Below are 63,285 nucleotides of genomic sequence, written 5' to 3'. Positions count from 1 at the left end.
AAAAGTAAAGTCTGTGTTACAAAAATGAATTTTGTCATTACAAAAGTAACTTTTGTCCACTGAAAGACAATTTTGTATGACAAAACTTTAAATTTGTAGTATGCTACAAATTTTGTTAAACTGAACTCATTTTTGTTGAACAAAACTCCCATTTGTCTGTACAAATTTGAATTTCGAGTACGAAATCGTACAAACTACAATAACCCTTCCCTTTTCACGAAGGTGACCTACCAAAATAAGACTATTTACCGGATTTGTAATAACATAAGCAACACGACGGGTACCACATGTGGAGCAGGATCTGCTTACACTTCTCAAGCACCTGAGATCACCCCAGGGTTTTGGTTGGATTTGTGTTGCTTAGTCTTTAGTTTGCTATGTTATGTCTTCTGTACTATTATTTGTCTGTTTGTCTTTTTTCTTTTCGAAAATTTATCTTGTTTGCAAATTCCTTTATGTTACAATAAATAATTATGCAAAAGACTAAGTTACATACATATAGATATATATTTCTAATCGTGGGAATAATAATGGTTATCAGATTTATTGAGAAAAAAAAATTTAATTTACAAATTTCCGTTTGAAAAAAAATATTGAGCTGACAAAAGATCTTATTTTGGCCAAAACGAATAGGACAAGAACTCTGTTAACATTTGTAGTACAGGCCAGATAAAAAAAAAATATGGTTGTGTCTCCCGTCATTTGATGACCATCACATGGAATATGCACATGATGTAGTAAGGAAAAGAGTGAAATTTGTGGAAAAATAAACTATGAAATCTTGAAGTTTTAATGGTAAATTTTATATATTTTGTTCTAGTTTTAATCACACCATAAACAAACAATGTGCTTGATTTTTTTAAGAACATTAATTCAGATGGAAAAAATAAAAAGATCTTGTCCTCATGTGAAGTATAATTATTGGAAATTAAGACAGACATTTTCTGGATGAACAGTACATGTTTTGTTGAACAAAAATTAACACAATATTATAGTTTATAGAATTCTTTTCTATATCATATAGATTTGATGAAATGGCATGAAGGATATGATACTGTATATATGCTTTTAAACTTTATACATTATTTATATTCTAATTTTCACATTAATATTTGTCACTTATACATTAATATTTGTAACTTTTAGTATCTTTTAAATTATTCTATTGGGAAAAGGAGTATGTTCAGTAAGACCCCTTTTTGGCCCAAAAATATATCAGTTTTACAAAATTGTGAAAATTTAATCTTTTAGTTATTTACTGAGAAGAAGAAGGCTTCTGCTACATAAATATAGCCTGTTTTTGACAATACAATGCACATATACCGGGTACTAGCATCATTAAGGCATGCTAAATTACTGAAATCTTCACAATTATAGCATTTTAGACGGTTTCCGTCTTAAATGAAAGTGGCCGCATTCGTGTTCATTCATAATATTGAAATGTAAGTTGTATTTGATGATAATACATAACATGTATAAAGGTTGAGAATGAACACGGATCCGGCCACTTTCATTTTTGACGAAAACCATCTGAAAAGTGACGTTTTTTTGCATATTTGATAGATTTTACATATTTAAGATTCAATCGGAGCATTTTTAATGACTGAATCAGTTAAAACCTTTTACATAAACTAATCGAATCAATTGAAATAGACACTTAAGTGTTTAAAAAGTGTCTTAAATATCTCGTTAGATGAAACTGAAATTTGGGGCCAAAATCGGCCCTTACCGGACCTACTCCTTTGTAGTATGCTACAAATTTTGTTAAACTGAACTCATTTTTGTTGAACAAAACTCACATTTGTCCGTACAAAATTGAATTTCGAATACAAAATCGTACAAACTACAATAACCCTTCCCTTTTCACGAATGTGACTTACCAAATAAGACTATTTACCGGATTTGTAATAACATAAGCAACACGACGGGTACCACATGTGGAGCAGGGTCTGCTTACACTTCTCGAGCACCTGAGATCACCCAAGGGTTTTGGTTAGATTTGTGTTGCTTAGTCTTTAGTTTGCTATGTTATGTCTTCTGTACTATTATTTGTCTGTTTGTCTTTTTTTCTTTTCGAAAATTTATCTTGTTTGCAAATTCCTTTATGTTACAATAAATAATTATGCAAAAGACTAAGTTACATACATATAGATATATATTTCTAATCGTGGGAATAATAATGGTAATTGAGAAAAAAAAATTTAATTTACAAATTTCCGTTTGAAAAAAAAATATTGAGCTGACAAAAGATCTTATTTTGGCCAAAATGAATGTGACAAGAACTCTGTTAACCTTTGTAGTACAGGCCAGTAGTTGTTGAAAACAATAAAAAAAATATGCTTGTGTCTCCCGTCATTTGATGACCATCACATGGAATATGTAAATGACCTAGTAAGGAAAAGAGTGAAATTTGTGGAAAAATAAACTATGAAATCTTGAAGTTTTAATGTGCTTGATTTTTTTTAAGAACATTAATTCAGATAGAAAAAATAAAAAGATCTTGTCCTCATGTGAAGTATAGTTATTGGATTTTGTATGTATTTGATGATATTACATAACATATATAAAGGTTGAGGATGTTGGGTTTTTTGTGCTCTTCAACTTCATATTTATTTGGCATTTTTATTCGATTCGAGCGTCATATGAGAGTCTTTAAAACGAAATAATAATAACGTAACTGAATTTGAATAAACTTACTGTGACTTGATTGATAGTGTTACTCTACACGTAATGCAGTTTATTCAAAATTCTAACAAAATTGCAACACAGTTCTTTATTTTGTAAGAAAAAAGGATAACGATAACTGAAGGATAGAACACAATAGCACGGGCACTTGTGTCGGGGTTTTTTCTACCTTAAACCTTGATATATTAATGCTGAGGCCTGTAAATGTCTCTGATTAAGATATAACATATTCAAAGACGAGTATATCAGTCACATGATTTGTTTCAGAGACAACTGCCTGTGTATAAAGACTGAAAATCGTATTTCACGACAAGATTGGGATGTTATAAACGAGGAAAATACGTTGAAATGATAAATAAAATTTAAATTTAAATTTACCATATCAATCTGTAAACTGAGGCTAATACAACAAATATTGCAATATCTGAATTATGTATTGGTCCTCTGCAGTATCACAGAAAATAATGAAAGGTTATTCTCGTCCGCCATCTGGTCAATAGTGATATTGAGAAGAAATCTGTATTTTCTTCTTATATAATATGCGTTGTAAGTATGAATTATAATATGTAACCACTTTCAGAAAATATGTGACCTCCTTGTTAACTGACGTGTCACAAGTTTCCTTTCCGGACATCATTCAAACCGTATGATTCTTTACATAACGAATATAACGACTCTTATAGCTTGATTTTTTCAAATATGTTTCGTTTGATATTTACCTGTTTGTTATTAATCTTTTATTGTGAATGTAAGATCCTGAATCCTGTGATATTAGGTAATGTCATCTTTGTTTTAGAGATTACATAATTTAACAAATTTGTGACTTTTGAACAGGATATACTACTGTTGCCTTTATTTACAGGTAATCGGACAAATGCACATACACATGCCAGATGTGAAGCATCATTAGCATTAGTAAGAAAAACATGACGTTACTAGCTTGTTTATTAGAAAACATGGAAACTTTTCAAAATTGTCTCAAATTTACATCTTCTTTTTTCAATACAGTTCGATGTTATAAGGTATAAATCCCATAACATAAATGTTTTAGAAAAAAAAATTGTTTTGTTTTTTCTGATCATATAACAGACAGATAAAATATCCAATTGGCACGTTATTACAGGAGACCTCAACATTGTCAAAAACACTTCCCTGCGAAATTTGTAATTCAAAGGTCCGACATATCGTGAGCCTGAATCCATCAATTGAAAATACAACTTCAAAATACTGATCGATTCAGTCGAAAATTATGCCAGGCAATGGGCTAAACGCGAGAAATAATACGTAGATACTATTTCTGAATTGATTAAGGCTGTGAGGTCGTTGATACAAATCCGAATTAAGAAACTAAATGGGTCTATCAATACCCACGCTACGTCAATTTTTAAAGACCAAAATGTTGCAAGATACTTGTCCTACCTCCACGACAATTATGTTGTTGTTCCCGCATATAAAGCCTCAAACAACATCGTTTTTGTATGTAAATATCATTACTAAAACTACTTAATAAATGAATTAGATATTGACAATTTATTTGGAAACTCAACATATACCCTCACGACACTTACAAAAGAGGAAATCTTGAATAATCATAGGTCTGTTCCATGTTCCTTTGGAATTTCAATCAAAGATAAAGAACTGGATCTTCCATCACTGTATTGGATATCTAAACTACATAAGTGTCCATACAAACAACGGCAAATTGCTCCAAAAAACCTCTTTCTAAATTATTAACATCTTTTTTTTATCAGCAATCAAAGCCGGTTTCAAAAGTTATTGTGAAACTGCATATTCTAGAGGTGGCGGGAATCAGATTTGGATACTAAAATAATCCAAAGATCTATGTTGTGTCATGTGTACTATTGTTTTTCTGTTTGTCTTTTTCATTTTTAGCCATGGCGTTGTCAGTTTGTTTTAGATTTATGATATTGACTCCCTTTGGTATCTTTCGTCCCTCTTTTAGAGTACATACAATCCAATTCTCTCTCATCTTGCAATAGTATTAGAACATTCGACTTTTCTACACTTCACACAAGTATTCCCCATTCCAAACTATAAGACAAATTGAAACAGTTGGTTCGAACAAGAGATAAAGGATACTACAGATACAGTTAAGTCTGCCTCATATCTTGACTTATATCTAGAAATTGAAAATTAGGGTCGATTGAAAACAAAACTTAACGACACAAGAGATGATTTCAGCTTTTCAATTGTGAACTTGCCATTTCTATGTAGCAACATTCCAGCAGCGCTTGCATACGACGTATATATCTCCCAATTGATACGATATATCCGGGCTTATTTTTCCCATCATGATTTCCTTAATAGAGGATCGCTGCTCACAAGGAAGCTATTAAACAAAGAGTTCAAAAGTTGAAATCGTCCCTTCGTTAATTTTACTGACGACATCACGAGTTGGTTGACCGTTATAGAATAACCGTTTCACAGATGATATCGGATATGTTCCTTATGTCGAAACTACAACAACCCTTCCCTTTTCACGAATGTGACTTACCAAATAAGACTATTTACCGGATTTGTAATAACATAAGCAACACGACGGGTGCAACATGGGGAGCAGGATCTGCTTACACTTCTCGAGCACCTGAGATCACCCCAGGTTTTTGGTTGGATTTGTGTTGCTTAGTATTTAGTTTGCTATGTTGTGTCTTCTGTACTTTTATTTGTCTGTTTGTCTTTTTTTTTCTTTAGCCATGGCGTTGTCAGTTTATTTTCAATCTATGAGTTTGACTTTCCCTCTGGTATTTTCGACCCTCTTTTGCAGTCACATGCCTAATTTTTGGAAAATTTAGATACCAAAATGGCAAGAAACATTTAGTACCTATTGTTAAAGCTAAATGAAAATATATGTACATATATTTATAATAAGATTAGGAAACTTTAATCAATTCCGTAATTTTGATACTACGGCTAAGGCATCCTAAAAGATATATATGTTTGCTTTTAAAATACAACATCTATAAGTGCACATACTCTTCTGGAAAGCCTTAAAACAATGCATAGAAAAAACGAAACCAAAGGCTGAGCTTCATACAAATAGTGTTCATACATTCAAACTTGCACTATAAACTCTATACATGTATATTTTAAAGCATTTAATTCTTAAGTATTGGTTTAACTCACAATAAACCCATTTTCACTGAAGAACAATGATTTTTTTGTGTCTTGTTTGCAAATTCCTCCATGTTACAATAAAGAATTATGCAAAAGACTAAGTGACATACATATAGATATATATTTCTAATCGTGTGAATAATAATGGTTATCAAATTTATTGAGAGAAAAAATTTTGATTTACAAATTTCTGTTTTTAAACAAATATTGAGCTGACAAAAGATCTTATTTTGGCCAAAATGAATGAGACAAGAACTCTGTTAACCTTTGTAGTACAGGCCAGTAGCTGTTGAATACAATTAAAAAATATGCTTGTGTCTCCCGTCATTTGATGACCATCACATGGAATATGCACATGATCTAGTAAGGAAAGTTTTAATTGTAAATTTTATACATTTTGTTCTAGTTTGAATCACACCATAAACAAACAATGTGCTTGATTTTTTTTAAGAACATTAATTCAGATGGAGAAGATAAAAAGATCTTGTCCTTATGTGAAGTATAATTATTGGAAATTAAGACAGACATTTTCAGGATGTACAGTACATGTTTTGTTGAACAAAACTTAACACAATATTATTGTTTATAGAATTCTTTTCTGTATCATATAGATTTGATGAAATGGCATGAAGGATATGATACTGTATATATGCTTTTAAACTTTATACATTATTTTTATTCTAATGTTCACATTAATATTTGTCACTTATACATTAATATTTGTAACTTTTAGTATCTTTTAAATTATTCTATTGGGAAAAGGAGTAGATTCAGTAAGACCCTTTTTTGGCCCCAAAATATAGCAGTTTTACAAAATTGTGAAAATTTAATCTTTTAGTTATTAACTGGAAAGTAAAAGGCTTCTGCTACATAAATATGGCCTGTTTTTGACAATACAATGCACATATATCGGGTACTAGCATCATTAAGTCATGCTAAATTACTGAAATCTTCACAATTTTAGCATTTTAGTTAAATTTTAGAAGGTTTCCGTCTTAAATGAAAGTGGCCGCATTCGTGTTCATTCATAATATTGAAATGTAAGTTGTATTTGATATTATTACATAACATATATAAAGGTTGGGGATGAACAAGGATGTGACCACTTTCAATTTTGACAAAAACCATCTGAAAAGTGAAGTTTTTTGGCATATTTGATAGATTTTTCAAATTTTAGCTTGAATGACTAAATTTTTTAAATCAGTTAAAATCTTTCATATAAACTAATTGAATCAATTGAAATAGACACTTAAGTGTTTTGAAAATGTCCAAAATCTTTCGTTTGATGAACCTGAAATGTGAGGGCCAAAATCGGCCCTCTACTCCTTTATCGCGTCATTTGATTGCTTATTTTGAAGTATGGTTCTCATTTTTATTTTTCGAAATCTAAGGTAAGTATGTACATTGTAACTAATTATCATTGATTTGATTTGAAAATTTTTGACAATTCATTTATTTCTCATTAATATGAGGTATTTTCCTATGACATGTATATGTTAAATACTGAAATACACAAACCGATTTCTAAAAAAAGAACCGAAATGGAAGATTTTGTTTGATTGTCTTTGACTATCAGAATGAGTAAATGTTGTCCTGCTAAAGTTGGCCTATCCGGTCATGTAGTGACCTACTTCATGTTCTTGTTTGTCTAATCATACTGGTCTTCATACTTTTCTTAATGATACAGAACATTCATTATACATGACATTATGATTACTGATGCATGAATGATATCATCAATATTAATCAAATTGTGACCTTTGCATTTGGAATGGAGTCTTGTCTTTGAGGAGAAAATTATATCTTCACCATTTTACATATGAAAATGGATTCACAAGGAGCTATTGTTTTATAATGATTTTCTGTGTCCAAATGCATTGCGGTAATTCTGAATTTTCTTTTAAAGTGCTCATGATAAAGGGCAAACCTTCATGTAAAGGTAAATTATGTACATGTTATGCACCCCATAAGTTAATATTGGGCCTTAAATTGAGATTTTTATCAAATTTGACAAAATCGTTTTGGATTTCAAACAAATTTAGGCTTAGAAAACAGTACGCGCAGGCTAAACAAACATTATTTTAAAATATTTTTTGTTGATGTTTGCTACATGTTTTTTGGTCCAAATTATCAATGAAAATGTAACTGTTTTTATCGAAATTTTGTGAAAAATAAAAATGTCTGCTATTTATAAAGTCATGAAAAGATTGCCAATACATAAATTTTCAGCAAATAGACGTGTTTCCTATCTAGTCATAGTTTTAGGTATGATTCATTTAAATATTGGTCAATAAATCCTTACTATTATTTTTTTTGCTAGAAATAGGGACCTTATCCTTTTCATCACACGTTGACAATGATGTGATTATTTGAAGGTGATGGACGGTAGTCTTAAATTGTCTAGGCTTTCTAGTTTTCATGTCGAGGATAATTTAATTTTTGCATGCATAGTGAATGGATGCGGCATCAAAATATTTATGTGGTTTAATTTTTCCTTTAAAGTTTCGGACTTGGTGATATACATTTTACATGATATAAGAAAAGTAAGAATGAATGCTGGAAACATCATATAATATAGAAAAAATCTTTACTTTATTTCTCATTTCTTTGAATATTTTGTAGTACCGGGTGATGGTGGAAGTGAATTTGTAGTGAAACTGAACAAGACAACTGCTCCTCATTCTTGGTGTGTTCTTTATACAGATCATTACTTTAGTTTATGGCTAAATTTCGTAGAGTTACTCCCTAAAGTAATAGATTGCTTCACTAATAACACGAAGTAAGTCAAAGGAAAATGTTTTCAAAATTTTGCTATTTAAATTGATACCAGATACATTTTTTACAGGAACATGTACAATTTATATGGTAACTGTATAATATATATATAATACAGCATTGACTATGTTTGAAAAGATAAAGAATTACTTTGTTAAATAATGTAAACAAAAAACATCAGGAAAAACATGTTTTCCTGTCACTCATCTTGAAAATGACTTTTTATAATAAGCCCAAATAAAGTAATAACTTGGTGATTTTAGTTGCAAATAACAGCTTTGTTCATTGATAAATAGAATTAAATACATTGTACATATGCAATATTCAATTTAAAATGTACATATATTGAATGATACAACTTTCACTGTTTGTAAGACATTTTGTCTATTACAATTTTTGTTGTTGTAAGATACTAGTATGCAATGTATGATTGTCTCTTTTAAAATTGATCACGCTTTTCTGGACTCAGTGCAGTTTAGAAAATGTTAGGCCACGAGGTCCTCATGGCAGAGAGGGGCCTTGGTGGCAAGATGGTATAAGCAGTTGAACTACTGTATCATTAGCCTGACAACACTGATGTTGTGAGTTCGAATCCCCCGTATGGTAGGTGTGCTCCAGTCCAGTCTTAATTGACTAGAATTGTCAGTTTTCCTACCACAGATATGTGGTTCTCTCAAGGCAGTTCCGCATCTTACACCAAAAAAAATTACCGCCATCAAATAGTACAATAGTGTTGAAAAACGCATTAAATATTAATCAATCAATCAATCCTCACGACAGATTGGTTGAATAGGGAAGTGGCACACTATGTAACGAATTTATCTTACCGACTATCTTAACGTGTAAAATTTAGACTTGTGATCTATCAAAATGAGCAAGCCAGTCTTCAATACTGTTAGCATTAAGAAACTACTTCCATTGAGCATACAAGAACAATAGCCAACGATAACAACTTGTTAGGTTAAAATTTTTTAATGAATTTATTTCAATCTTAATCATCAATTTCTTCGTCTGTTGAAACCTTTAAGATTTTTTCTCAGTTCCGATTGTTTTATAAAGGGACGTAAGACCACTACTAACCGTGAATGAAATAAGCTCCGCCTCCCTACTACCTAATATGGAATATAAAGGGCTGCAACTCCACTACTAACCGTGTATGAAATAAGCCCCGCCTCCCTACTAACCTAATATCAAATATACACGGATTCACGCGGACGCTTTTAACCAATCGCATTCCTAGAAATGTATAGGATAAATTGATATATTTGGTATAGAAAATATGATATATGTATGAATGTTACCAGGTTCTTTCATTACCCAATGTTTGTTTCATTTATAACCTCATGCAATACAAATTTTGCATATGTTGTTTCTAAATTTCAGACTATTATATGACAGAGAGAAACATGTAACCCGCAATCCATCGGGTGTTGAAACAAAGATTCCAGGGTGGGGAGATACGCAGACGGTGGAGTGGCTTGACCCTTCGCAAATTAGTTGGAGTAAGTACATGACGTAGGTATGTCAGAGTTAGGGGAATACAGGCAGGATAATCCTTTGCATATCAGCTTTTGCTTTGGTTTTATATGTAACTTACGTCATGATTTGTTAGCTATGTAAAAGGAATAGGTACATCAAATAACAAAAGACACCTCATCCTAAGTGTTAAATCCATCTTCAACTTCGTACTTTTTTTGGCTTTTTTATTTTCTTGATTCGATAGCCACTGATGAGTGTTTTGTAGACGAAACGCACGTCTGGCGCAAATACAAAATTTCAATCCTGGTATCTATGATGAGTTTATTTGCAACATTGAGTTTACTGGAGCAAAAAAGAATCATTTATTCACAACATATATGATTTGCACAAAACCTTAAAAAAAATCTATATATATATATTTAGATAAAATATGGTATTTTAGAAAAATACACTATGATGACATGAAATACAGAGTCTTTCATAGACAGATTTCTCAAAACAATTGTTTTGGGTTTTTTTTTCAGCATATTACTTTTCATCCATTGTTAATGCCATGGTAAAATGGGGATATGAGAGAAACGTATCAGTAAGAGGGGCTCCATATGACTTCAGGAAAGCTCCAAGTATGCGAAATAACTTAATTATTAAAAAAAAATTCTGTAAATTCATAAATTATTGTTGACATTTATTGTTGCCATTTTTTAAAAATGAACAAAAACGCTATATCAATTTATGTGACATACCGAATTAGACTATTTACCGGATTTGTAATAACATAAGCAACAAGACGGGTGCCACATGTGGAGCAGGATCTGCTGCCCTTCTGGAGCACCTGAGATCACCCGAAGTTTTTTGTGGGGTTCGTGTTGCTTAGTCTTAAGTTTTCTATGTTGTGTCTTCTGTACTATTATTTGTCCGTTTGCCTTTTTATTGTTAGCCATGGCGTTGTCAGTTTATTTTCTATCTTCGAGTTTGACTCTCCCTCTGTTACCTTTCGTCCCTCTTTTATTGCATTTTCAGGAAAATCTGCATACAGATATACGATAAGATATCAGAAAGTCATGTCCTATTAATGTTATACTCACCAGTTGCATCATTCGCATTTATAAAACCTTGGCACTAATTTATGAATTTACAATATTTCACACAGGAATCAGACTAACTATTATGCCAGTAGTACAGGATGAAATACTTATCAGTTTTTATAAGTCCTTATGTGTGTCAGTAGTCTTATTGGTGAGTTCCCACCTTGAATTGGAATGTCGTGCGTTTGATATCTGGTCATTGAACTTAAAATTCATAGTTTACAAGAGCAAGTACAGGTCAACTTGACCTCAATTCAGAATAATTATGTTATGGTAGAGTGACACCTTTACCTGCAGACTCTAATTTGGTGACTTATCATAATTAAAAAATCATGTTGAATGTGATAGCTAATGGCTGTTTCAAAGGAAAATGCAGTTTTGTTCAAGACTTACAATGTACCATCCAAAGACGTTTTAAAGAAATCAAAGTATATTCGTATTGTGAAAATTATTCTTAACTATAATTATGATGACCGGTGATAAAATATTTCTGCGCTATATTTTACCTATATCTTATATATTTTAACACTAAGGCCTTATTTTTTATTTACAAAGTTTTTGTTTTTGAATAATTACTATTCAAAATCGTATTTTTTCAAAACAGTTTGTTTTTATTTGAATAAAAAATGTTATATGATAAACAAACCTAAATGCATGAATTAAACTAAATCAGTCATAAAACAGTCATAAATTATAAAAAAAATGGAACAAAACCAATGTTACAACACAAATCATATATAAGCAGGGGTAGAACTTCGCGATTTATAATGTGAAGTGCCCAAAAGAAGGGTTTTATTTGTATGAATAGTCATAAAACAACTAATATGTGACAATTGTTGTATTTTGACCTGTCAATTTGAAAAACATAATCATCTAACAGCCAATTGTAGCCCTTCTGGAATCTTCTGCTTTGTAATTAAACCTTATTACTGATAGGAGTTAAACTAAATTTTGTATATGTTAGTGCAAGTAAACATCGAGTGCAACAAACTTGATATTCTAGTCCGATATGAAAATGTCATAACAAAGATTATGTTAAAAGATGTCGACGCACGTGCTCTTTGTTTCCTGTCTACAAATCAATGTAAATTTACCCGTTTTCATCGAATTTTCACTGACAATCAAAATGGGTGCTATTTGAGATGTCATGAATAGAACGCAAGAACGTAAATTTCAACGAAAAGATGTATTTCCTATCAAGTCATTGTATTTGCTATGATCCATTGTGAAATTGGTAAATTAATCATAATTTAAAGTTTCAGCTAGAAAATTATGGCCTTATCGAAACCTGAAAACAAGTAAAATTTAAAACTTTTCGTGGAAAGACCTTATGTTTTTCTTCTGATTATTATTTTTTTGTTGTTGTTGTTTTTTTTTTTCTTCTGCCGTCTGAGATGCTTTTTTGTCTTACAACATATCGAATGGATTTTTGGCCAATGATGTTGTACAGTTATGGGGGTTTCAAAACTAACCCTGTGTAAACGAACACTTATTCTTATAGGAGTTATCTCCCCGCGTCCCCTTTTCTTGTTATCGCTATATCTCTAAAACCGAAAAAGATTTTAGCAAACTGTTTTCAACAAATTGTTCGTCTACTCTTAAGAATGATTTTGGTTAATTTTGACTTGAGTGATCGGAAGACATCTTATGGGAGTTATTTCCCTTTGAAAATTTAAGATAGGCGATTTGTTGGATAAATTCATAAATTAGACTATTTACCGGATTTGTTATCACATAAGCAACACGACGGGTGCCACATGTAGGTAGAGCAGGATCTGCTTACCCTTCCAGAGCACCTGAGATCACCCCTAGTTTTTTGGTGGGGTTCGTGTTGTTTATCCTTTAGTTTTCTATGATGTGTCATGTGTGCTGTTGTTTGTTTGTCTTTTTCATTTTTAGCCATGGCGTTGTCAGTTTGTTTTAGATTTATGAGTTTGACTGTCCCTTTGGTATCTTTCGTCCCTCTTTCATACAGTATAATCGTAGAGGCCTACAGTCTTTTAATATGAATTACTGTTTACAAAAAGCCTGAATTTAATATGAATAACTGTTTACAAAAATAACTGTTTACAAAAAGGCGCAACTTCAACCTATTTAAGTTGAACAGTTTTGGTTAACCCTTATAGGAGTTTTCTCCCCTTTTGTATTTGAAATCAGTATTTTTCCACAACCATACAAGTGATTGACCTGGGGTCTTTTGATTTTAGATCACTGACCTATGACCTTGAAATTGAGGTCAAGGTCAAAGATCAATTTGACGTTCTAGATTTTCACATTGCTAAAAATTCTTTCTTGTTCATTATAAAACAATTAAGTCTTCTGCATATACCTATTAATCTTATTTTCTCATATCAGTTAGAGGTACCAAATTACATAAACAATAAGTTACATTTTCTAACATCGTTTTTTAAATTTCATTCTTATTATCGAGTTGGAAAGACCTTCAATTGTTCCCTGAAGAATTGGTTTTTAATTTGTTAAATATTTCTTCCATAAAGAAAGGAAGAACAGAACAAATCTATTGGAGTATTGTAAACGGCCAACCCTCATATACATTGTTTTGTATGAATTTTATCAGTGCTAGTGGTTTAATGGTTTTGTTTTTTAATGCATATAGCTGTACTTTAAAACCTTCTTACACACCAGAAACAGAGAGATAACATTCTATCAATCTAAAAAAAAACACCGTGAGTTGTCTCCCATTGAACATGAAAAATTCATGAAGAAAAGAAGTAAAATAGGACGTAATGTAATGATCTTTGTAAAAACAGAATTTATTGTATAACATTAATTTAGTATTAAAATGGGAATGCTATTCATGCATAAAGAAAACTGTCCCTTTTCCAGATGAATATGCGGATTTTTACCAGAATTTGAGAAATTTGGTTGAGGAAACATATGCTCTAAACAACAATACTAAAGTTGTCTTGCTATGCCACAGCATGGGGAGTCCTACCACACTGTACTTCCTTAATCACCAGCCACAGTCATGGAAAGATAAATTTATTCAGTCATTTATATCATTAGCTGGTGTATGGGGAGGATCTGTTAAATCACTAAGACTCTTAGCTTCAGGTAAGACAAATTTTTTTTGTAAAAAGGCATTAAATACGTGAGGGTAGATTGAATGATCACCAACATTTATGTTTTGAAATAGTACAATGTAAAAGATGAAAGCCTAATAATATGTCCAGATTTTTCACTAAAATACTTTTAATTTAAGATTTCCCTAATCTTGTGGCCATATCAAAAAATGAAATAATTTAAACTGAAGCTACAAACTTGTAATGAACATTGCCGGTATTGATGTGACAATAAATGGATGTATGATGGCATTAAAAAGCCTTTTTATTTACTTTCTGTAAAAGGATTTTGGTTGATTTCCAAATATTTCTTGAACTGGCAAAATATACTACACACTAGATATCTTAACCACTGTGCTGTTTAAATATTTGTTGACTTGCAGCAGTATCAATATTCAGAAAATATTAAATCCATTGTACATACTATGTGAAAAGTAAATTATACAATCGAACTTATATCACATAAATGCACTATTTCTTCATTTATAAGTTGTAAAAATTCGACATAGGATTGATTTTCTGGTACCAAAATATGATGCTATAGGTAAAAAATAATTTTCTGTAAAATATTTTTTTTGTATACGTGAGGGTACATCTTACTTTTTGTATATAAGATAATCTGGGTGTAGTCTTTGTTAAAGCCAACCATCACCAATGAAAAATAATATTTGTATCAATTGGTTCATTTCAGGTGATAATTTGGATGTACCTTTTGTAAAAGCATTAAAATTGAGAGCCCAACAACGATCCATGCCTAGCACTGCTTGGCTGATGCCGTCAGATGTGTTTTGGGGTAAGGATGAAGTCCTAATTGAACGACCTGGAAGGAATTACACAGTCAATGATTACAAACAATTCTTCATGAATATTAATTTCATGGATGGGTGGTATATGAGACAGGACACAGCAAATCTTATCAGATTACTGAAGCCCCCTGGTGTTGAGGTTCATTGTGTCCATGGTTACGATATTCCTACGCCTAAAACTCTTGTGTATACAGGCAATATGTGGCCTGATTCACAACCTAATGTCAGAACAGAACTAGCAGATGGTACAGTAAATATTCGTAGTCTGAAAGGATGTTTACACTGGCAAGGGAAACAACCCCAGAAGATTTATCATGTTCCTGTCAAATATGCAGAGCATAGGGAGATACTTAAGAACAAAGATGTTATAGCATATCTAAAGAAAACCTTAACAAGTTGATGTTTGAATGTTAAGTTTAGATAATTTGTGTCTGTTGCTGAATTAACTTTTTATTTGTTGGTGAAATATATTTTTGGGGGAAGGGAAGGGGGGTTTTAGTCTCTTTCCATTATTTTCCAGAAAATATAGCAGGTCTACTAAAAACCTTACAGAAATCCAAGTTCATATTTATCATACACATTTGACAAACTCTTCAGGAATACTGCAAGGGTAGAGGTTAGATTGTCCGGAATTTTGAAAACCGAACACATGAATTAGAGTTAATGTTTCGGTGGTATTCTACTGTGTTAGCTTAAAATGTATCATTCCATAGAATATAGGAAAATGATATGAATCATTTAGATGTGATTGATTTATCAATACTACTCTTAAATTTATTTGCTTTTACACTGCTGATGTTTTGTATTATTCTGTGGAAATAATAGGAACGTCCATGTAATATATTGTTCAATTTTTCAAAGAAATATGCATATACCTGTAGTTAAACAATAAAAACTGCACAAATTCCACTGGTTTCCTGAATCTTCAGTAATTTAAGATTACATGACGTTTCATTATTCCATATAGTCTAGGAAGCTTCTTGCTACATTTAAGACCCATTGGTGGCCTTCGGCAGTTGTCTGCTCTATGGTCAGGTTGTTTTCGCTTTGACACATTCCCCATTTCCTTTCTCAATTTTATTATAGGTAATAACCAGTGGGTTTTTACTATTTCATTGTACAAGAATGTTAAGTAAGAAATATAAATATTTAAAAAGAAGATGTGGTACGATTACTAATGAGACAACGCTCCACAAGAGAAATGACACAGAAATTAACAACTATAGGTCACCAATGAGCATAGCCAATACCGCATAGTCAGCTGTAAAAGTCCCCGAAATGACATTGTAAAACAATTGTCAATGGTAACATACTATTTTTTTTGGTGGACCATTCTCTTATTGACAGCCATATCACATATTATTTATATTTGTAGGTGATTTTACATAATCTTTACTTGATGTTCATTTGGTAAAACACACATGAGTCAAACACCTGTTCTTCATGTGTAATTCAAATGTCAAAACAAAAGGTCAGAGATCTAACAGCAGTATCAGATTGATTTTATGATTTCAAGACAAACTGACCATTCAAAATATTTGCTTGCTTGAATATTTCAAAATGAAACAAGATATCATTTTTATGTTTTTATACGACCGCAAAAAAGTCTTTGGGATCACATAAGGTAGCAATAAACAGTTAGGAAAAAATTTCAAATTTGCCCTCATAAATTTTACCATCCCCTTTTCATTGCTTTCTTTCAATATTGAGCTTACTGTTTGTGTCATATATGTGCATATGTATGTAATCGGAATCTTCTATAAATTTTATATGCAGTGTATAAAATGGTAAAATATCATTTCTTTGGGTGTATCCATGGCAACAATCTGCATTTATTTGCTATAAAATATTGCAAAAAGGGGGAAAAGATGTCACATATTTCCCCAAAATTTGGCTAAAAGTAGAATTTCAATCGCTTGAATTAATACCTTATCTGAAACAGTTTACACATATCTTTCAGAAAACCCAATGAAAATTATATGTCTTTCATCTCATTTTTTTGTAAAATTGCGTTGTTTTTGAATTTTTTAACGATGGTTCAATACCACAAAAGAAAGATTGTGATTGATTTTTGGGATCATGGTCCCAACCGTTTAAGAATTAGGAGCCCAAATGGGGCCCAAAACAACCATTTTTTCTAGTTTTATGATAATAACATCTGTGTAGGTATTTTGATTGCTCTGAAACTATACCACAATGTTTAATAACACAAGTAGAAGGTGGGGACTCAATATAGGGGTTATGGGGTCAACAGTTCAGGAATTAAGGGTTAAATAAGGGCAAAAAACAAGCATTTTTCTAAGTTTCCAGACAATAACTTGTGTGTATGTGTATGGATCTCTCTGACATTGTACCACTAGGTTTCATATCACAAAGGAAAGGCTGGGATTGAGTTTAAGGGTAATTGCCCGAAACATGAAGGAATTAGGGGCCAAAGACAAGCATATTACTAGTTTCCAGACAAAACTTGTGTATAAGTGTATGGATCTCTCTGAAATTGTACTACAAGGTTCCATACTACAAAGGAAAGGCTGGGATTGAGTTTTGTGGTTATTGTTACAAAATTTTTCAAATTTCTAGTTTTGGAAAAGTTTCAAGAAGAAATCTTCAACTGCACAGTATTGCGCAACAGATTTTTCAGATCTTTTACCGTATTTATTTTGTGTCAGAAACCTTTATTATGTCAAAACTTTGATCACAATCCAAATTCAGACAGTTTCAAGCTTGAATATTGTGTCCAAATTTGCCCCTACTGTTCAGGGTTCGACCTCTGCTGTCGTATCAGGCTGCGCTCAGTGAAGCATTTTATTGAATAATACCGTATTAAGAAAAAAATAAAGAAGTCCTTTAACCAAAGACTGAAGTGAAGATGATTTGAAGTTAGATATTTTTCAAGTCCTTTAACCAAAGTAAAAACTTTTTAATTCTGTATCTTGTTCTTAATTGACAATAAAGAGTAGGTAAAAAATGTTGATAAGTTAACTTTAACAACTCCTTTTTCTTTGTTAATTTGGAATATGTATGGATCTTAAAAAAAGAATTATATTAAATGATGTCAAATGAGGAGTATTAACACATTTCACTATGTCAGCGTTCAATGACCTGAATGGATGGTAAACTTCTAGTTGCCTAGTTGATATGAAATTGTTTAAACTAAAGATTCATGTTTATTAAATAACTTTTTGGGATGAATTGGTTTCTTCAAACTTTTGCTTTGCAGTTGTCTGTCATGTTTTTACAATTATTAATTAATTCCATTCAAAATACTTCTCCAGTTTAATGAAGTTTTTTCTGAATTGTGTTATTCCATTTGAACCCATGATATTCTTTACTATAGTATTAACATTTATGGGAAGTGCATTTCATTTTATGAATATATGATTGATTCAGATTTCAATAGTGACTAATATATAAAAATTTGGATTTTCTCTTTGTGTGTGAGTTTTTCGAAAGATTTTTTTTCTTATCTTATCTTAATTTTTAACTGTCACAAAATGTACCATGTTGTGTATCAACAAGTTTTATCTTCATTTGATAAATTTTGTATATCCAAAGATTTAAATGCATAGTATATAAATCCTTAGTATACCACAGTCTGACTTGTATCAAATAGTGACATTTGTAAACCTTTTTCTTGCAAGAAAGCAACTCTATTGTATCTTTCTTACACTAAAATAAAAAACAATATTGTGATTTTCAAATAAAAAGTTTTCAGATGAATGAAACAGCTTGACTTGGATGATTTAACATCAGATTGATGTAAGTTTGATTTTTTTTTTTTTTAAATATTGCCCTCTTGAAATTAAATGGTTAACAAATTTATGAATGCATTGTCAATCTATGTCAGAAGTGTAAAATGGTTAACTATTATTTAAAAAAATAATGTGAGTTCTACCATTTCACTCAGCTGAATTTGCATTGTTTGATAATTGATTGTAAATGTATTTACAGTTTGAATGTATTGTTTACTTGTCAAAATTTGTCTTATCATCTTTTATTTAAATAAATGTAAAAAAAATAGTTATGTTTTTACAGTACGTATTATGGTATACCGTTGTCCGTCTGTCCGTCCTACTGTCCGTCATCACCATGTCGAACAATCATATTCACATGGCGCAGCTGTTTATTAATGATGAATTTGATTTGGAATCATCTTATATCTTGGTTCTATACTTTTTGACTTAGTTCAATACCTACTAAAAAATATGAAACGGTATATATATATATATGTTTGTGTTTATGGGTATGTGTCTTACTGAAATACCCAAATTTACCTTTTTTATAGTCATATTTATTTTTGGAGAAAGTTTGTATTTGGATATCTAAATGACATGAAGGGGTTTAGAAGGAACATTGTTATTCAAAAAAAAAATAGTAATTTGCTAGTGTATAACGAGAATATTAATTACATCAGAATTTCTGATCAGAACCCATTTTGTCAATTATAATAAATCAGTCATAGCATATGGATTGATGACAATTTTGTTTCATTTTTAATGTATTCTTACCAATTTATTCTTTCTAAAAGAAATAGTTGCAGTTTTATACTTTCAAGTACATTTCAAATGCATTCACCTTGAACAACCTTGAACAATCTGGTTTTCTTTTCGTTTAATTATTTTTTGTGTTGGGTGAAATATTGTCTGATTTTCCTCTAGTGACTAAGATTCAGAATTTTGAAAGCAAAAGTAAAGTGAGATTCTGGAGGTGTTGAATTCCAACTTTCAGTTCAGTTATTGTTGAATTTTGTTTTGATCTTTGACGTTATCTTCAGTAGAAATTGAAATTTCACTAATTTGTGATCTCAGTTTTGAGTATAACAGTTTTGTACGGAGATCACACTACTGATTCCTTTATCAGTAAACAAGAAATACTTTCTTAGAGAATCTTGTTTTGATGTAGATATTTCATCTTCTGAAGGGACTTTCTGACAACTATACCTAACGTTACGACAGAAGAAACACCTATTTAATCCTTTTGTTCCTTTTGTTAAAATTTATTCTGATGGTGGAGTTCCTTTAGTCACTTCTTATGGTGGGTATTATTTCAAACTTTGTTTTTTTTATTCACCTGTATAGAGAGAAATCTGTGATTTCAATGAACGAAATCAATGTATATTTGGAAATTTTCCCCATAAGGTAATGGTTACAAAGTTTGGCCCGGTAAGGGCCGATTTTGGCCTCAAATTTTAGGTTCATCTGACGAAAGATTTTGGACACTTTTTAAACACTTTAAAAGTGTCTATTTCAGTTGATTCAATTAGTTGATGTGAAAGATTTTAACTGATTTTCTCATTAAAAACGCACCGATTCAAGGTTGAATATGAAAATCTATCAAATATGCCAAAAAATATCACTTTTTAGATGTTTTTTGTCAAAAATGAAAGTGGCCGCATCCGTGTTCATCCTCAACCTTTATATATATTATGTATTATCATCAAATACAACTTACATTTCAATATTAAGAATGAACACAAATGCGGCCAATTTCATTTAAGCCGGAAACCGTCTAAAATTTAACTAAAATGCTAAAATTGTGAAGATTTCAGTAATTTCACATGACTTAATGATGCTAGTACCCGATATATATGTATTGTATTTTCAAAAAACCGCCCATATTTATGTAGCAGAAGCATTCTACTTTCCAATAAATAACTAAAAGTTTACATTTTAACAAATTTGTAAAACTGCTACTGTTTGGGGCTAAAAAGGGGTCTTTCTGGACCTACCCCTTTGTTTAGAAATATGGTTGTATCTATTTTATTAATAGTGAGGTATCATGTATGATTTTAAAACTGATTTAGATTATAGATTGCAATTTGAGATATCATTAATATAAACTGATGGGTCTTAGAATATTTCTTTATTATATAAGACACACTTTTGTTTTGATCGACTCAGAGGACACATTATTGAAGTTCATAAAGATATTTTTGACAGGATTTTCTAATTTGGTACACACAGTATTACTGTTACCACTCATAAAATGTTCAATTCTGTACTAAATTTTTCTGAAATATCTGATTTATGTTTGTTTAGTAAGAGCCATATCGGTTATTGTTAGCAAAAAATATTATATTGGTCTGGATTTTAACCTTGCTTGTCATCAAATAGAGAATATGTCAATAGTTTTCATGATCGTAACCTATACTTAAAGAAGTGAAACAAGTTATATATATGGGGAAATGCAAGAAAAATATCTCATCTTGTCCATTTAAAGTTTAACTGTTAGTACATATTGTATTTTTTCGAAAACATTCGAAATTTTGTAAACAGCTTATTTGTAGTTATGACAATATCAAAAATGATTCATGTCAGCACCGAAGTACTTAATACCCTTGGGGCTGAAACCTCAACCAGCAGTGGCATCGACCAAGTGGATACAAATAACTCATCATAGATACCAGGGTTAAGTTTTGTACATCAGACACACTTTAACTATATAGATGGACAAATAAATATAAAATTTAAAGACATATGCAAAAATATAAGAATGGGGATTGGATATAAATACTCAACTGTGTGTATAACTTATATCTTCAAGGTATGCGAAAAAGTAGTGATTCATTGATAACTAGTCTGCTTCTAATAACAACGCACCCTTTTTAGATTCGGCGTTGAATATTTGTTTTTGTGTGCCTTTTTACTTCGATATAATATTTTTTTTAAATTTTATTCAACAATATATTACATGCTGTTAACAATTTACTTCGCTAGTCCAGCATTCTAGTGAAGGGTCTCTTTACAAGAAATCTTGGGCTTCTCTCTGTCTATCAATAATACATTACAACTCATCCAAACTATATTATAATCGACATAATATTTATTAGTATTGTTAACCTGATTAAGAGGCAACGAAGGTTTACCAATGTTCAAAACTTGAAAATGTATTTTATGTTTGGCTTTGAGCGTTCCTGATGAAGGTAAATCCAGAAAAGCGCTTCGGACGCATGGAATTTTAAAGCGTGATGTTTTCCATTTTTTACATACATACCAAGATATAATAAAAGAAAAGAAGTTGACGAGTAACGGAACAAGACTACAAGGTCAGACAGGGCAATCGTCTCCTGTTATTTATGCGCCATCCACCATTCAAATCCAGTGTTAGTCGAATAAGGAATAGGACAGTCTTGGCAAAATTCCTATTCGGCCTGTTGGTTTTCTTTGATACATATGACAGAGTTTTGCTCTGTGACATATTAAGCCGGTGTTTGTAATATGATTGTTGAATAGTTATACAGAATAAGGCACACAATACAAGGGGTTGTCATATATCGTGTGTAGAATAAAAACCCATAATATAATTGACATAATAAGAGAACAAAAAACACAAATAGACCAACGACAGTTCAATGAAGGCTAAAACAATACAACAGATTGAATAAAGTGAATAGAATAATTTTCAAGTTAAATGCAATTCCGCCAAAAACTTGATTTTTGATTAACATCATTTGTGCGTTTCATTTATATGTTTTGTAGTTTAGTATGACTTCCATTTGTACTAAATTATGTTCCATTTAAAGCACACCTCCGGGTGAAGGATTTTCTCGCTGCATCGAAAACCATTTATGGCCTTCGGCTGTGTTCTGCTCTTTGATCGGGTTGTTGTCTCTTTGACATTCCCCATTTTCATTCTCAATTTATCTCATTTTTATACTTTAGGCTAGAACTCGGTCATTATTTGTATATTCCGCCGTCTTACTGAATATTTTAAGCGGGGAACTATTCCTACAAATACTGGTACACATTCTAAACACGGTCTTATATGTAGGTGCTCAAACTTCATCATACTCCTCTTAACAGTCTTATGAATTGGTTCTCATATTTCCTGTGCTTCTCTATAACGCTGTCACATATACTGTACTCATACTCTGTCTTACATGTGGATACTTATCCAAAAATCATTACGTAAACACTGTCGTATTCTTTGCTTTAATTTTAACAAAATTATTGTCAGCAACGAAGATGAATTTAGTACTCATCGTATTTTGTCTAATGCTTAAACCGTTTCTGTGTGTGTTACATTTTAATGTTGTGTCGTTGTTCTCCTCTTATATTTAATGCGTTTCCCTCAGTTTTAGTTTGTTATACCGATTTTGTTTTTTATCCATGGATTTACGAGTTTTGAACAGCGGTATACTACTGTTGCCTTTATTTAGATGATATAATAAAGTTTTGGATTTTAGTTAACATTTATTTCATATTTTTTTAAAGGTTTAAATGCATTTTTCTTTTTAGTTCACATTTTAAAGTGGTTTTTAGATGAAAGATACACTGCAAAAATATTAATGAAATGAAATACCTCAATTTTCATTTACTCTTTTATTTATTTTGTCAATACTTTTAATTTTGCATAATTGCAAATAAATGAATTGTAAAACATTCGTCTAATGTCAGTATAATCTTTAGACAATAACTCTAGTCATGTAATTGCATAGCAGAAAAAGTTCGCCTGTTACATATTTCACAAACATTCGTATTCTGTGAGATTCAATTGGTCGTTTATTTATTCCCATGTCGGATCGTCGTCTCAAAGTTATATCTGTTTGAATTCTAAAAATTTTATTCAATGCTTATTCATTTAGCGAGAATTACTCCTACGAATTCGGAGAAAATCTCGTCAAGCCTACAATTAAATATACATTTTCTGACAAAGAATATGTATTGTATATATACATACATCATAAATTATATCAATTTCATTATTTAATAGAATTTAAGCACTTCGCCATTTAAAGTTATTTGATAACAAGGATGTATCATGATGAACCATAAGATATAAGGTCAAATTGCTGAATGATATAATTTTTCCAATTTATAGAAATCTATCGTTTTGAATAAATTTGTCATTGTGAAATGAATTAGATTCACACAATCAGTCCAACGCCCACATGGTTTTATCTTATACACAACAAAAAGGAAATATTGGACGATATAACAGACAATATCATTCACAATTCTTCTGGATATTAAAATCGTTTTGTCATTCCTCAAAGCCCCAGTCACACTCACGTTCACAGAGCTATGTTATACTACGTTTTGAAAGCGTAGCAAAACGGGAATATACGTAACGAAGCATATCAACACGTAGTGATCCTTTGTTCAAAACGGGACCTACCCCGTATAATTTGAAATTTAAACTACAAACGTAGCGAAAATTGAAACGAAGAAGACATTTAGTAAATACGTATTAAAGCCTAGCGGAACGTTACAAAACGTGATTACTACGTATCGAAACGTATCAATGTGTGGTGGACACGTGAGTCTACAGTACTATACGTAGCAAAACGTGATAAGAACGTAGCACAAACTTAGTAAAACCTAGCTGTCAAAATAACGGCACATTTGTATTCAAAACGTATTTTAAAAGTAATATTTTGAAACGGAATAAAACATGACAGTGTGACTGGGGCTTAATATTTTTTGCACTGCATGTAGTGAACTGAACATTTTAACCCCTCCAAATTCTGTATTAATACATATGCTTATCTCAAGTCCGGAGCCTGACTTCAGTGATTGCCGTTAACTGCTGTGTTACATATATGTTTTTCGTTCATTTTATATTTTAGATAATTTTAACAATAGTTTTCTCGTTTGGATTGTTTTATATTATCAATATTGCGGCCTTTTTTTTAACTGACTATGCGGTATAGGCTTTGTGCATTGTCGAAGACAGTACGGTGACCTATAGTTGTTAATGTGTGTGTCATTTGGATCTTGTGAAGAGTTATCTCATTGCAATCATACCACATTTTTGTTTAAAATAAAACACATGCTAAACTAGTTATATAACATGAAAAGCTGAATTTCAAACAAATGTATACTAAAGTATATTTTTTATCTGCGATAAGAGCAATACACTGAGTACCGAATACTTATATACACAGTATATGTATTTACAAATCACATAACAACACTGTATATATATTTCACGTGGAGTGTTGTTGTCTTGAAAGGGTTCTAGAACTTATTATGTCTGTTTGCTTTGTTGGCAATATAATAGAATTTAATGTGTCTGTCATACAAGTGAGAGGTTTAGCTTGCTTTAAAACTAGGTTTCGACAATTTTCTACATCAAAAATACTAAGTTATGAATATGACCGTTACTATCCATTCGTTTGATGTGCGTCACCTTATGATTTTGCCATTTGATTACAGAATTTCCTTTTTGAATTTTCCTCGGAGTTTGGTATTTTTGTTCTTTTGCTTTTTATACATACATAAAATCATGCTCTTTAAGTTGTATTGGTTTACGTTATGTTAAAACTAACACAATACATATTTTGTACTTGCTTGTTATAATTCTTACATTGAATTTTCTTGGAAGTCGTATTATCTTAAAAAGTTTCTCCTATAATCTCTTAAAATCATGCATTTTCCTAATACACTTAATTAAAAGTGTTATGTCTCAAGTATGATAGTCATCAACTATGTCAGAATATCTCTGAGTTTATTCATTTTTGTGGACTTTCATTATAGAGATGAACTAGATTGTTAATTTTGTATCCGTTAAGTCGTTTTATTGTTCATTTTTTTGTTGGCTTCTAATTAATATCATAATATATATAAGTAGGAGGTGTTTAAAAATGGCGCAGCTTTATTTCTGATCCCTTTAAAATATTGTTTGACTGCATTATTATGACTTAATTGATCATCGGAAATGTCACAGATTTCCTTTCCAGGAAATGTATCCACCCGAATCTTTAAAAAACATATATATGTACACACATTTACTTCTGCATACTAGTACTAAAAAAATATCAATCATGTTTCGTTTAATGATTGTTTCCTTCATGGTTATTAATTGTGAATGTACGATCCTGAATCCGGTAATCTTAGGTAAGACCATATTTGTATTTAGATTATTAAGTAATTAGACAATTGTTGAAAATGATAAAATCGTAGAGGGTACGACTGAAAGAGGGGAAATTAGATCTGCTAAGTAATCTGACAATGTTGAAAACGATGAAATAGCAGAGGTTAAGGCGAACTGAATAAAAACTCCTTTATGATAAATAAGCCAGGTTTTACCGTCTGCTTTTCAATGATATGCTATATACACATGCTTGTGTTGCTGTTTTGATTGGTATTCTTATGTTAATAAGTTATTACAATACCTATTTTGTCATAGATCATTGCATTTTGTACTTTTAACATTGAACTTGTTCGGCAGACGTTAAAAATCTGTTATTGTTCTTCTTTAATTAAAGGGAAACTTCGCAAAAAAATGAAAATTTTATGTTATGTTTATTTGATATAAATAATCATATATTCACTAAAATTATTGTTCAATTCTTCTACTTAAGTGATTAAAATAAAAATTAAAATCCCACTATCACTTCTCGACTTATCGCCATTTTGACGGCATCTCCGATACAAATTGTCACGTGATGAGTATATTTGAATAAAATATCTGAATACCACAAAGCAAAAAAACAAGCATGGCATATCGTATATTCAGTATCAAAATGACTTGTCAAGCGTACGGATGTTCAACTCGAAGTTCACATGGCATAAGCTTACACACTTTCCAAGATCCTGCAAAAAGAAAGAGTTGTACCAGACGTGGATGATCAAATTTAACATAACACCAACCAACTCACAACAAGTTCAAGAAAGTGTGTGCAGACCATTTTGAAGCATCTTGTTTCGATGGAAATTTGATAGTAATTATGATTTTTTTTTCTCATGAATGTTTTTATTGCTATTTCGTTCAAAGCCTGGTTGAAAGGAAATTGTCAGATTAATATAGTTCAGTATTTTTGCATTCATGCATTAGTAACAGATTTTGTTGTTTACAAGTAGAAGTTTAGTACACGGATAAAAAGTCACAGACAAAAAAATTGTTGAATATATACAGGAAAAACATCTTCAAATATTATATTATTTATTACATTTATTACATTTTAAGTTTATGAACTTGTTAACAAGCCTTAAAAATAAAAAGATATTTGATTTCAATCATGCAAAGGATATATATTTCTAGGGACAATGAAGCCATTTAAGGTACCTATAGCCACTTTGGCATTTTGATTTTATAACAATTATTTGATGTCATTGATATTTATTTAATAAATTTTGTTTAAAACTTGCTTTGAAAATAATATTTCAAGAACAAACCAAAAAAGAATTAATTAATTTACGTTTTCTCGTTTAAAGAAAAATGAACTCGAAACTGAATTATGACGTTTTGTTCTGTGTCTTTCTATCGTAAATTCACAAGTTCAATGAAGTATATATTTTTTAGGTGCAAAAAAACTTATGCATACAAAAAAAATTACGTAAAACATTTAAAGGTACATTTGTTTAATATAATAATGGTTTAAAAATAAGACTTTATTTATTTACAGTGTAGTATAATGACAAGTGTAACAGATGCTGTTTACCCCCCCCCCCCCTTTCTCCCCATCCTTTTCCATATTGTGCCATATAAAAGGTTGAAGAGGTGATAGGTAGATGGGAGCATATGTCTTCCCCGATTCGTGTGGAAACTTAATAGATCTTACCGCCCCCTTGTTATGCTTTATAGCTGTCTACTAGGTCAACGCAGTTGCGTAGTCCTACAAGTTAAGGCTAAGCAGTTTCGGGATATAAAATGTCGACAGCTAGGCTATCGAAGTTTGTAATGATTTATGGTCAATCGTAGTAGGAGTATTTTTTCTTTCTAAATTTATGATAACAAGATAATAGATAGGAATACATTTAGTGGGGCGGACACTAATTTGGAAGTTGTAAAAGCATAAATATTTTCTTAATGAGATTAAAAGGTATCTGTAGCGGCTTTAGACTTTTCGAAATGCTTGCCAAAAAAAATTAATCTTTTATATGTAATAGATTTTATTCATTATTGCCAGAGGTCATGTAATAGTGTCACATTCAGGTATTCTAGTGACTTCCTGCGGGCTAATAAACTGGTGACATTACGCAATTCAGGTACATACATCGCTTCCCAGCTGTTTGACCCAGGTGTGCACAGGTAGAGTGCCAAATGTATGTCCCTAACCTGATTGAAATACACAAAGCCGTCCAAACATGAAATTAAGAGTTTAAAATTTATATCTACAGGCTGATTAATTCTGACATCTGCAAAGACAGAAATAATAAGACCGTAAATTATTAATTTTGACTTCTGTTTCAAAATTCATGTGAAGAAGATTATCTGGTACTGTACCATGTAAAATGATTTTTTTGTAAATTTCAATTTTACTTTTCGGGGGCGGATCCAGCCATATTAAAAAAGGGGGGTTCCAACTATATGTCCCACTTCAAATGCATTGATCGGCAAAAAAAAAACCGGGGGTTCCAACACCCTGAACCACTCCCCCTGGATCCACCAATGCTTTTGTACACAATAGCTTACATAATGTTTTGTCAGCTTGTTTTATTTGCTTAGCAAATGTTTAATTTACGTTATGCGGTCTTGAGTTGTGATGAATAATTTAAGAAAGAAAAAACATACTGCATCATTTTACAACATTGTTTGGAGTAAATCCTAGAGAATTTAACTGAGAGATTACGGATGACTATCTTTCATACTTTCTTGTCCTATTTCCGATATGAGCGGGCGCATTTACGAAATATTTTGCCTATTAGAAAATTTGCGTTTACTTGTATGTGAAGAGACAAGCATGCGCAATTATGACACGAAGATGATACTTAGTTCGTGGCATGTCTCTAGAACGTGCGGTAATCGTTCGTCTTCCTGTACATGTACATTCAATTATTTAAAGGAGTGTCATTTTTATCAATATAAGATTTTGAGAACACTAAAACACTACCGCGAAATCGCTGGCATTTCAAGCTTTTAAGCTGTTGTAGGATGATTTATTGTAAAAGATTTTATGTCTGGAGAAAAGGTATCAAAAGCCCTCTACATTTTTGCCAAAGTCCGCTATTTGTTTCCTTTTCTGTTGAATTTCATTATTTTCGAGTATCTGACACTAGACCACAATTACTCTTCCCCTTTGCTACAATGCATTTCTTGGTAAAAGTCAAATTAAATTTTAAAAAATGCACCGCTTCAAACATAAAATAAATGTAACTGCCAATAGACCATTATTATTCTCATAAAATATGCTTCTAGGACAATCCATCAGTGCTTTTTCTTTTGTAATAGCATGATACATTTTCAATATTCAGTTTCATGGTCTTGTTTGTAAAAAGGCAGAAGGTACCAAAACGGATAGTCATATTCAGTATTAAAAAACACACTGACAACGTCATAGCAAAAAATAACCAATAAACGATCGAAAGACAAACAAAGAGATAAAAAACACATCATAGAAAACTGGTTTAGGTTGCACAACAAGAACCCCAACAACATCTCGGGAGGATCTCGGATCAAATCATATTAACGCTCCGTGGTACTGTGGTAGACCAAACCTTCATGTTAATACAACATGCAATCTATAAAATTAAACCTCAAAGTGAAATAATTCATAAATAGGTTTATTAATACACAAATAATGAAATGAATCTGAAACATTCGGTGAAAAATTGTATTGGTAAATCGTTTAAAGGATTTTAAAACTGTTCAGTCTGAAGTGTCACTTTCACATTCTTTGAATCATTCGTATACCCCATCCAACGATGGAAACTCTTTTCTAATTATGTTTACTTCACAAGCCGGTAGGATTATTCTGTGTTTCTTGCCAAGTGGTTGACCTTTCCTGACCCAGCACACAAACTGACGATAAGCCATAAGCCTGCTTTGTCTGTTAATAAGTACGTCTGGAGCTCTCCCTCCCTTCCAGTAAGACCAAGTTGACCTTTAAATTTTCTGTCAACATTTTTGATATGTTCGTTCAAATAGCTGAAGAATTAGTACGTGGTGAGAATTAAATTATTTTGATAAGGACATTACTTCCTGAATATTTAAAAAATTTTTTTAAAAAAATCGCTTTGAACGACCCACTTATATAACTGCAATTGGTAATTACTTTCTATTTCAAAAATTCAAGGTCGCCGATTCTTATTTACAATTTTTAATTCATTTACTCGTGTTTATAAGGACATCATTATTCATAAATTTATTCAATTAAATTAATTCAGTATTTCTTTTTTTTAACAAAAAATATTCAGCGTCAATAATATATTTAATTAACTGAGCTCATGGAAAATATTAAGATTCCCTCGTTTATCATTCATACGAAATGTTGTTCACACCTAGAAAAGTGAACCGTGACGGCTTAAATTCACTGAGTAAAGATGCTAATCTTTTAATTAACTTGAATTTAACCACACATTCAACAGGTAGTCACTATGTGTCAAAGTACAATACACATTGTATTTGCGGGGCCGTATTTGCACACTACAAATGTACTAGCAGCACATATATTTACTAGCCTGACGTAAAAGGTAAAAAATACAAACATGCATTTTTAAAACACTACCAGTTATACATGTTAGTTCAAAAATATCCGTCGGAAAAAAATCATAAAAAAATATTTTATATGATTTAAAATTGAGAATGGAAATGGGGAATGTGTCAAAGAGACAACAACCCGCCCAAATAAAAAACAACAGCAGAGGGTCACCAACAGGTCTTGTTTCAGAAAATATTAAAATATAAATCGTACATTCTACTTTCAAGCTGAGCGCTGTTCCATCTTTATTATTAGTTGGTTAATAGCTACACCAAACGTCGTCTACGCGCTTTAAATAGCGTTATAAGATGATTAACGATTAAGATTTAAAATGAGATTATTTCCACTCCCGGCATGCTTAAAGACTTAAACTACGTCACATAAGTCAGGAAGTTCGAAGAAATGAAATTATTAATTCTTAATTTTCTCCTTTATTGCTGTTCATATCCAATTAAAACTTGGTGAATATGTTTTTTATGGTATTATGGACATAATTAGCTGATAAGTAAAAATTCACGAATTATCCCTTTAAACCATGTTGTCGCACGTAAAGGCTGTACTACCAAACTAACCTGATTTCACATTTGAACTCTGTCTTTGTCGTTGTTGTATGTTTTAACATACATTTTGTAATTTTGCATTGTTTAAAAATGAATGTGATTCTTTTATTTCAGGTCCCTACAGTTAATAACAGTTTAATTTCGTCTTATGCGTTAGATGTCCCGTTGGTATCTTTCGCCTGTATCTTTTCATGTAATTACTATGACTTTATTGATCATCTGATATATGTCAAGTTTCACTTCTAAGAAATACCTCCAACTGGATATAGAATTCTTTTTACAAACTTGTACTTACCTTTAAACATTATCAAATATTGTATGTTTAATGTTAATTATGTCTTCCTCGTTTTATTGCAATGTAATCTTAGAATAGTGTGATATAATGTTTGGACTTATCTGTATTGAGGATACGAAATAATCGTACGAATAATGGAAATACCTCTGTCGTACATAATTCGATTACGACTGTCATTATCAACAATGATTTTAAGTGTTATACCAACATCATTGATCTATTTTCCCTGTCTTTTCTAATAGCATAACCAGTTTAACTTTTGTACAATCAATTCACACTCTAAATGCATATATTCATATCCTTCAAAACGAACATTAGATATATTATGTTACCCTTAATTGAAAAAAAAATGTATTTAGTCTATAAAGTTTGTAAATTAATTAGAGTTCAACTTGAGATTTCAGTCATGGTAGAAAAATTGTTTATTGGGCATATTTTGACATAATAGAAAATTTACCCTAAAAGTATAACTTTTTTATTGAAATGTATAAAGCAAACGGCCTTTTAGTGATATTTATATTTTATGTTTCAATGTAACTGATCGATACATATGCAGTTAAATTGAGTTTATTTGGGATTTTATTACCATAAACCAGACAATTGTTAGGACAAGAAGGAGATCATTATTTTAAGGCAGATTGACTATCATTTCATGATAGTTTTCATTAAAGAACAAAACCAAACTCAAGGCATAGATTTTGGCAAAACTTTCCTAAAACTGAAATTTACTGCATAATACGTTTATTAAGTAAATTTCTAATGCAAAAAATTACTAGTACGTACTTGAAAATAGGAAGTTTACCATTGTTCAAATGTCATATATATATGAGAGAAATACAAATCAAGGTAAAAAAACATATGAGGGAATATCATGCACTTCAAAAGAAGCGAGACTGGTTGCATAAAATGGTAATTATATATAAGCGTGTCATGATACTAATGTACCTCGTCATGCAAATCCAACCTTGGTAAAAATGTTACAATCGGCATAATTTTTACTACGAATCGGTGTTCAAATCTAGATGGAATGATTAAGAATTTAAAAAGATAACAAAGTAAAATTTCTAAAGGAATGCAAAATTGGGGTACCAAAAACATTGTTTTGATGGATGCGAACCTTAATAATTTCAATCACTTTCAATCAGGTGACGTGTATTTCTCCAAATTTTTTTGGACAATTTTTTCTCTTATGGTTGTGGTCTATCGATTTCTTGCATAACTGAATATGTCATGGTATCACCCTGCTTGGAGTGTATAAAGAATAAATGATGCGGAAATCTGCGTTAATTTGATTTGCACATTCAGCATCACAAGACGATATTACAGCATTCCTAGTGATTTTTCGTTAGGTCAATGATGTACATTTCGTCCATGGCAACGGACATTGTAATTTCAAATATAAGGTACAAAACACATTTCAATTGACAATCTTCTTTTTATCACATTTTATTACATTCTGATGCGTACAGAAAGTTTTAAAATGTCTGATGTTACAGTTTCAAGCCGGAAAAGGACAATATAACGTCATACTGGAATGTGCAAAAGACTAGATCAACATTTCGTGGCATTCTTAATTTTAAACATTGGATTGAAGACCATAAGAGAAATAGGTTTAACAACTGAAAATTGGATATTGCTTCATTTCAACTCTCGTTATCTTATTAGAATATTAATCATAAACTCACCACAGGCTCGTTTATTATTACATGTATATTGAAATTAAATAACTCGAGTTGATAGCGATATTCATCCTCACTCGTTCTGAAACCTATAAATATGAAATCAAACATTTTGAAGAAAATATTATGTTAAATTGAAACTTATTTCATAAGAAAAGTCTGTAGGTGGTAGGATATTTTGTAGCTTCTTATATATATTGTCTAACTATAAATGTGTTAAAGAAAAATGATTAAACTTATTTCTTCTTATTTCAAGAAACACATGAATTCATTTTCATGACTTAATTGATCACATGACATATCATAAATTGCTTTTCCTGGAAATGTTTCAAACCAGATTTAAATTGATTTCCTTCACATTGAAAAATAAACAGTCATGTTTCGTTCGATAGTTATTCTGCTCTTCTTCGCTTTTTATTGTGATTGTAAGATCTTGAATCCTGTGATATTGGGTAAGATATTTTTGTATTAAGGTTTCTCGAGATAAACGGACAAATTTAAAAAGTAATTTAGTAGTGCAAGATACTTATAAAGAGAACATATGTCATGGCGGTAATATAGTTGGGTTTAAACACGTATGATAATGTACAAAAGTGATAAACAAAGGTTGAAAGTTTGATATGTTTACCGAAGGTTGATCATTTATTACAATTATATATATTTTGTAACCATGAAATGCCTATCGTAAGTTTTACAACGACTTTTTCTGGTAACATTGTTATCATGAATATCAATAATGTGGTCATTTTTATAAATTTCCTGTTTACAAAACTTTGAATTTTTCGAAAAACTAAGGATTTTCTTATCCCAGGCATAGATTACCTTAGCCGTATTTGGCAAAACTTTTTGGAATTTTGGATCCTCAATGCTCTTCAACTTTGTGCTTGTTTGGCTTTATAAATATTTTGATATGAGCGTCACTGATAAGTCTTATGTAGACGAAACGCGCGTCTGGCGTACTAAATTATAATCCTGGTACCTTTGATAACTATTATCAAGTTTGATACCACCATCTATAATCTATTTGTCGTACCAGTTAACTTTAGTTCAAGAAAAGAAACACTCTTAAAGTATATTGGCAAATCCTTCCTTGTAAAAACATCATATGACATTTCATTTCGTTAAAAATATAACCCTTCCCGGAAGAAGATTAAAAAACATGTTTTCCTTCGGGTCATCATTTTTTAAGGTAAAGATGTGTATTTCGACATGTTGTGTATTTCAGGGCAACATATTTTTAAAAATCCAACCCTAATTAAAAATTATTGAGCAGATAAAACTCCCAAAAAACAAAAGTATAACAAAACCAGGACAAGGAATCAGAGCTTTGTATAAAAGATAAACAATAATTAATTTGAATGATTTCTAAAATTTAGCAAATTGTAAAAAAAACATTAATTAGGGACCTTCCTTTTTTAATTTTCCTCTAAGTTCAGTATTTTTGTGATTTTACTTTTTGTTTATGTACATTTTCTCAACCAGTTGCTGTTTTTACTATATAAAACCTCCTATATGTCCAATAATATCTATAATACTAAAATAACGAGGTCCAATTTGTCACCCGTCGTGGGGTAAAAACGACAAATCAAAGAATTCAACTGTATATACACCACTCCAGACCCTTTTGTTTTCCACATAATTAATATTGCCAATAATTAACAAGTTGCGGGTCGAATAAGATACCGATACCAATAGTATATTCACCTGTTACCTATTACATTATCTGTAATTTTAGCATTAGACAGACGCACCACCAAATGGTGTATTTATGATTTTGATATATATATACAAGGGTCATAATCACAGGATTAACACTACTAAATTCAATCATTTTCTCAGTGTTCCCTACTGTAGTATTTTAATCAGAAAGACTTTCTAAGATAACAATACGAATACTAAAAATCTGGACTTAAAATACGGCGTATAGGGTATAGTTTTCAATTTGTTAGCGGGCATGACGGAAAACAGCGAATCAAAGAATCCAACTTTATTTATAACTAATATATTGCTGTTGATTAATAAATACTCCATTCCATGCCCTTTTGTTTTTCAAATAATTAATATTACGAATAATTGATAAGTTTCAGGTCGACGGGTTCAAACAGGAAGCTGCGAAAACTGTGCATCTTATAATCGGCATGACTTTATCAGATGACTAAAATAAGGCTTACGCATAGTTACATATTTTAATTCAGTCACGGAACCGCGATATCACGGGTGTATCACTAAAACTCAAGCAAATGTGATAGTATACAGAAACATGAAAATCATGGAATTTGATAGAAAACAAAAAATAACGATTTTTTAAAAAAGGGGTAGGGCTTAAAATAATTGGCCTATCTCCAAGTACCTATGACTTTTCAGTGGCGGATACAGAAATTTTCATAAGGGGGGCTCACTGAATGCCTAAGAGGAGGCCCGATTAAGTCATGCCGCTTCAATGATTCCCATTGTTTTTTTAAGAAAAGGGGGAGGGACCCCTGAAAAAACTCTGTATCCGACTCTGCAGTTTTCTACCTTTTCTGAAATTCTCCAGAAAATATTTTACAAAAATTCATCCTACAACAGTTTATATACTTTAAACCAAGCTCTAAATCCCCGCGATTTCACGGGTGTGTGCTTGTGTCTACTAAATCTATGCCTAAGTTGTTAATGTAGGGCGACCAGAATTATATTCACGTTTAATTTCTTCATGGGGGAATGGGGTGGAGCTGATTGCTGATGTCGCATATTTTGACAGATATAAGGGTAATTATTTCAAGTTTACTCTAAAGGTTCTTCTTTTATATATCTGATTGATATGAATATGGCAAATGTTTTAGGTTACACAAGTTCGCATTAACTGTTTTGCAGTGACTGCGCAGCGTTGTAAAATAAGGAATCAACTCTTGTATAACAGATAAAGTTAGGGACGACATCAAAAGATCGATGTAGGATAAAAAAAACTTAAATCGAACAGTTTGGGGGTGGGGGGTCAACATTGCTGCAAGTTTTGTTAATCTAAAATCGATTTTACATATATCCATATAAGTAAATCAATTTTTTCCCAAATTAAGTTAAGAAGGGGGGTAGGGGGGTCAGCGAAAAAACTATGTGAATTAAGTTTTTTTATCCTACATTGAACTTTTGATGTCGTCCCTTACTTAATTCTCTTTCAATTGATAACTATTTATCTTTTAATAATTACATTAGATGTATGCTTCATTATAATACGTTATTCTGATTTGCTACACTGCAATCGCGCGTTATTCCTTAATCAACTTCATTACACAATAAAATTTATCATTCATGAGGACACGGGGTTCCACAATAAAGTGCACAGATAAATTCAATAAAAACTTGATAAAAATCGTTTTTTCATGATCCTAGCTAAAACTGTAACTATAAGTATTGAATATTTCTTTTTGTTACTTCATATGGTTGAAAAAGCGTTGTCCGTGCGCACATTTTTAGAATGAAGCTCGGATGTACTTTGGTCAACGATTTAACACCCCAATGAAGTTACAAAAAGAAGCATCTAATTCTAAATTATTTTACATACCACATCGTATAAAATTATTTGTGCCTTACTCCTCTTCCTATGGGTACGTATCAGTTACATGTATCAACATATCAGTTGTAATCAAGATGATGAATGAAAATTAAAATTTGAAAAAACAGTCGATTTCCGTGAAGTAATATATATCAAAACGTTCTTGTGCAATATGTTTGCATTTAAAATATTAGGTATTTGATGATTTTAAGATAAAAAAAAAATATATATGATGGAATCAGTTTAAATGTTTACTTAATTTTTCAGTACCTGGTGATGGTGGAAGTCAAATTTAAGCAAAACTAGACGATTGCGTTTATCGTCCATTTTACTATTACCATGCAAATGAATACTTTAGTTTATGGTTTAATCAAGACGAGGTATCACCGCTATATATTAAGTGGTTTGCAGATAACATGAGGTATGTCAGAGGACTAGTTTTTCATTTAGTCTACCAGAATTGATCTATAGAATAGTCCTTTAGAACAACAATCACTGTACTATTGATTTATTACTGCTCAAGCTGAATATCAATTTTGGGTTACCGCATAGTTAAGTGTGGAATTTGTTCTATGCACACACAATTTTTATCGGCTTTAATAGAAAAAAAAATATTTTGCAATAATATAGAAAAACACGTATTTCATTTTTGCCTCGGACATCACTTAAAAATATTATTTGGTGAAATGCGTTTCCGCTGCAATATTTTTAGTACCAGTAATGCGTTTCCGCTTTATATCTTTATATGTTACTATAAACTATAATTTTGAAGAAACTGATACCGTAACAACAAAAACTATAAATAGCATAAGAATGACAAGTATTAAAGTTACACAACGAAAAATGTTTATATAAGTTCTTTCAATTATAAGGGCGACGTAAGATATTTAAGGGATATCAAAACTCATAGTTTTTTTTCGGTTTGTTCCGTTCTTCTACTGTCCAATGTTGGGGATGGTTGGCGCCTTTAAACTAATTTTATCCGCCACATTCTTTATGTGTCTGTTCCAAGTCAGGAGCCAGTACCTCAGTGGTTGTTGTTTGTTGACGTATTTCATATTTGTTTTTTGTTCGTAATTTTGTACATAAATCAAATTTCTCATTTAAATTGTTTTACATCTATCACTACGGGTCCTTTTATAGATGACAATGCGGTGTGGTTTTTGTTCATTGTTGGAGGTCATACAATATAGTTGTTTACTTCTATGTCATTTGGTACCTGGTGGAAAGTTGTCTCATTTGCAACCATACTTTTTTGCATTTGCATCTTCTTTTTTTAATATCATAGTAGAAAACTAACGGTCAAATTAAAATTGGGAATGGAAATAGGGAATTTGTCAAAGAGACAACCACCAGACTGAAGATCAGACAACAGCCGAAGACAAAACCATGTCATAAATAGAAAAACGAGCCAAAAGCCAAACAACAGTATACAAAACACAGACCATAAATACAGACAGGAAAATAAAGAATGAGCAACACAAAAAACAAAATAAATTATCTTTTTATCAAATATTTTTGTTTTACAGATCTTTTTAATCGATGATATTGTCAGATGATTTTTTATTTGAATTATTATATCGAGATATTTATGGGTTTTTGTTATGAATTTTTACCTTTTTGTGGGAAGTTAAAAATATAAATTGATATGCAAGAATATTGGCATCTACAAATTAGTCCATTGGTCAATATGGATTTGAACCTTTAAGCTATGGTTTGGAAGTGTTTAAATATCTAAACTTTTTTTTTTTTGGTTATCTTTCATATTTATGCCATAATAATATACACGGCTTCAAATGTGCTAACCCTAATCTATATTCATATTTTCATGTTTCTTCATTTAGACGTTTCCTAATATGTCGAATATTATGCTGTTATTCTGCATATGTCCCTTTTAGTTCAACAGTTCCTCAATATTTATTCTTGGCTGACATATTTCGGGGTAGTGAGCGTTCCTAATGAACAAATGATGTTTCATTTTCGTGTTCAAGAAACAAAATGTCTATCATATTTTAGTGCATTGAATAATTGGGTCTGAATCTATGTGCGTCTGGCAAGTTGAATATCACTTTCACTTCTTTTCCCTGGTTCACTTATGAACAATAAGTTTCCCTACATGCCAATTTCCCGTATACTATCAGCAATGGGCCAACTTTATTTTTGAAGGGGTTTGATTAAAGGTGTTTGTTAGAGTCATATAACCTTTACCAGATTTGTTATAATTATTGATTACATAAGGGTTTCCTGATAAGGACCGTTTCTTTGCTATTGAATGCTATAGTTTATCTATATTGTGTTTTCATAGTTATAACACTTACGTTACCAATTTGTTTGTTTTTTATAATTTACTGCATTTTCACTGATGATCGGGGCCGAAGTGTAAATTCAAGGTGCATATATCAGTCTGGTAGGTTACATGTGACTTCGACAGTCACATGATTATAGAGGGGGCAATACCTTTTTATGGTAACCTGTTTCAGCCTTTTTCAAGGTGTTGTTAACTGTTATCTGAGATAAATTTAAACTGTTAACTGTTTCCAACCCACTGTGTTAACAGCATTTTTGCATTTGTTGTTAACTGATTTTGTCAAAATCGAGGTGATGTTAACATGTTAACGGACCCCCTTATTCCCCCCTCATTATAGTGGATCATTGATTATGATCAGTGAACGTGATACCTTAAGCAAAAGTTCAATCGTGACCAGTAAAGCAGGAGAGAAACATAAGTTTGTGCTCTTTTTATGTGTGTTTTATTTTAATATCTTATACGAAGATTTCACATTGAAAATTAGATGTTTTTTGGATATTTATCGAAGTTCTTTCATATACACTTAAGGAATGACTGTAATATTTTTTCTGTCTATGAAGAAATAACATTGAAAAATTGGTGCACACTGAATAACGCGCGTAGCTGGTTATTTAACAGTGTGCACCACATTTTTTATGTTATTTCGAATAGACAGAAAAAATATTACAGTCATTTCTTAAAATTTAATTCTAAATTCCATTTTAAACCGTAGAAAACCATGAAAAAACGTTAAATTATGTCTATGGGATCATAACAAAATAACGTCAGCCAATCAGAAGACGCATTACATCAAAAATTAAATTATTGTCAGATAAAGAATATATCGTATCCAACCAATATACATAATACAGAAACCAGCAATCTTTTGGCCACAATACTAAGTCACTATTCAGTTTAGATATATAGAAGTTCAGTTATTTACATGATTTTAATTTATAATGCTGTGTTTGTATGAGTTTTTTGCACGTTTCAACTGCTACATATGCAATTTAAATTGATCTGCTCTTATTTCAGATTAGTGTATGACAAACAAAACCATGTAACCATTAATTCTCCGGGTGTTCATACAAAGATACCAGGTTGGGGAGGTACAGCTTCAGTGGAGTGGTTTGATCCAGATTCATATCATATTACTGATTGTAAGTATATGAGGAAATGTTGTCCGATCTGGACGTTTTCATTATCACACATCTCGCAATAAGTAGCAGTTTATAGTAAGTCAGACAGTGTGATCATATAAATATCAGAAAGTCCTATTAGTGCAAAATTCAGTCATATTAGACAAGGGATAATCAGTCACAGGGAGTATTATGTGTTGGTTTGTCACTAAAGTTTCAAAATACTTAATTGTTCTTTTACCATAAATTGACTTCAATTTCAACTTCTTATTCACATTGATATGTATGTTTTTGTTTTAATCAAACGTCTTTGATGAGTCTTTTGTTGATGAAACGCGCGTCTGGCGTCCAAAAATTGTAATTGTGGAATTGTAAGGTTTGAATTTTACTTTTCTATTATTTAGATATCTACGTGTGTTCTTTAAATAGCGCATGTATGTAAATAATTCTTTTGGAATCTTATTCGATTTTTATTTTTTGCGTTATTGTCTTTTAAATGTATCAGCATATACCGAGAAAAGGTATTCGGTCACAGAAAGTTGGCATGTTTTTGTTCGAAAAAGAAAGTAGCAAATACCAATCTTGTATAATAAATAAATAAACCAACAAAATGTAAAATTTGTTTTTAAATGACATAAATTTGATACTTTTTGAAGAGTCATTTTATGATGTTTCTTTATAGTATCCTCTGATTCAGAATCGACTTGCAGATACACTGAATAAAGACAGGCCTCATACTGACCCATGATGTTTTTTTTCTAAAAAAAAAAACACATTTTTGATTGAAAAGATCAAAAATCGTTTTTGAATTTTATGATGTATTAATAGCCACATGATTTCTATCAAATTAGACTTTTTTTGTAAATTTGTAACCTTCTGAATATAATGCATTTATTATTATCATTATTATCATTCTTATCTTTCAGATGTGACAGATGGGATTTACAGTAGTAAGTATCAAATAAAAGTATGTCTGACAGCTTGTCAGATTTAGGTACATCATTCAGTGTTATTCCAATTGGTTAACAACACCCAGGCTACACAATGTATGGCTAATGTAGGTATATGATGTATCTCGAACACAAAAAATGCATTTGTTATTTCGTTGCGACAAGTCGTTAGAAATTCAAGTAAAGGTTACAGCTTGTGACGTTGAAATCATCCCTTCGTAATTTTTACGGACGCCATCACGAGTTGGTTGACCGTTATGAAATAATCGTTTAACAAATGATATTGGATATGTTCCTTACGTCGAAACTATAATCCCATTCCCTTTCATGAATGTGACCTACAGAAATAGACTATTAACCGGATTTTTTATAACATAAGCAATACGATGGGTACAACATATGGAGCAGGATCTGCTTACCCTTCCGGAGCACCTGAGATCACCCTAAGTTTTTGGTGGGGTTCGTGTTGCGTATTCTTTAGTTTTCTATGATGTGTCATGTGTTCTATTTTTTGTCTGTTTGTCTTTTTCGGTTTTAACCATGGCGTAGTCATTTTTTTTTTCGATGTAAAAGTTTGACTGTCTCTCTGGTATCTTTCGTCCGTCCTTTACATCGAAGTGAAACTGATTTAAGCCATGGTAAAAAGATAAAGGACGACGTGGTATAACCAAATGAAATATAATATTATTACGTAAGTATTTCTGTATTGGTCCGAGGCTGGCTGTATTGGCCGGAGGCGAAGCCGAAGGCCAATACAGCTGGTCGAGGACCAATAACAAGGCCAATACAGCTGGTCGAGGACCAATAACAAGGCCAATACAGAAATACACGTAATAGTATCTTTATTAATTAACTGCAGTGTTACAATATTTTTTTTTATTTTATATCACAAGAGATAAACATTTTTACCCTTGAAGTGCAACAATCCAAATCTCAGTTTCTTTTTATAAATAAGATGCAATATCTAATGATCTGGTGTCGTTTCCAAGTTTCTTCAGCCTTTTCTCATCTGATGATTTTTTTCTACCCATTCCAGTCACTATAAAGTATTACAACTTAAATGTAGACGCAACACATAAATAGTAATTGGAAAGGTACTGCCATTTCATGTGTTATGCAGTTTTAAACTAATTGAATATATTTAAAAAAACATATATATATATAATAATGTAGGAGTTGAAAATGATAAAACTGTCCATAATGCAAATGATCAAAGAACGAATATTTGCACAATTACAGAATGCATATGCCTGGTTCGGGTTTAAAAATAAATGAGTTTACAAAACATTAGAAGCGAAAGTAAACAGTAAATCGATTTGTACCATCGTGAAATGAGGTTGTCAATAAATGAACTTTGTGATAATCTACTCGTTCCCCAGACCTGAAATAATTCTATTGTCTGCTTTCAAAATGCCTTTTAGATGAATGTGACCGTCTTTAGCATGAAGTGTATGCCATACTAAACGTTTCAGCATGTTTATGGTGAGTAGGTCAAATGTAGGTGAAAACTGCGTCTTCCAAACATCTTTTTATTTTCAGTTTGTGTTTATCGTGATTTTCAATCTAAAATCAAGAGACGTTTCGAAATCCTGTATTGGCCGGATCAAACCTCGGCCAATACAGAAAAAAAATCGATATTGACCGAGTTATTCTGTATTGGACGAGTTTACCCTTTAGATTGCATAGGCAGTTTTCATCATATTAAGTCCAATAATAGTTTATTTAATTAATAATGTTTAATATAATGCAATGCGACCCTTCATTACTTTATTTCCTTCACATTTTAACTGAAATACGAATGTTTAAGTTGTGTATACATAAATGCCCAATATAGAAACAGATTTTTTTCCGTTATACTCTTTTTATTTGATACTATAATTTCAAATTCGAATTCAAACTGTATTGTCATAAATCCACATATTTTTTTTATAATTAAACAACAAAACGTATAATTAAAATCAATAAGAAAACATGTATGCGTATGATAATCAAACTAGTTAATGTAGCATAATAATTGATAATTCAACAAGTCCCTTACCCTTACTAATGCTTGATTTAGAGATAAACTCATCATAGATACCAGAACTAAATTTTATATATACGCCAGACGCGCGTTTCGTCTACAAAAGACTCATCAGTGACGAAGCACTAATAGAGAAGCTAGTATCCTTTCTACCTGATTTTGTGTTGACGGACAGATAATAAATTTAATGTTTACATTATCATTTAGGTTCTCAAACTTTTGAATTTAATTTGCTAAATCATTTGTTTTAATAAAAGCTAGTCTTATGATTAAGTTTTTGTTAATGGTAAGAACATCATCAATATACCTCCATGTGAAAATAAATAAGGTAGCTTCTTTGATCTTTTTTTTAAACATAGTCTATGGGAAATCTGACGCATATGAAAAACGAGAAAGGTCAGGCAATAAAGGTGCAAAGTTGGTTCATAATAGAATCTACAACGGTCTTGAAAATTTTAGTTCCTAATTCAACAACTCATGGCAATAAGAACTCCAACATACAGAACACTTGAACTTCTGTGTAGTATTTTTTTTTTTAATTTTCGGGCCAATTTTTTTTTAAAGAATATGCTTATTATATATTCAATCATAATAAACTTGAGAGTATGTTACACAGGAAAGTTATTATTTTGAATTATGATATCATTCGGTGTGTTGTAGCCGCTAAATTTAAGAGCATGAAAAATCACCTTCCGCAGAAATGCATGCTAAATGATGTTAAAATCATCAGCAATTATAGTCGCCGTCACGTAAAATTGGCACCATGTTTTTTGTTAAATTTTTTTTAAATATCAGCCGCGTTTACTCAAGATGATGTTTTTCTTTTAGCGGAAGTAAAATCCTGTCCAAATATCCACTACTGTCCTACCTTTTATTGTGTTTGCACTGTATAATCCTGACCTTCACATTTTTCAAGATTATTTACATTGTATAACCGCCATCTTGGTTTCTATGAGGGTCCCTTATTCCATAACATTCGTTACTCTCCGGTAATATCATTGTCATTGATGTCATTGATGATACAATTTCCCGCGCTTTTTATGTAAAGATGACGAAAAGCTCCGAGAGACACAAGAAAATGAAGAGCACGTGGAACTCCACGGCAACACTTCCGGTAATAACAATGTCGGATTCCACCATACAAATCAATCTTGAATTATGTGAAGGTCAGGATTATACAGTGCAAACACAATAAAAGGTAGGACAGTAGTTGATTTTTGGAATGATATTTCATTCCGCTAATTGAAAAACATGATCTTAGTAAACGCGGTCGATATTTAAGAAAATTTTGACAAAAAACATGGTGCCAATTTTACTTGACGGCGACTATACATAACCAGAGGATTGTAATTATGTGGAACAGTCACAGTCATGTCAGAGGATTTTTCTATGGTACATTTTGTATTCATCTATATGAAGGTATTACAACGGTTATCTATTGTTAAATATTTACGATGTATTGGTTGTGGTGTATCTATAGAACAGACTGGTTTTGAAAATAAAGCGAAATTTTAGATATTACGTATTTGTGACGAATGACGTTGTTGGTAATGATAGCATCCATCGATTCCTTTATTTGTAAAATATATTGATATGATCCGTAGTCAAGTGCATAATCTCTCAAATGATTTAGAAGTTCTACAATCAGTGATAAGAGAGTGGTACAAAGGTAATGTGATCCCAGTAGATATCCAAACTTAAGTGTATTTTTTTCAATTTACTTCTGTAAAAAAAGTTTTCTTTCTTTGCAGCATCTTACTTTTCACATATTGTTGATGCCATGGTGCAATGGGGATATCAGAAAAACGTATCAATAAGAGGTGCTCCATACGACTTCAGAAAAACTCCGAGTAAGTGTTATAAATTCATTAAACCTTTGCATAGAATCAAACAAGACGGTTGCACAAGGTTGGAATTTGTTGGTGTAAAATTATCAATATTCGTGTGCGATTTTATTCCTAGTACAGGGCGCCGAATGGGACTCTTGTGGTTTTGTACTTGAAATTCAATTTTGTACGTACAAAAGTTAGTTTTGTTCAATAAAAATGAGTTCAGTTTAACAAAATTTGTAACATACTGCAATTTAAAATTTTGTCATACAAAATTATCTTTCAGTGGACAAAAGTTACTTTTGTCATCATCAAATTGAAATTCTCATAAAACAAGCCTGTATCACATAGTTTTGAATGATTTTGTTATGACAGAATTGAATTTTGTACAAAACCACATTCCTAGTGCCGTCAACCAATGATTAAAAGAGTCACTGGGTCGATGTCTCTGCTGGTGGACATTTTGTCCCCGAGGACATCATCCGCCCAATAGCAAAACTACAATTGCATGAATTTACGAAGATAAAACAGGAAACTGGCTCGGACGTCGTCCAGTATAAAAAGGTCCGAAACAGACGTCACCATGGACACGGTGTCGTCTGATACGGCAGGTGTCCTCTCATCACCTGACATGACAAATATCTCAAGCATGACTCATTCAGATCATCGTCCTAGTGACAACAGCAATATTACACATATACAGCCATGTTCAGTTCTCCTTAAAGACATTTTGGTTTTTGATGACACAGTACAACACTGTCGCATTTCGAAATGTGAGACCAAAGGCTGCAAAACTTGTGCAATTTTAATTACAGATGCTGAATTCACTAGCACTTTGACAAAGAAGTCATATTTTACCAGAAGTTACGATGATCTGAATTGTAAATCAATAAATGTCGTCTTCGAATTAGAGTGCAACCTTTGTGGATTGGTATACGTCGGTGAAACGAAAGGAAGGCTAATCAAACGTATGTGCTGTCATAGATCAGACATTAATCTCAATGCTAACGACATTCTTTACCATCATTTCAATCAGCCCGATCATTTCATCGTTTCTATGACAGTTCGCATTATCGAAAAGATATACCATAGCTCTACCTATCCTAATCTTTCAACGACTCTCCGTGGACAAAAAGAAGACTACTGGATTAGACAATTGGGAACTGCGACACCTTATGGTTGCAATGACAAAATTGATGGTATAGGTATTCTATCTAGTCCTTCGTGTAACTCGGTGAATGTGATGAATATTTTCAACTCGACTCCTCGACGTAGACGCAGTCATGGTCATCGTCATTATACATCACCTTCTCTGCATGATCTATTAATGACTTGCTGCCATTTATACAAAAGCCATTAGGTATAATTCATAACATTCGCACGAAACTTTATTCATTACCCCTTTCAAAACTTCATTCTCTGTTCGATTTATGTTTTGAATCCACTGTTACAAACCCTCATTCAAACCAATACAAAATAACAGCTATAATTTCGGATATTGCAAGTCACAGACTTTTTAAACCAGTCCGCATTGGCAAAGATGAAAAAGAGAAAAGATCTTTCCTTAATCTTTCCTTTGTCAACAACGGTATCGATGGCGTAAACTTAGGCAATATCCTTCATCATAAATTAGTTCAATCGAAAATACCTCCTTATTTCAAAGACCAGTCGGTACCAATCATTTCTTATACCTATACCAAACCTATTGCAACTAAAATTTTCAATTACAAACAAGTTTTGCAAGTCTAAACCTCCTGATTGCACTTGTGCTAGTTCCCAATTCACATATAATCCAGCTGGCCAAGTATTTACCGGTGACCTCAACATTGTTAATAACACTTCTCTACGAAATGTGTTATCGAAAGGTCCGAAATATCGTGAGCCTAAATCCATCAATTGGAAATACAACTTTAAAATTTTGATGGATTCAGTTGAGGATTATGCCAGGCAATGGGCTAAGCACGAGAAGGAAGACGTAGACACTCTTTCCGAACAGATTAAGGTAGTGAGGTCGTTGAAACAAATCAGAATTAAGAAACTGAATGGGTCTATCAATGCTAATGCTACGTCAATCTGTAAAGACCCAAATGTTGCAAAACACCTATCCTACCTCCATGATAAATATGTTGTCGTCCCCGCAGATAAAGCCCCACACAACATGGTTTTTGAGTGTAAAACTCATTACATTAACTGCTTGATAAACGAATTAGGTATTGACAATTCACTTGGAAACTCAACATATACCCTCACGACACTTACCAAAGAGGAAATCCTGGATAATCATAAGTCTGTTCTGTGTTCCTTTGGAATTTCAACCAAAGATGAAGAACTGGATCTTCCATCACTGTATTGGATACCTAAACTACATAAGTGTCCTTACAAACAAAGGTATATTGCTGGGTCTTCCAAGTGCTCCACGAAACCTCTTTCTAAATCATTAACATCTATTTTATCAACAATCAATGAGGGGCTTCAAAGTTATTGTGAAACTGCCTATTCTAGAGGGGGCGTGAATCAGATGTGGATACTTAAAAATTCTAAAGATCTTTTAGAGTACATACAATCTAACTGTCTTTCATCTTGAAACAGTATTAAAACATTTGACTGTTCTACTCTTTACACAAGTATTCTACATTTCAAACTAAGAGACAAATTGAAAGAGTTGGTATTGCTTTGCTACATAAAAAAGAATTGCCAACGTAGATACAAGTATCTTGTTTTAGGGAGGGATAAATCCTACTTTGTAAAGGATCACTCTGATTCAAACAAAAAATTCTCTGAAACTGATATTATCAAGATGCTTGATTTCTTGATTGACAACATATTTGTTATGTTCGGAGGACGTGTTTTTCAACAGACTGTCGGCATTCCAATGGGAACAAACTGTGCCCTCTACTTGCCGACTTGTTTCTTTATTATTATGAGGCTGATTTCATGCAGGAACTACTTAGGAAGAAAGATAAGAAGTTAGCAATATCCTTTAACTCTACTTTCCGCTATATAGATGATGTTCTTTCACTAAATAATTCAAAATTTGGTGACTATGTGGAACGCATCTATCCCATCGAGCTAGATATAAAGGATACTACAGATACAGGTAAGTCGGCCTCATATCTTGACTTACATCTAGAAATTGACAATGAGGGTCGGTTAAAAACAAATCGTTACGACAAAAGAGATGATTTCAGCTTTCCAATTGTGAACTTTCCATTTCTAAGTAGCAACATTCCAGCAGCACCTGCATACGGGGTATATATCTCCCAATTGATACGATATTCCCAGAGTGGTCCTTTAAAAAGTAGGATTTATCCCTCCCTAAAATTGTATCTACGTTGGCCATTCTTTTTTATGAAGCAAAGCAATACCAACTCAATTTGTCTCTTAGTTTGGAGTGTGGAATACTTGTGTAAAGAGTAGAAAAGTCAAATGTTTAAAAACTGTTACAAGATGAAAGAGAGTTATATTGTATGTACTCTAAAAGATCTTTGGAATTTTTAAGTATCCACATCTGATTAACGCCCCCTCTAGAATAGGCAGTTTCACAATAACTTTGAAGCCCATCTTTGATTGCTGATAAAATAGATGTCAATAATTTAGAAAGAGGTTTCGTGGAGCACTTTGAAGACCCAGCAATATACCGTTGTTTGTAAGTACACTTATGTAGTTTAGGTATCCAATACAGTGATGGAAGATCCAGTTCTTCGTCTTTGGTTGAAATTCCAAAGGAACACAGAACAGACCTATGATTATTCAGGATTTCCTCTTTGGTAAGTGTCCTAACCGTATTTTAATTTTACCATCGATCAAAAGTTCTTATTTCCATACATACACATCAAAATAATGCGTTTGAAAGAGATTTGGAAATCCCATTGTTCTAGTCCTGAATAAGGTTGAAAGTCTTTACTGTATTTCAATTTCACCATCCATCAAAAGTTCTTATTTCCATACATACACATCAAAAGAATGCGTTTGAAAGATAACTAAAATAGCGCAAAACTTTGTTTTATTATCCTAAAAATATTTCATCTCACAATAAAATACAGAAACCAACCTTTTTTCAAATGTCAATTTTACAATTCGAGACTATGCAGTTGTCATGATATTTAACATCAATGTTATCAGAAAAACTAAACCGGAAAAAAGAAATCTGTTATTGAATCAGAAAATATGTACTGTGAAGACATAAATCATGTAAACTTTTATCTTTATAAAGTAAAATTTGATATCTTTCAATTTAGGATTTTTGGTTATTGTTAATGTTTTATGTAAAGAAAGTATTATACGAATTTTAGCAGAGCTAGTGATATATCTATTTCTTTTAATGCATACAGGTAATCTTTAAAATTCTTACATACAACAATAAAATAATTATGGACAGAAATTATCCAGTCAAAAGACGCGAGTTATCGTGAATGGATGGAACACGAAGTACCAAGTCAGGAATATGACAGTTGTTATCCATTCGATTGATGTGATTGAGTTTAGGATTTTTCCATTTGCTTATGGACTTTCTGTTTTAAATTTACCTCGGTTTCGGTGATTTTTGCTTTTTTAATTTTGAGTATACCAAAATAAAAATGGATCGGCGATTACCTTTTATATTCTGTGCATCTTTTCAGATGAATTTGCTGATTTTTACAAGAATTTCAGAGTTTTGATTGAGGACACCTATGCCACAAACAACAATACAAAAGTATTTTTACTTTTACATGGGTAACCCTATTATATTATACTTTCTCAATCACCAACCACAGTCATGGAAAGATAAATTTATTCAGTCATTTATATCATTAGCTGGTGTATGGGGAGGATCTGTTAAACCACTAAGTCTCTTAGCTTCAGGTAAGCAATTTATATATGTTACAGGTGGTAGATATGAAGCTCAATAAAATGTTTATACGATATATTTTCTTAAATGATTTGGTGTTAAAAGACCTGATATTTATAGATCACATCAGTCTACTTTTTGCTTTTCTATAAATTCCAATAATGAATACATTTAACATATTGTAGTAATTAAACACTTTTTCCGCCCTAAATACTTAAGTTTTTAGCAAATTCTCAATTTGATATAACTTGATTGTTTCTGGACGAGCTCCCGTTTGCTTTAAAGACTTTGTAAATAAAGCATCATAAAAAAGAGCATACTTTATTTTACCAATATACAAACAGATAAAGTCACAATCAAAAAGGATAGCAAACTAATTTTTTTTCATAGTTTACAAAAAAGTCCAGTGAATTGAATCCAAAAGGTTTAGTATAGTTTATACCAATAGCCTTTCCACGGATAGATTTTAATTCAACAGTATTAACAATTCCCGATGGACAATATGTTTTGTAGTAAGTATGTTTGTAAAAAATAATTTATCTACTGAGGAGTGTAGGGGACATTATATACAATCCACAGGGTAATAACACCGAATGAAACAACTTTAATGAGTTCTGTTCTCTGAGTTTCTCACTATTAATACCGAACAAGACAGAAGGTTATAGGAAACTTATTTTAGATAATCTTAATGGTCCCAGTAGACAGAATAAACAGAATAAAAAAGGATGTATGACCAACAGTCATGACTTTTTTTACTTATAAACTCATCATAGATACCAGGATTAATGAGTTATACGTTGCTTCCTTAAATATGACAAAACTAAAGCTACCTCACATAATTGATATATATACTAGTATTAGATTAATACATTGTAGGCGATAACATGGGTATTCCCTGGGTTTATCCATTAGAAGTAAGACACGTACAGCGATCCATGCCAAGCACTGCTTGGCTAATGCCATCTGATAAGTTTTGGGGAAAAGATGAAATCCTTGTTGAGAGACCAGGAAAGAATTACACAGTTTATGATTATAAGCAATTTTTCATGGATATTAATTACACGGACGCGTGGTACATGAGAAAGGATACCGCAAATCTTGTCAGATCACTGACTCCCCCTGGTGTGGAAGTTCATTGTCTCCATGGGTACAACGTTCCAACGGCAGGAAAGCTAGTTTATACAGACGATACGTGGCCAGATAAGCAACCAAAAATCACAATAGATAATGGAGATGGTACAGTAAATATCCGAAGTCTAATGGGATGCTTACTCTGGCAAGGGAAACAACTAAAGAAGATTTATCATCATCAAGTCAAAGGGGCTGACCATATGGAGATCCTGAAAAATGAGGATGTTATAGCTTATTTAAAGAAAATCTTAACAAGAGGTCACAAGTCACCTACTCCAAGTTCATGGTGGCTTTTGTGGTGGTTTTGGGCCACCATCAAACATATTGCACATCTTATTTCGTTACCTTTTATCTATCTTTTACCTTTTGTTGTCATTTTGCTGCCAATTTTGTTATGGCTAAGATGTTTTGGTTTTCCCTTTGGTAACTTACGTCCTTTTGGTTAACACGTCGGTGTTTGAACGTCAAGATATAATTAATTTGGATCAGTCAATGAAGAATCACTTTGTTTGTTGAAACCAATATTATTTTTACAGAGCCTCTGTTTATAGACTTTAAAAATAATAATTTAATGGTCCAAAATTGGTCACGTCATGGAAAAGAGGGACGAAAGATACCAAAGGGACAGTCTAACTCATAAATCCAAAACAAACTGACAACTCCATGGCCAAAAATGAAAAAGACAAACAAACAGCAGCACACACGACACAACATAGAAAACCAAAGAATAAACAACACGAACCCCACCAAAAGTGGAACTTATAAATGATAGAAAGGTTTTCAGTTGCATATAGATGTATTATCCGAAGCCGTGTTTCTCTTTATTTTTTATAAATAATATCCCCTTTTAAATTATCTGAACAGATATAATGACAATGTTTTTAAGTAATTTTGGTTACTTTTATGTAATTTTGGGTGCTTTTAAGTAATTTTGGGTGCTTATTACCATCAACTTTGCGAAACAAAGTATATTCACCTGCTACTGTTTAGTATTTTATAACTATTTTCTTTGGGGAAACTGCACAGACATTAGGACTACAGTATCATCTAAATTTTAAACACGAAGAAGACATGGCAAAATATAACGTCTGTATGGTATTTGATAATTATTTTTTTAAAAGATTTTATAACCATGGTTGTATTTTTCATTATGCCCTCCTCTTTTTATAAAATTGATTATTTAAGTATTTGTATCATGTGTCGTCTTGCACTTTTGCTAACAGATAATATATTCCAGCACTTTTTTGCAAATGAATGTGGGTCTGAATTTGTGGTCTTCATTTTTGTATATTTTTTGTGCCCATTATCCTCAATTCTTTTTTTTTTTACCAGGTTATCATGCTCTATTCTGGTTTGTTTGTTCTGTCTTCTGCACGTTTTACCCATTATTCCCTTCTTGTAAAACCCATTAGTACCCTCATGCATTACTTGTATTCGTTTGTCTTCGGTTTTTTTTAAATTTAAACTGATCAGTTGGTATGTATGTTGCTTCAAAGAAAGCAATGATAGAAATTCTGATTTGTTACATAGTTGTAATAGAAGTACTTGTAAATTTTATTGTACTTTACAATGAAACAGCTGATATTTATATTGATTGCGTGAAAATAATTACAAAAATATTACTGATTTCATTCATCAACTTACCAGTGAATTGCCAGTTAACAGTGAAACAACTCTGGAAAAAAATATATTTTCTCTTTCCTAAAATGCATAATTTTCTTGTGTTATGTTGTTTTAGTTCTAGGTGGCATTATGTTTTCTGTCTGTGCGTCCGTTTCTCGGTCTGTCCGTCTGTGTCGCTTCAGGTTAACGTTTTTGAACAAGGTTTTTTTTATGAAGATGAAGTCCAATCGCCTTGAAACGTAGTACACATGTTCCCTATGTTATGATCTTTTTGATTATGAGCCAAATCAGAGTTTTGATCCCCCATTTCAAGGTTCACTGATCATAGAAAATGATAGTGGGAGGGGAGTTCCGTGTACTATGGACACTTTCTTGTTTTGTGTTGCTTTCTTTTATATATATCAGTAATATCATGTATATAAACTATCCAATTAAAAAACCACATATAAAACTGTTCGGAAGGGACACTTTATTTCCTAAACGGGAAAAGGACAAGAAAGAAAATTACTTAAAAACATACAGCTCCTTCAAATACTGTATACTAGTAAATAATTGTAACTGATTACCTATGACTTATTTATTCAAAACCAATGATATAGCCATTTCCATTTTGATAACTTCGTTTAAAGTGGTTAAAACATATATGTGGTGTAGTACCATAAAAAATTGAAACTTGCTGGTAGGAAAGGAAAATCTAGATGACAGAGTTTTTTTTAACTTCAATACTGAAGAGGATAAAAATATGTACTTTTAAATTGCCAATCACATGAGGATCTAAAGCATTCTATATTTATTGATATATTGTATCTTAAATTCATCATGAATCATTCCTATATAAGTGGGAGTTTTGGCTAGCCATACAACCAGGCAAAATTAACCATTTTTCTGAACATGTCCTGTACAAAGTATGGCAGTTGTTATCGAACAGTTGTTTTCTATGTATGTTTGCATTTGTTATTGTAAAAGTTGCAATTCAGTGTTTCTGTTGTTCCTCTGTTTTTCACTTATTATTGGTGTGTTTCCCTCGCTTTTTTCTTCTCTCAATTGATTTATGACTTTTCAACACCGGTATACTACTGTTGCCTTCATATCATTTAAAATTTGTCTGATGAAGAAAAAAATTATCACTTTTTAATTGAAAATATTGATTATATTATTATTGTTGGCGAAACCTGGGATAATATTTTCACAATGAGAAATAGTATCATTAATTGCTCTTTGTTGTATTTTATATATAAATTGGTTTACATATATATCTTAATAGTCTCTCATATATCTTTAAGAATGGCACATACATGCATTTTACTTGTTTTATATATCTTTATTTATATATATATTGAGGTTAAGCGATTGGTACTGTAGTGTATCAAAGGTGTGAGTTCGAATCCCGCTGAGGGACGGACAAAAATTTGTCAGTAGAAAAATCTAACTCTAGCACTGTTTGGTGTACTTTCAGAATTATATGTATCTTGTTTCAAATATATGTTGTATGTGGTGCAACTTGAATAAACTATTGGATCTGAATCTGAATCTTTATTTCAATGAAATTATACGTTACTCATTTTGTTAATTAATTTGATATAAACGTCCAAGAGAAAAAAAACAATGGTTCTATAAACTTGATATGGAAATGGGGATTTTTTCAAACAGACAACACAGCGTCACAGGCGCAAAAATTTGGCAGGGTTAAAATGTTCAGCTAGATATCAGCCGTAACCCTAAACCTCTAGCCAATGTAGATAAACACACAGCAATACTAACAGTTAAACTCAGTTAGTTAGAATTCCTAGTTCGATTTCAGAATAGGTAACAAAATAATCTAAGCAAAATGAAAATGATAAATGAATTAACAAAGGACTACTAGCAGTTACTGACGTACAAGCTTCAGACCTCAATTAAACTGACTGAAAGATCACGTCCTTATAACTGTAAAAGCAGAAATTTTCGTGGGGGATTTAATTTCGTTTATTTCGTGCATAAGAATTATCCACGAAATTAAAACCCCAACGAAAATTTAACTATAGAATTACATTATTTCATGATCTGACAAAATCTTATAGAAATTATATAATAGATGAACATAAATGCATACAATGAAATAAATAGTTTAATTGATTAGACATCGATATTCAAAGATTTTCTATAAGTCAGATGATAATCCTAATCCTTTGTTTGTACAGTAATTATTAATGATCAAGAACTGTCAATCAATGCCATTTAACAAGCCAATGCAACTGTAATGCTCTCAAGACCGTAATGCCCTCAAGACCGTAATGCCCTCAAGTTGTAATACATTTATCACACAATCATTGTCCTTAAAACATCAAAGGTGTGTAAATGCCAATTAGCATGTGCAAGTTACACCACTTGATAAGTGCTCACTGTAACTGTAACTATGAAATGCAATTATTGATTTTCTCAATGAAAATCAAGCACCATCCCTCTCGTTAGAGGTTTAGTATCATACTTTTTTAAAATATATAAGAAGAACATAACCCGTAGCATGCCAACAACTGGTTTTATAATAAATGTGTTTATTTCCGATGCAAAGACCCTATGAGTGATCGAATCAATATCAAAACCAAAACATGCCATCTTGAATGACCTGAAAACGGTATCGTAACTACTAGCATATCCCTTCTGAATAAGAATATTTAAAAGTTTGGTTAGCTTTTGAGGTGAATGTCAACATGTTTGTGCTATGCAAAGAATATTACCATAAAAGATTGGATGTGGAATACCTGAACGTATCATATGCTGCATGTTTAATTATGTTGACGAATAATGTCCTTGTACTGATGATAAAAGTTTGGTACATATTTTGTTTTCATCGTGATTAAAATTTTAACACAGCCCCAATTTTTGACATTTTTACCTATTATGTCTGTTTGTTTCGTTCACACATCGTTGTTAATATAATGGAATTTAGCGCGATTGCCATACAAAAAAAGAGTTTTATAACCAGGTTTAATCCCCCGTTTTCTACATAAGATAATAACTTGATTGACTTTTGGCTTGCTAAATATTTTGATATGAGCGTCACTGATGAGTCTTATGTAGACGAAACGCGCGTCTGACGTACTAAATTATAATCCTGGTACCTTTGAAAATTATTTCTTCACAACACATGTTGTTTTTTTCATTAGTTGTAATACTTATTTGTGCGCTATTATGATATAATACTTTTACTATGTGTTGAATGATTCCTCTCTGCAGGAAGCTTCTTACAAACGAATGTATTAACTATAGGCATAGTATCTTTGATGAGTTTGTACAACCAATGAGTCAGTGCCACTGCTGACTGATGAACGTTTTATTTCCCATGGTATCACCAGCTAATTAGTACTTTTGTATTGATGTGAAATATCACTGTTTGTAAAATGTTGAATTATTCGAAAGACCAAAGTTTTCCTTTAGTAATAAATCGCTGGGGAGTCTAATGTAGACGCACTAATATATAAGCTTGATATCTTTTGTGCATTTTGTGCAGCCCAACATTTATTGTTCCATGTACTCCAGGGAATATATCAGTGTTGATAAGTTGCAATTAAAGGACCATTAATAAAAAGAAAAAATAGTATGCATGGATCGTCTGTATTACATTTTAGTTGTGAATCCAAACTTTCGAAAAGGAATGTTCTGTAACAGTCGACGATAAAAAGACATGACAATAATCATTTGAAGGAACATCGTAAAATTTAATTTTGGTGGTAACGCGTCTTCTGATTGGATGACGTCGTTTTGTTTATCAGCCCATAGACATAATTCAGTCATGTGACCCGGACGTCATCAACGTTTTTTCATGGTTTACAACGGTTTAAAATGGAATTTAGATTTAAATTATAAGGAATAACTGGAATATTTTATCTGTCTATTCGAAATAACATTAAAAAAAAATGTGGTGCACACTTTGAAATAACCCGCCTGAGGAAGGTGAAACCTTAGTTTCTGTACAATTTCAAAATTAATAACGTGCAATGTTTGCCTGGTTTGTTCCGATGCGTAACTATCTTCTATCCATATCTTTTTCAATTGAAGAACCCATATTATCGATATCTTCGTGTTCTGATTTCTATTAAGATTTTCTTTTTTGCTGTGTTCATGGTCATTAGATTGCTACTCTTTCAATCATATGTTTTTATTGAATGTTTCCCGTCAGTGTTTTAATTTATAAGTATTCATAAATGTTGGAAACGATTTTCTTCAGAAAGAACCTTCATTCTTGTCAAATATGAGTGATTTCCCTTAGAACACTATCTAACTATTGACCATATTAATGATGCGGGCAACAACTGTTTTTCTTTTCTCTCCTACTTGTTTCTTTATTTGAATAAGAAATAAATTATGAATGAACTTCTCATAAAAAATGAAAATAAGCTGGCATTATCCTTACCTTCACGGATTACTATATATGTAATGCCATGTCACTGAATAATTTAAAGGTGTGTGAGTGACTATGTTCTTAATCTCATCTTCTCGAATAAGCTTGGAATGAAAAAAACTACAAAAAAGAGTAAAATCACAAAAATACTGAACTCAGAGGAAACTCAAATCGGAAAGTCCCTACTCACATGGCAAAATCAAATGACAAGACACATCAAATACAAATGAATAACAACTGTCATATTCCTGACTTGGTACAGGCATTTTCAAATGGTGGATTAAACCTGGTTTTATAGCGCTAAACCTCTCCCTTTGTACGACAGTCTCTTCAAATTCCGTTATATTTACAATGATGCGTGAACTAAACAGACATGATAAATAAAATAGTCAAAATATGGGTACAGCAGTCATCATCGTATTACAATTTTAAAAGAAACAGTTTCGCGTGTCTGACGTCAAAATTTTATACGTCAAATATTTTTGTCGTTCAATGTTTATACAAACAATCAAAATTTCACATGGGCAATGTTAGCAGATCTTTGCATGCAGGGTTAAAATATCAAAAATATGTAAGAATTAATTTCAGAAATAAACCGAGATTGCAGTTAAGCCTGCTTCGTGTATTCGACTCACATGTAGAAATACCAATCATGGTCGGCTGAGAACTTAACTTATTTCAATTTTCTATTTTGAAATATTTCCATTTGTCCGTAATACTAGTAATATGCAAACAGCATATGGCATGTCTCCCATTTGATACAGTATATCAAGTCTTGTGTTTCCTGTCATGATTACCTTTATGAAGGGTGACTGATAAAAAGAGCTACTAAACCATTAATGTTTAAATGTCCAAATGACTGTTATACATATATATGGAAAATATATGTCACATGAGTAACAGATATGTTCCACTTGTCGTAGCCACCATCCTGTCCACTGCTTTTCGATTGTGATATTATCGAAAAAGACTTGTCATCAAATTTTACTTGCTATAAGAAAAATAGCGGATGTTGATCCTTTTGGAAGCCCGCCGAGTTCATCCCAAGTTGTTTTTAAAGGCGCGTGTTGCTGTTTTGCTAAAGGTTTTAGTAGTGTGTTCTGTGTTGCTAATTTGATCTTCAATGTATGTGTTGTCTTTACCTGACTTGAAGTCACGTTTAATTCGTGGAACCTGTATTTATTTCAAATTTCACATTTATTCAAGTTCAAGGATGAGAAAATTATACATATCGATGGTATTTTAAAATTTGGACGTCAAAACATAAAATGTCTGACGCCACAAAAAAAAAACGGGATTGTGGTATGACGTCAATAGTTCAACTGTCGCAGAATCAAAAAAAAAGCGATAAGGTCTATAAGCATTTACTAAAAAGATCCAACACAGTGTGCTAGAAAAGAGTATGTATAAAGATCGCATCACAGTCTGACATTATGACCGTTGGAGATAGAAGGACCACTGTCATTTTATTACTCCAAATGGCATTGGTCAAATGATAAACGAAAAGAGAGAGGAAACGAGGAATGTATCAGTAAAGGCAACAGGAGTATATTGCTGTTCAAACGTCAGATCGTCAAAAAGACATTAATCCTACCATGCAAAGAGCAGAAATCTTCCCCAAGGCAACCTATGGGTTTTCAACGCATTTACTAAATAAGACAGTAATAAAACGAAACAATATTAGTAACTGTTGCAATGTAAATACTGATAAATATGTTCATTGCATGTTAGTGGAAAGTTATATGTTTAAACATATTAAACATTACTGTTTAACAAAACCATTCTGTGTTTACAAAGGTTGCAAGGTAAGACTATCAAGTGCAATTCAATTGCAAGCGATTTATTTTACTGTGAACAATCTATTTATTTTATCATTTAATTATTTGTTAACGTTTTGAGTCAGGTAAAATAATCTCTCTGATATTCTCCTAGTGACAAACATTTAAATTTCTTTTCATCAGATGTTTTTCCAAACATAAGTGTTTTATTATGATAGGCGATCTTAATATTGTTTTGATCTTGTGATGTTTAACACAAACGAAACATAATGTCACTAGGATATTGGTGATAAGGTTTGTTTTATGGCGCACTACATCAAGTACGTCTTCATATGGTCCTTTAACATCGTCATGTCTAGTGTAATGTAGCAAAGTCACAGTCAAGAGGTGCTTTGGTGGTTTCTTTATTTGGTGTTTATGTTTTGACTTTAATCCGTGGTTAAAAGAAAATTCCAAACATAAAGGCCCGACATGAAAAAATATGAGACAATTCCATTTAGAGAACTATTCTAACAGCCTAAATTATAAAAAAAAATAAAAATACGATAAAACAAATAAAACAATGGCATGAGCCAATGACAACCACTGAACTTTAGGCTCCTGACTTGAGACATGCTTATAAAGAATGTGGCGGGGTTAAACATGTTTATGAGCGCTCAACCATAATGTCACTAGGATATTGGTGATAAGGTTTGTTTTATGGTATACTACATCAAGTACGTCTTCGTATGGTCCTTTTACATTGTCATGAAGTGTAATGTAGCAAAGTCACAGTCAAGAGGCCCTTTAATGAAATCTTTTTATGGTGTTTGTGTTTTGGCTTTAATACGCGGTCAGTCTATTTTGCAGTGATGATTTATTAAAGTCTTAAAGAGTAGAAAATCTGGACAAGGTACAAAAATACATATAATTTCATTTTGCAATGATTTATTTTTGCAATGAGCGCCCCAAAGGAGCTGAAATATAAATTCCAACACAAGCACAAATTATACAAAACACAAAATTTAATATGGATTGGTACAATATTGATAAAGTTATTAATATAGATATAAAATAGTATAGAGTACAATTCCATGGTGAATAATAAAGAAAATGTTATTCTTTGAACCTTTTCCTTCAATAGTACATAAGAAGGTTAAAAATTAAAATAGATAGATTGAACTTGAATAAAGCAAAAGTGATCAGCAAGACAAGATCTAAACTTAACTTACGTTGTTGAAATCGTCGCTCGAACCATAATTTTTTACGATTTTTGTTTGCGTTTTTGCCGAACATCTGAATTTGTTTTTATAGATAGACGGAAATTAAATTTGCAAAAATTCATAAGCAAGATAAGATATATACCAATATGTCTAATAAACAAAACCGTCAGTTTATTCTTATTTCTCTTTTTAAATTACAATTTCTACCTATTTGTATTGTTCTTGCTCTTATCTTGAAACTATTATAAGTAGATCTATAGCCATTGCAAATAGCAAAAATGATCAGACTAGATCTACAAATAATTCAACATATAGCAACAATTTTCAGTCGACTCCTAATTTGAGTTCTTGCTCTTTCAAGATGATTTTTACCAATATTTTACGTGTTTGGCTATTGCCTTGAAAACTATAAGAGATAGATAGACAAAAAATAATGGTCAAATTGGTCAGCATTTGCAGAAACCGTTAGGAGACTCTAAATGACAATGTTTTTGTGTTTTGTGTAAATAACCGAGAGAAATTATAAAAAGAGAAATAATCAGCAATACAAGATCAACTAAACAGTTTTTTTCGTCATGAATTCTATTCTAGTTCACAACGTGGGAGACTGTCAATTGTACAAAATGCATATATATAGTCCTAAGCGAGCGACACAGGAAGGTCGTATGAATCTCTAGTTAGAATGAAAAAATAATCTAAAGTTTCCTCCTTAAGATCAGCAATCTTTTACGAAAGCACCTATCTGACTCCAATGCGTGTTTCCTTGAAACAAATATTTATACTTTCTTGAGCTGAATATGTTTACAGGCTTTAAATCAGTTTGATTAGATTTTTTTTTAAATATGCTTTTCTAGCTGCTGTGGTACTAAAAGTAACGTAGCAACCAAAGCTATTAATCTTAATGTGTGAATTTCCTAAAGTTATATTGGCAGTAACAATCATTTTATTATGTGCTTCATCAAACTAACACTTCTTAAAGTGTATTGTGTTGCCATTATAGTGAATTTATATTGTTTTGAAAAATTCATTTATTGACTTTTATAATGGGTTCTACCTGCTCTTGCTATGATATACCTTGGTACATATCTGACATGGATCATAGAAAAGTTTTAAATTGAAGAAAATGTAATTAATTATGTTATAAAACTGTTTTAAATATTTTTGAACTGCTATAAACTACAGTTTCACTAGGCAGAATAAATGGATGGTGTTTATGTTACTTAGAATTAGATTCAGTTAGTGATCACGTTTTTTGCAGACACATCTGTTCAGAATGGGGATGTTAATTCCAGTGCCTTATTTAGAGAGAGCAATGCCTCACGTAGAGAGATCCTTTTCAATTCACCCTCATTTTCCCAGTTGTGTACATGTATGTTACTGTTGAGCAAGATCAGTGTAGTTTTTACATTCTTATACTGCTCTGAAAACCATCATACTATTTCACTTTATTTTTGTACGATATTATATAGAAAGTATGTATACCATCAAATATGTGGATTCTATAACATCCTTTCCTTTGAAAAGAGGGACGAAAGATACCAGAGGGACAGTCAAACTCATAAATCGAAAACAAACTGACAACGTCATGGCTAAAAATGAAAAAGACAAACAGACAAACAATAGCATACATGACACAACACAGTGAATCAAAGAATAAGCAACACGAACCCCACCAAAAACTGGGAGTGGCTCAAGTGTTCCAAAAGGGTAAGTAGATCCTGCTCCACTTATAAGTGACATTACTTTAATTAAGTCTAAGGCTATGTGAAATAAAACCGTCGCTTTTAATCTGGCATTATCTGCGTCTCTTCTATGTATGCAGCCATTAGAAGTAAGACAAATAGTTGACATGCTTTCAGACAGTCACTACACGAGCTAGAACTTCGACTGACAAGAAAGGAAACATTGTAAAAGAGGGACGAAAGGACCAAGAGGGACATCCAAACTCATAGATCAGAAACAGACAACACCATGATTAAAAAAGAAAAAGACATACAGAAAAATAATAGCACACAAGGCACAATATTGAAAACTGTAGACTAAGCAACACGGACCCCACCAAAAACTAAGGGTGATCTCAGGTGCTCCGGAAGGGTAAGCAGAACACGCTCCATATGTGACACCCGTCGTGTTTCTTATTTTATCACACACCTGATTCGGTAGTTCACATTCGTGAAAAGGAAACGGGATTGTAGTTACATCCATTCCTAAGGAACATATCCGATATAATCTGTGAAACGGGTGTTCCATAATTGTCAACCATCTCGTGATGTAATATATGCCATTTGACATTAAGCATTCAGGATTCCATAACTGTGGTTCGTCATTGTATTATATGACACTGGACATTAAGCATCAATCCATATATCCATAACCTTAAGAGTCCTGGTGATTTTCTACCCCTTCAAACATTCCTCTACATTTTAATTTCACACATGTAGTAGGGCAATTCAATTCAATATTTTAATTACACTGAATTATAAGAATTTTTTCAATAGATTTAAGAGTTTCCAATTTTATGGCTTTATTGGGTTTCCCCTCACAAACATGCACTTCTGCATGGATACAGATATTAAAATTTGATGGAACATGACAAAATTAAGCACCTTTTCTATGGTTACTCTTTTTTTTTTTAATAGACATACATAATTAAATCGATCAGCACTTCATTTTATTTTTATTTTTATTTAAGTCCAAAACGATAGTTGGATGAGGTGTATCACACAGGGGCGGATCCAGCCATTTTAAAAAGGGGGATTCCCAACCCAGGACAAAGGGGGGTCCAACTATATGTCCCCATTCAAATGCATTGAGCGGCCAAAAAAAAGGGGGGTTCCAACCCCGGACCCCCCCCCCCCCCCCCCACCGGATCCGCCAATGATCACATATGTTTTCTGAATTTCTGAAAGGGTGTAATAACAAAGTGAAATTAAACAAGATGTGTGTGACACATTTCCCTCTGAGCTTCATATATAAGTATTTGGTTTATTGGATTTGAAAAATTCCACCTGTTAATCTATAAGAGGGATTATAAATTCAACAATATTTACAAAATCTGAAGGATTGCCAAAATCTGGGGTTTGTCTTCTCATAGTTTAGAATTCCAGAACTGATAATATTTGTGTTTACTTTTCTGTAAAATTCATGATATAATATTTTGCATGCAAATGATTTTTGAACAATTTCAAAACTAATTCAATACATTTTTGTTTTATATTTAAATGTGTATACTAGAAATTGGCATATTTATTGCACGCTGATTTAGTTTAAAACAAAAGTCACAAAGATTCTGTATAATAATAAAAAAAGTATTTTTTGTTTCACTTTTTCCTCATTCTAGGACGATGGGGAATTAACCATCGATTTGCTCTGTTCTCGTTTCTACGTTTTATTTCAATAAACTTTTGATGATTTTATAGCAAAGATGACTGGTATTTTGTAACTACAATTCCAAACAAACGCATATAGATGTAAATATTTTCAACAGACTTGTATATATGTAACCTTATTGACTTTTTCAAGAGCAAAGTGGACACATGCCATTTTGAGGGCACAATCAATTAAGTATAAAAATAATTGATTTTTTAGTGCTTTGTTTAAATAGGGCACTTAAAGCCTGTTCAGATGACTTATTTA

General features: G+C 31.9%; 1 protein-coding gene, 1 long non-coding RNA gene and 1 pseudogene across 5 annotated transcripts in view; 2 read left to right on the top strand and 1 right to left on the bottom strand.

The window, feature by feature from the left end:
* Window positions 1–19,068, top strand: part of LOC143079614 (lysosomal phospholipase A and acyltransferase-like) — a 21,870-nt gene extending 2,802 nt beyond the window's left edge. Inside the window, exons 1-6 of one of the 2 annotated variants that reach the window (XM_076255054.1) lie at window positions 3,338–3,460; window positions 8,443–8,599; window positions 9,979–10,097; window positions 10,599–10,697; window positions 14,007–14,234; window positions 14,934–19,068. In XM_076255054.1, coding sequence (XP_076111169.1) covers window positions 3,385–3,460; window positions 8,443–8,599; window positions 9,979–10,097; window positions 10,599–10,697; window positions 14,007–14,234; window positions 14,934–15,448 — 1,194 coding nt within the window. In that variant the 5' untranslated portion in view covers window positions 3,338–3,384 and the 3' untranslated portion in view covers window positions 15,449–19,068. Of the gene's footprint in view, window positions 1–3,337; window positions 3,461–8,442; window positions 8,600–9,978; window positions 10,098–10,598; window positions 10,698–14,006; window positions 14,235–14,933 lie in introns of those variants that run through there. The other variant, XM_076255055.1, reaches the window with a different exon arrangement.
* A 6,692-nt stretch (window positions 19,069–25,760) lies between these two features.
* LOC143079615 (lysosomal phospholipase A and acyltransferase-like) lies at window positions 25,761–53,812 on the top strand (annotated as a pseudogene).
* Window positions 40,508–42,399, bottom strand: LOC143079616 (uncharacterized). Of its 3 annotated transcripts, none has more exons than XR_012979444.1 (3): window positions 42,315–42,399; window positions 41,764–41,893; window positions 40,508–40,662 (listed from the first exon to the last, which is right to left on the bottom strand). It is a non-coding gene; the product is annotated as an uncharacterized LOC143079616 (long non-coding RNA). The 3 variants fall into 3 exon arrangements; XR_012979445.1 differs by having other exon boundaries at window positions 42,177–42,378; XR_012979446.1 differs by having other exon boundaries at window positions 42,236–42,378.
* Window positions 53,813–63,285: the final 9,473 nt, after the last annotated feature.

Source organism: Mytilus galloprovincialis, chromosome 6, assembly GCF_965363235.1.
Source record: "Mytilus galloprovincialis chromosome 6, xbMytGall1.hap1.1, whole genome shotgun sequence".
Classification (NCBI taxonomy): Eukaryota; Metazoa; Mollusca; class Bivalvia; order Mytilida; family Mytilidae; genus Mytilus; species Mytilus galloprovincialis.
This window is presented reverse-complemented; position numbering and strand designations above follow the sequence as displayed.